Source organism: Chelon labrosus (assembly GCF_963514085.1).
Source record: "Chelon labrosus genome assembly, chromosome: 1".
NCBI classification, from domain to species: domain Eukaryota; kingdom Metazoa; phylum Chordata; class Actinopteri; order Mugiliformes; family Mugilidae; genus Chelon; species Chelon labrosus.
The window spans coordinates 25,057,308-25,129,396 of NC_140337.1; the positions used below are offsets into that span (position 1 = coordinate 25,057,308).

The 72,089-nt window shown below is 43.0% G+C and overlaps 2 protein-coding genes across 2 annotated transcripts; both read right to left on the reverse strand.

The window, feature by feature from the left end:
* Nucleotides 1-9,244: 9,244 nt before the first annotated feature.
* Nucleotides 9,245-55,169, reverse strand: LOC311491930 (butyrophilin-like protein 2; the record flags this gene model as incomplete). The annotated part of the gene is made up of 7 exons (XM_084549998.1): nucleotides 9,245-9,965; nucleotides 12,634-12,954; nucleotides 13,057-13,380; nucleotides 39,036-39,359; nucleotides 39,577-39,900; nucleotides 42,262-42,582; nucleotides 55,025-55,169. The coding sequence occupies 7 exons, from the start codon at nucleotides 55,167-55,169 to the stop codon at nucleotides 9,910-9,912; spliced, it is 1,815 nt and encodes a 604-aa protein (XP_084406124.1). The 3' UTR covers nucleotides 9,245-9,909.
* Nucleotides 55,170-63,041: 7,872 nt separating this feature from the next.
* On the reverse strand, nucleotides 63,042-70,036 carry LOC311491937 (CD276 antigen-like; the record flags this gene model as incomplete). The annotated part of the gene is made up of 7 exons (XM_084550011.1): nucleotides 69,964-70,036; nucleotides 68,020-68,364; nucleotides 67,168-67,506; nucleotides 66,807-66,905; nucleotides 65,898-66,185; nucleotides 63,604-63,724; nucleotides 63,042-63,078 (listed from the first exon to the last, which is right to left on the reverse strand). Exons 1-7 carry the CDS (start codon nucleotides 69,998-70,000, stop codon nucleotides 63,042-63,044), a joined length of 1,266 nt encoding a protein of 421 aa, XP_084406137.1. The 5' UTR covers nucleotides 70,001-70,036.
* Between the last annotated feature and the right edge of the window lie 2,053 nt (nucleotides 70,037-72,089).

The window sequence follows — 72,089 nt, forward strand, 5'->3', positions numbered from 1 at the left end:
GTTTATTGAAGCAAACAAAAATAACCACTTAGTTATTTTTTTTTAGTACAAAGGGCTCATGGAAATAAAACAGACAAATCACTATCCTCTTCAAGGATGGCAGAAACCTGCAGAACATTAGACAAACATTAATTGCAAGGACTAATTTACTAAGAAAGAGTTCAACATTGTCCCTGTATACCCACTCTATCTCACCACTACCAGCTGTGGGCACTGTTAAAAAGTCGCTGTTGTTTGCGTACTTTTGATTTAAGGTCCGCTAGGTAGCAGCCCTTGCAGCTTCAGTATACTTCTCGTATCTTTGTGCAACGTGTTGTAGCGGCAACTTAGATTGAAATCTTTCATGGCAGATAACATCTCTAAGCAGACTAAGCACATAGGTTTGCATTTACATTCTGTGAACAACTAATCCTTTTCTCATTTCACCTGAAACACACACACGATTTTCTCGATCAAGTTTTCTCTCTCCTCCGCTCTGAGCCACGGCGCAACGTCTCTTCTTCACTGGTAGAGAAGAACCGGTGGAAGCGTGTACGAGGCGGCGTCCGCATTAGAGGCGCCATCTAGTGGCCAACTGTGTCATTACAACTGATTCAGTGCTGCAAAAGACACATTTTTATAATTATCAAAAATTAAAGGCCACTTCGTGTGAGGTCGCGGGCCGTGTGTGGCCCCCGGGCCGCCAGTTGCCCATCCCTGATCTAGACTGAATACGTGGTGACGTCACGTGCAAACAACTGGGCTATGACAAAGTGACAGATTAAATCAATGATATCAAGGTAACTGAAGAAATAAAATGCAACAACTTACCACCAAACATTAAAACCTTTGCTGGGAAAAAGGCTGGACCATCTGACTTTTCTCTGCCTTTAATGTTCCACTTCACCTCCATGTCGTTTTCTCCTTCTTTCCTTGTTGAGAACGGGACCGTTGTTTTTTCTTTGGAGAACAAGATCGTTACCTGCAGCGGAGGGGCCGGTAGGTGGACTGAGGTGCGTTCTGGGTTGATGGCAATGGGAGGAAGTGACGTAGCAGAAACGAACGAGAGTGAGATGGAGAATGAGGAAGCGGGAGAAACAAACCGTGGATGGGAGAAAGTTATTTCTAGGAAAAAACAAAAGAGAAGAAGATCTAATAGTGATAATAGTTTAAATACTAAATCTCTGAAGTCAGGTGAGGACGATACTGGAGTAAATGTAAGACAACAGGAAGAAATAAAGGTAAAACTTCAGTTTGATTCGCCATGTTCTTTAAATCCATTGAAGCTATCAAAAGCGTTATATGACGCTGTAGGAACTGTGTCAGTTAAGCCGTTGAGAGATGGAAGTTTAATCATTACATGTGTCGATAACAAACAAAGAGACCTTCTGGTTAAAATGACAATCTTGGAGGGGAAGAAGATCAAGTGTGGATTATGGGAGAATAAAAGACTAGTGCAGGGAGTGATCACAGGGGTCCCAACTGAGTTGACTAATGATGAGATTATGAGAAATGTAACGGGAGCTAAGGTAGAGAGAGTGAAGAGGTTAATGTATAACAAAAACGGGATTAAAAAGGAGAGTTTATCCATACTGTTATCCATGAGAGAGGAGGCATTACCGACAAGAGTTGGGGTAGGTTACATGAGCTACCAAGTACGTGAGTACATCCCACCACCACTCAGGTGCTTTAAATGTCAAAAATATGGGCATATAGCAGCCGTATGTAGAGGGAAAGCCAGGTGTGGCAAATGTGGAGGGGAGGACCATGAGTATGGTAAATGTAAGCAAGGTGCTAAAGTTAAATGCTGTAATTGTGGAGGAGAGCGCAGTGCTGCGTATAAAGGGTGTGAGGCGCACAAACGCGCAGCAGAGATTCAGAGAGTAAAAGTAGAGGAAAAGGTAACATATGCTGAAGCAATTAAACAAGTTAAAGGAAAAAAGGAAGCAGTGTTAACAGCAGGAGTTGGTCCCGGAATACCTGGACAGAATCAGCAAAGGCACTCTCAGGAAATTAGACAGATCGGAAAAGAAGTAAAGTCAAAATATATCGCAGTGGACAATGTAAAGTTTATAGCCTTCATAGCAGAAGTTATCAACTGCTCTGCTCAAACAGCGAGCAAAACTGAGAGAATCAAAATCATTATAAAAGCAGCACAGAAGTACATTGGTGTGGGGGAACTAACTATAGATAGCATCAATGATTTACTACTAGCAGAGGTTGGGCGAGAGGAATCACAAACATTATGACTCTGTCTATTCTTCAGTGGAATGCTAGAAGTTTAATTGCTAATGGTCAGGAACTAAAGAATTTTATTGAGGAATTAGAAGACAAACCCAATATTATCTGCATACAGGAGACATGGTTAAAACCAACACTGGATTTCATTATATATGGATATACAGCAGTGCGCAAAGACAGGGACACTACAGGAGGTGGAGTGGCTACATTTATTCAACAGGGGATAAATTATAGAAATATAAACTTGAATATGCTGGTAGATGTAGAAGTAGTCCTGGTGGATATATGGATAGGTAAAACTAAGACTGCTTGAGATGCTTGCAAAAGAGTTTGTCAAGATTCATAGCTCAAAAAACTTAACAGATGGAGAAGTATCATGGAGAGTTAAAGTAATGGAGGAAAATAAAGGATCACTAGGGAAAAAGGTAGATAGTGAGAGCATACTTGATAAGGAGTTTACTTTATTTGAGCTTAAGAGAGCATTAAATGGGGTCAAGAATACTTCACCAGGGAAAGATGGTATATGCTACAAAATGATTAAGGAGATAGATGATGTGGCCAAGTATGGGATTATAAAACTTTATAACAAGATCTGGGAGCAAGGTAAATTACCTTTGTGTTGGAAACACTCTGTAGTGGTTCCTATTGGAAAACCAGGAAAAGACAGAACTGAAGTTAAAAGCTATAGACCAATTGCATTAACATCGAATTTATGTAAACTAATGGAAAGAATGGTGGTTAGGAGGTTAATGTATGAGGTTGAAAAGAAAGATCTACTCTCCAAACACCAGAGCGGGTTCCGTAGTGGTCGAACAACAATGGACCCTGTAGTTTGTTTGGAGAATCTGATAAGGAAAGCACAAAATAACAAAGAAGTAGTTCTGACTACATTATTTGACATAGAGAAAGCATATGATATGCTATGGAAGGAGGGGTTATTGATCAAGCTGAATAGGATGAACATTGGTGGGAAGATGTTCAGTTGGATTAGGGACTTTTTAAAAGACAGAACAATTGAAGTCAGAGTTGGGGTTAATTTTTCCAAGACCTATTCTATAGAAAATGGAACACCTCAGGGCAGTGTGTGCAGTCCAGTGTTTTTCAACCTAATGATCAATGACATATTTGAGTCAATAGAAGATATGAGAATAAACAGAGCATTATATGCTGATGATGGAGCTTTGTGGGTAAGAGGGCGTAATATTCAAAATATTACAGCTAAGATGCAACTAGCTATTAACAAGGTTGAAAAATGGGCATTTGAATGGGGTTTTCATTTATCAGTGGAAAAGACACAAGTTATCTGTTTTTCAAAGAAAAGAAATAACCCTGCCATAGAACTAAAGCTATATGGACAACAATTAAAGCAAGTCAATACTATTAGGTACCTGGGAGTGTGGCTTGATGTAAAGTTAACGTTTAAGGAACATATCCAAAAAATGTTGGAGAAATGCAAAAAGGGAAATAATGTATTGAAATGTTTAGCAGGGTACAACTGGGGAGCTTCAGGAACGTCCCTTAAAAGAATTTACATTGCTCTGATTAGATCAGTATTTGATTATGGATGTATTGTGTACCAATCTGCATTAAAGACACAAATCAAAGAACTGGACAGAATGCAGGCTAAAAGTCTAAGAGTATGTAGTGGGGCGTTTAGAACATCTCCTGTACCAGCGCTACAAGTAGAGACAGGAGAAATGCCATTAAACCTCAGGCGCCTGAAATTGTGTATGGCTTATTGGGTCAATTTAAAAGGACACAATGCATCACACCCTGCTAAGGAAGTCCTAAGCGAATGTTGGGAATGTGGGAGATCGCAGATATGTAGCTTTGGGTGGGATGCCAACAGATTAGCAAATCAGTTAAAGATACAGGATATACATTGTAGCAAGACCTTACATCTGGCAATAACCCCACCTTGGTTGTTTTGTTCTCCTAGAGTAATTATAGAAACAAAAGATATAGTAGGGCAGTATATTGAGACTATGTGTTACAATACTGCAAAAATATATACAGACGCATCAAAGGATTCTGAGGGTAAGACTGGAATTGGGGTGTATATTCCTGAATCAGAGATATATATCAAAAAGCGAACTACTGATCATTTATCTATCTTTGCAGCTGAGATGGTAGCCATTATCATTGCATTGCAATGGCTAGAAGAGGCTAGGCTCCCTAAAGCTGTTATCTGCTCTGACTCTATGTCATCATTAACATCTATTCAGAATGGTGAATCAGTGTGTAGACAGGACCTCCTGAATGAAATCAATCAAATTATGTTTACAATTAATCAACAGGGAAGAATAGCGCAGTTTGTATGGGTCCCCGCACACAAAGGCATAGAAGGGAATGAACAAGCTGACAAACTTGCAAAAGAGGCAACAAAAGAAGAGGAAATTCAAATAAATGTTCCACTCAGTAAGTCAGAGATAAAGGTAATAATCAAACAAAAAGTGAATGCAATGTGGCAGTCTGAGTGGGATAAGGAGAGGAGGGGTAGACATCTATACAAATTGCAACAAGAAATATCAAGGAAAAGGACCAGGTACACAAACAGACAGGAGGAGGTTTGGTTTAACAGATTACGAATAGGACACACTGGTTTAAATAGTAATTTATTTATCATCAAGAAACATCCATCTGGGAATTGTGAGGTTTGTGGAGAGAGTGAAGATGTGGAGCATGTCCTTTTAAGGTGTAGAAGGTTTTCTAGGGAAAGAGAAATACTGAAAAGGGCGGTTAATACAGCTAAGAAAGTATTCTCCTTAGAAACATTATTGACAGAGCCCAGGTCAGGAAACATAAATAGCTCTATAGTAGCATTCATCAAAGACACACAGTTAGCAAGTAGGATTTAGAACTCTTTGTTTTGTTTTCCTATATTTTATTTTATTTATTTATTTTCTTTTACTTTTATACTTTATTCAGTTTCTTAAAAACCCAAAATGAACTGCACCTCAGTCCAGCAGATGGCGGTAATACACTTTGAGTGTAAACTGCCATAAAATTCAACAGAAGAAGAAGAAGAAGTTACCTGCAGCGGTGGACGCCAGCAGAGAACGTCTAATATGGGGAGAAGTTCCACTCTCACTGAACTTCCGGGTTCTGAACTGTTGCAGTTCCACTCTGATTCCATATGAGGGCGCTCTCAGGACGAGTGCAGAATGAACGGCGGTCTATGGAGCAGTACCCCTCAAAATCCACTTTTCTCAGGATATAATTTTTTGTGCAGTAATTTGAATATTGAATTTGAAAGGAGATGCAAAGAAATTACACACTGCTGGGTGTTAGATTTTTTAGAGTCACTTATTTTGCTTTAAAAAGTATTTTAAAATGTCAATGACGTCATACACATCGTACGACCAGATACTGCTTTACGGCAATCCTTCAGTCACTGCTTTGGTGCTTTCGCGCTCTGCACTTTCTTTTCTCTTGAGGCATGGACAACACAGCTGACACGGGTAAATAATCGTGCTAGAAGAGTTTCTGTTTCGTTGTTTTAAAAGACCGGGCCGAAAAAAAAAAAAACTTGGGCGAAAAAGTCCGTCTTAACATTCTGGTCCCGCTTCGGATGCCACGATGCCGTCAAGCGGGATCTGGTCGTAATCAGTCCTTCACTGACCAATCAGCGTTAATTAGCACAATGCTAGCGTGTTATGGGCAACAACAACTCAACCTGTAAGAAAACGAAAGGACATAAGTTCTCGTTCATTCAACTTTTGACCTATAACCCATGTTGAACTTCCAAAACTTACAATCAAATCTGAGATTTCTCAACGACAATCGGGTGAAAGAGACACATTTAGCCGTTTAGCTCCATAGAGTCCCATTCATGTTGCACTCATGGCGATCGCCCCCAGTGGAAATCTGGTGGAACTGCAACCAAAATTCGTTACAATGGGACTTAATAGAGAGTGGGAAGGCTCTCCGTAGACGGGCTCTGACGCCAGTTTGAAATTAGGCTCCCATTGGCTGCCAGGTAGGGAGGCGGGAACATGGACCGGAAGTGCAAAGCGCGACCGTACAGTTTATGTGCGCGACACTGTGACAGCGAGAGCTGGAGAAGCTTCTGAATTAGCTCATTAGAGCTAACATGGAGAAACGTCGTAGACCTTATAAAGACATTTGGAGGATTACACAGCAGAGATTCCAAGGACTACCAAGTACAGATGGAAAGTAAAAGTAAGTAACAGATAATGAATTAAGACTTGTGATTTCATGATGTCTAAGATCAGAACACAGCAGCTAGCTCGCTGCTTACAGTGCAGCAGAGCTTTATGTTCAACACAGTTGGTAGAATATTCCATTCCATTACTTTCCACAGGCTGCTGGTGATGTGAGGTCAGCTCCAAGATTATCATGTGTCTAGCTTTATATTAAATGACCGTTTCCAGTTGCATATTTATGTTGAACTGGTTTGAAATGTAAGAAAAATCATCATCAGTTGAAAATGTCAGACTAAAATGTAATGTTTTATTTTAGTTTATTTGGGGACTATATAAATTACTAGTTGCATTAATTTGTAATGCATTTAGTTGAGCAACTTTGATTGAATTCATCAATTTGTAGCCTAGTTTTGAAAAAAAAAAAAATATATATATATATATATATTTATAGTAATTTAAGGTAAAATGTTGAATCTGGTTTTGTTTTCAAAGGTAATTGCTACCCATGCACTATGGACAGTCTCATTAATGTTAAAAATGCACTCAGTATACCCATGGGGAATGAAATGACTTGAGTAATTATTGACATTCATATTTGAACACCCCACCTTTCCAGGACAGGACAGGACAGAACTACAGGATAACACACAAGATGACAAGAGTCGGCCTATTGTTTCCCACAGAGAAGTTAGAGATGATTCAACAGTAGGAGCTCCTCCACACCTAGGCTTTTGGGTACTGCCTTTCAACAGGTAAATACACAATGACACAGTTTGTCCAAGTTATTACAGACATCAAATCTTGAAATATGTCAGGACATCTTCTGTTGCCAGGATACATTCCCCCATGTATCTGGGTAACTTTCTTATCCTGCTTGATTGAATTTTAAGAATCTTCCCTAAACTGTGCTGTCAGCTCCCCTGGTAGGTATAATCATTACCACATGTCATATGCCACGTCACTGATTTATATAATATTCATCAGAGGGCTTCCAGTGACACCCTCAAAATGTCAACAGTGCACACATGTAGTTTACTGTACATGTAGTTAGAGGTTTGCTGTAATAGTTGAGTGCATTCATACCATCTAACGGACAGTTTATCTTAACTGTGGTACATTTTGACCTATCCTCTAGTCTAACCCAGGTGTAGACAAATGACAACATTGTCAGCACAAAGCAAAAGCTACAGTAAACCACCTGTACAATTTCAGTCATCGTTTTATTAACTACATTTTTCATTCTCTTTCCTTTGTTCACATGTAGAATGATAATAAAGATAACCAAATCAACACAGAAGAACACTGGAGTAACATTTCCAACAGTGAAGAAGATGATGAAGTCAACACTGAGAACCCTACCACAAGCAAACTGGACGTGGACATTTCAGACTAAAGAAGAGATACAACAGTGCTGTATGCTTCAAAGATGATACGTTTAGTTTAATTAATGACTTGGTAATTTTTAAACAAATGTGTTGACATCAAATTTCTGCTTTTTGTTCATGTGCCAAACTATGTTGTGTTTTAGTTGAGGTACTTACTGAATCAGACAGGCCTGTATGTAAAGATTCACAGTACAAAGTACTTTATATATGAGGATAAAAAAAATGAAACTGTTAATGCTGTGTGGCCTGACATGATTAAAACTAAATGTGTTCTAGTTGAAACAGATGATGCTGTGTACATAACACCATTGTCAAACTCTTATGAAAGGGACTAGAACTTGATCAATAAAGTCAAGTCAGTGTTTCTGTTGTTGTGTATGTTTTTAAGGTACATAAAGATAATGCTAGTAAGCACACATACCATTAACTGTAAACTTTTAAAGTCCAGCACTATATGATCTTGAACATGTAAGTTTCTAACAGGGGTAATACCTCAAAGCAAATTATGTAGTGAAAAAAATGTTTTATTCTGCTAAATTAAATATATGCACAAGTCAATGACTTGATCTTATTATATACTTGGACTAAGATATACTAAGTATTAGTACTTTGTGGCAGAAAGTAGTAAAAAGTATACCAAAGTACAAGTATAAGCTTTAGTCTTAAAGTATAAGTGTAAGTCTTAGTATATATAGACTTAGTCTTTTCAGTATAAACTAAGTATACTTCACTATACTATTCTTAAGTATATGAAATATAGTATATAAAAAGTAAACTTCAAGTATACTACCTCAATTTTAGTATAAAATAAGTATACTTGTAGTACACTTGAATAAACTTCTTTTTGCTAAGGGCGGTTCTGGTTCTCTGAGCTGATCAGCCAATCAGAGTGATCTCTCAGACCGACTCATTCTGCAGACAGAGGTCTGACTAGAACGGAGCAGGACACAGCAGAAAAACTAGAGTCAGTGATGATAACCGACACCAGAAACCATCCAACGAGATGAAGTCAATGTAACGTCTTTTAAAGTTGATGTGATGAACAGCTTCCATCCTTCAGTGGAGTTTGTCTCAGTGTCCTCCTGATGAGGTCCAGTACTCTGTCTCTTTTGGCTCTATGTTTGGTCTCCACCAGCTAAACACTCCCACCATCATGTGTTTTTTTTATGTATCTGCCTAGGGACAATAGATGAAAACTAGCTATGGTGCTAATTCTAGCATATTTACATTGTGTACTTGTACTGATGTCCATCAATATGCACTGTCCCTATCTAAATAAACAATTAATTATAATTATCAGCTGATCTCTGACTGCAGCAAGTAGAGAGTTTCTTTTTCTCACCTGTAGAAATGTTTCATTTCTCACCAACTAAATAGAATCCAGTCGTAAACTGAAGTGATGTCTGTTGATTTTATTTTAAAGACGATCTTGTTAGAATGAACAGAAGAAGAGTTGGATAGTTATCACATGAAGGAAAGACCTCAGCTCCACCCACACTGTTCACACTGTTTGAAGGTTATTTTCATCACTGATTATTCTCTGATCTGGAAAAAGTTAAAAAAACAAACATCTGATGACACACACACAGGTGGGCGGAGCAGCCTGCTGACGGAAGCTGACTGCTACTTTACTGTGAGTTCAACAGATTCCTCAGTTTCTAGACGCTCAGTCTGAACATGTGATTTATCACTGAGTAAAGGATGTGTGTGGTTTCCTCATTAACCCTGTAATTATAACAGTAACCTCTTCACTCTCTCCTCTGCAGTCTTCTGCCTCCTGCTGGTGACCACGGCTCATTGCACACTTCATGTCTTTTAAATGTTGGTTTTGAAAGGCTCATTTAAATCTGTCCTCCGTCATTCAGTCCTGGTTTCATCAACACATCAGAAGTCACAGAAATGTTAAAAACCTCATGTTAACTTGTGTCTTGTTGAAGGTTTCAGTCAGGACTGCCCTCTGCTGGACAACTGAATGAAGTTCATTAGTTCCCTCTTCCAAACGTGTTGACTGACTTTGAGGGTTTTACTTGAAGCAGGAGGAGGTCGCTGACATGAACTCTGATCCACCAGCAGCTTTATCTTCTTTTAATTCATCATCAGATCCTTCACTGATCAATAATCAAAGATCAACAACCTGATCAAACTGACTCTTCAGCCATCAGAGGAGACGTTTCATCCTGGACCTGGACTCTGTCTGCAGAGGAGACACAAGACAGTTAGAGACAAAGAAAGACAGAAAGAAAGAAAGAAAGAGACAGAAAGAAAGTTACCTTTACAGGGACTACATTCAAAAGGATCCAGTTACAGGCTCCTTGCTCTCTACTTCCCCTCTGACTGCTTGTTACTTGTTTTGGAAACCACATGGTCCAGTCTCTGCCCTCTGCTTGATTGTTCTTTTGTTTTCTGTCGTGGTATCAAGATGTGTGGACCCTTTTTGTACAGTTTATTTAAGTTGTGGTGGAAGGTGCGGACCAGAGGTAATGCTGTATTCCAGAAAGCTGGGATGTAGGATTCATCCCACTTGGAGTGTACTAGATGTGGCCTCAAAGCGTTCCAGGAGTTGAACATAAACAACAAACATGGCTGACTGCGGTAAGATAACACTTGTTTTGTTTCCGAAGTTGGTGACAATGATCGAAATTGAGGTCTCACAATTTTTTTTCACCAGCAGTAGGTAATATAATTTATCTCTGTCCTGAAAGCTAACGGTAGACGCTCAAAAAACCTCCTCTTTTTTTGTCAGACCAGTTTGTTGTTATTTTGTTACGTTACGTTAGGCAACACTTCATCTTCAACTTTATGCAGAGAGATTATAGTGACATATCTTCATGCAAAAGTTATGTTGTGTAATAGGACGATATCTATAATGACCAAAAAAATGCATTTTATAGTCTAGTATACTAGTCTACTTTTCTTCTATATCTGCCCTGTTAACTAGCAACTGTCACTTTATGGGAGCAACAGCAACAAAACAATTTCCTTGAAGGATTAATAAAGTATTCTGATTCCGATTCTGATAGTAGTTCCACGACGTCAGGCTGCTACAACAAACCCCACTCCCATTGAACGAGCAGGCCAGGTGTCTGGCCCCAGGCAGCGTGAGGACCCTCTCCAGGATCAACCCACGAAAGGCAGCCGGACCAGACAACATTCCTGGCTGTGTTCTAAGGGACTGTGCCGAGGAGCTCAAGGATGTCCTCACCGATAGCTTTAACATCTCCCTGAGCCAAGCTGTTGTCCCCAAGTGCTTCAAAGCTGCCACCATAATCCCAGTCCCAAAGACCCCCAACCCATCCAGCTACAATGACTATCAGCCCATAGCCCTGACCTCCACCATCATGAAGTGCTTCGAGCGGCTGGTCATGCAGAACATAAAATCCATCCTCCCTCCCACGACACGTAACAGTTCGCGTACAGGCCAAACAGGTCTACAGGGGATCTCCACTGCTCTCCACTCAGCACTCACCCACCTAGACTCAAAGAACTCACATGTGAGAATGCTGTTCTTAGACTTTAGTTCAGCATTCCCCAGCAACTGATACCAAAACTGAACTACCTTGGGCTGAAAACATCCCTCTGCAACTGGGTGCTGGACTTTCTCACAGGGAGGCCACAAACTGTGTGGGTTGGCAGCAACACCTCAAAGACCATCACGCCGAGCACAGGAGCTCCAAAGGGTGTGTGCTCATCCTGCTGCTCTTCATCCTGCTAACCCACGACTGTGCTCCGACCTACAGCACCAACCACATCGGGGCGGCTGTGGCTCAGTAGGTAGAGCGGGTTGTCCACGAACCAGAGGGTTAGCGGTTCGATCCCCGGAATGTGCCACATGCCGAAGTGTCCTTGAGCAAGACACTGAACCCCCAGTTGCTCCCAGTGCGTGGCACTGGTGTGTGAATGTGTGTGTGCTTGTGTGAGCGAATGGGTAGATGTGTCTATGACTGTAAAGCGCTTTGAGTACCAATAGGTAGAAAAGCGCTATATAAAAAGCAAGGCCAAGGCCAAGGCCATCAAGTGTGCGGATGACACAACAACAATGAAGCCAACGATGAAGCCAACTACAGAAGAGAGGTGAGCCTACTGGTGCAAAGACAACAATCTCATCCTCAAAGGATTGTTGCTGATTTCAGGAGAGGTCACCCCCAGCATTCCCCGCTGACCATCGTAGGTGCTGGGGGTGCACATCTCAGAAGACCTTTCCTGGACTAGCGACACAACATCACTAGCCAAGAGGGCGTTTTTGAGCCCTCTTGGCTAGTGATGTTGTGTCGCCTCTACTTTCTCCAGGAACTGCGAAGAGCACAAAAAAATTGCACCTCAAAGCAAAATTAACTCCTCCTAGCCCGTTCATCCAATTTTCACCAAACTTGGCATGTATCATTTATGGACAAAGATAATGAAAAGTTATCAAAAGGACTTTAGCAGGGTTATTGATTACAAAGTTAATAGCTAATTCATTTTTATGGCTTGCAACAGCATAACTCCAGCGCTAATATTTTGTAAAGTATATACCCAAACTTAATCAAACTTCATATCAAGGATAATAATATGATTCTGTACAAGCACCCCTACTTTTGTAACTTGTGGTCTCTAGGGGGCGCTACAAAAGCAACATTTCAATATATCAAAAACTGCAATAGCTAACTTCATGAAATTTCTGTAAAATATTGTGTAGACGCCCATCAAGTTGTTGTTTCTGCTTTGAGTAGACTTTTGTTTACTTACCTTGAGTATTTCAATAAATTTTGTTAAACTTTCCTTACACCCAGACTTGGTTTTCATTTGTTGCACTGTGTTTGTCCCTGAATTCCCTTGGACCATCTTAGGGATGCGACGAAAGAAAGACTTACAAATATACAAACCTTTCACTCTGAGCTCCACTTTTTTCTCTCTCAGCATCCTTCCCTCCTTGTAGACGGTGCAGGTGAAGGTGTTGGTGTCCCTGTCTGTGGGGTATTTCAGGGTCAGACTGAGGTCTCCAGTTTTCAGCAGGTCTTCATTCATCTTTGTTCTGTTTCTGAAAATCTGGTCCTGGTCTTCAAGCTGGTCAGAGCCGTTCTGATACACATGGACCTTCCTGGGGTAAGTGTCCTTCCACTCCACTTTAACGTCTTCAGGTAGCTCTGTGGTTCTGAAGGGCAGCTGGACAGACTCCATCCCTGAATCCACCTCCACCTGAGGGACTGAGAGGACAACAAATCCCATCATCAGCTGTAGAGACAGCAGCAGCAACAGAGAGAACGACGGAAAGAAAGATGGAAAGACTTACAAATAAACAGACAAACCTTTGACTTTCAGCTCCACTGTTTTCTCTCGCAAGATGTCTCCCTCCTTGTTGTAGACTATACAGATATATCGTCCACTGTCTCCATCTGTGGGGTATTTCAGGGTCAGACTGAGGTCTCCAGTTTTCAGCAGGTCTTCATTCATCTTCGTTCTGTTTCTGTAAATCTGGTTCTGGTCTTTAAGCTTGTCAGAGGTGTTCTTGCACACATGGGCCACATCATATTCTCTGTCCATCCACTCCACTTTAGCGTCTTCAGGCAGCTCTGTGGTTCTGAAGGGCAGCTGGACAGACTCTACCCCATCCTCCACCTCCACCTGACAGACTGAGAGGACAACAAATCCCATCATGAGAGAGAGAGGGAGAGAGGGGTTTTAAAACACTACTTTATTCAGGAGGAATTGGTCAACAACACCCCCCCAAAAAAACACTTCTGCAAATGTGATTTTTTTTCCCAGCTCATTCACACACCTTCAAAAAGCACTCCAAATCCTCCATTTTCACATAGTAGTTGAATTCTACCTGCATACGAGCTTTAACTAAACTCTTAAAGAGCAATAAGCAGTCATAACTCTGCCCTCTGTCCATCTTCACTTTTCTACTTAAATAAATTGCCAACTTTGCTTGGCCAAAGAACAAATGAAGTAGCCGACCTGACTTATTTATTTATTTATTTTCCCCCATAAGGGAAACCAAAAATAAACATGTGTTCAGTAAAAGACTCTCTGAACACCACTAATAAGGTGCTAAGTGTCCTAAATAAGGACACTAATCTGGAACATTTTACAAAACAATGAAAAATAGTCTCTCTTACAAAACAAAAAGGACGCTCATCAGAAACTGCAGGATTTATCACAGCAACAAAAGCATTCACAGTACCGTGTAAGATGCACCACTGTAGGTCACCAGCGTTCTTGGTTAATGGTGGTTTGTAAAGCAAGCTCCACCCAGGTTTAACATGAGATGAAACCTTTAAATGATCCCTCCAAGGTGTGTCTGTTCTGCTTTTTAATTTATCTTTGTTTAAGGACTTGACACACTCCTGGTAGATTTCTTTCCCACTCACAGAGTCCAGTGGCAAACATACCTTCCTACCAGCTTCCAGCAGAAACCCCATATTATCACAGTCTGTAAGTTGTGACCTAATGCACAACCTGGGGAAAGAGTCTGTCTCATCAGGTGTTGTCCATTAAGCCATCCTGTTAACAACTCTCTATCCTCCTCTGGTAATTCCTTCTTGAATTTCCAGTCTTCTAGCCAGGGCAACAGCATTATCCATGTAAGCTCCTGTTATTTCTAACAAACACTGGACAGTAGTAATGCCTTTGCTGATTAAAGTCCTGGACAGCGATGGTGTCTGTTCCAAAAAAGTGCCTAAGCAAGCACCTTTGAGAATCGGCTCCTTTAGCAGCCAGTACAGTGAATCACTTAAACCTAATCTACCAAATTCCATCAAACTAGGGATGCACCGAAATGAAAATTATTGGCCGAAACCAAAAACCTTAAATGAAGACCCCAAGGCCAAAAACCCGAAACTGAAACACCGAAAGAAATTATTATGACAATCGTTAGTACCATTGCATTCATGGCTATGACTGTACTAACCTCACTAAAATCAAGGCATTGCAATTGCATAAAAAGAATAAATCAATTACAAAATTATGAAAATATTTATTTATTCATTATATTTATTAAATTAAACCCAACATGGAAAAATTCTTTGAAGATGCAATCCTCTTGAAATTTTAGCATCACACGTTTTGCAAATGCTATCAGTGGGTCTTTATATAATATTTATATAATACTTTATAATAATACTTCATATATTGAAATACATCCACTGGGCAGACATGCCCGTGCTGGCTGCGGTTGTTGCTTGCGTTATCACAGCATCCTGTTTTGGCCATGTTGTTTTGGTGAAAAAAGTCTTTCGGCCGAAAAGTGAAAATGCACTTTTGGCCCATTTTCGGCCAAAAATGTTAGGTGGCCGAATATTTGTTGCATCCCTACATCAAACTCCATATTTTTACCACACTGACATAAAAGGGTGACAAATAAATCAAGTTGAAACATGAACAATCAAGTATGAACAGTGTTTTTCCAAATTGCTAACCTTTCCAAAAATAAACTCTGCTACTTGCCTCCATGGTAACTTTTCTGGACCATACAGGAAGCTTTGTGAAAACTGAAGCCTAAAAGCTGCCTTCCTGCTTTCCAGATGAACCAATCCCTGCCTCCCTCTCTCCTTTGGCAAGTATAAGACACCCTGTGGTATCCAGGGTAACCCATCCCAAAAAAAAAAAAAAAAATCACAATAATACTTTGTAATTTCATTAACAGATTCACTGGATGTTCTAAAACACCGAGGTAGAAGCCACCAGATTGTTAATTATGAGTGTTCGCCCTCTATAGGACATTCTGGGTAAAAGCCAGTGCCAATTCTTTAACCTTCCCTCCATTTCTTCCACCACTCCCTCCCAATTTTTCATCATTTCTGCTTGATCACCAAGATGAACACCCAAATACTTGATGCCACTCCTCCCCCATTTAATTCCACTGGGTAACCTGGGCTCATCTCCTTGCCATTTCCCAACTAACAAAGCTGTGCTCTTATCCCAATTTACTTTTGAAGCAGATTTTTTTCCAAAGCACTCAGTTATATTGATCAACTCTTTAACATCATTATCATTTTTTACAGCTACCATAACATCATCTGCATAAGCAGAGAGGTGGAAAGGTACAAAATTATCTCTCAGTTTTACTCCCTATAACTCTCTTCTAATCTTACATAACATGGCTTCAATAGTTAAGCGTAAAGCATGCCCGACATTGCACATCCTTGTTGAATACCTCTGCTCTCCAACAGCTAAGAGGTGACTTTCCTGCAGACAAGCTGACATTTATGACATCTAGCAGATCCTCCCCTAATGTGGACCAGAAGGTCTTGTAAAAGTCCACCAGAAGGCCATCCATACCTGGAGCTTTCCCATTCTGCATGCTCATTAGCACCTACTGCAGTTGTTGTAGTGTCAGAGGGCGCTCTAGGTCTGCATTGGCCTGTGCTGATACCTGTGGCAGATTATTAAAAAACTGTACATCCTACCATGTACCTACCTGTAAAGACTGAAACTGTGATTTTCCAGATCTCCACTGTTTCCAGAAAAAAAAAAAAACAAAAAAAAAACACCTCCTATTTCAGGAGGTGTTTTTTTTTTTTTTGTCACAACACTGTGTTGTCATTTAGCAACACAGTGTTAAAATATCAGTATGCACTTTTAGGTTTCACATCGTTGATAAAAACATTTCCTATTAACAAACAGTGATCTGAAAATCCTACTGGACACATGAAGCAGGATCTGAATATTTGTAGGTGATGTTCATAACAATAATCATTTGCATGTTTAGAGAGCCACAAATCAGCCAATTCATAGGTATCAATGACGTGCTTCAAAACCTTTCTTGACTGAGGATTAGGTTCTAAATTATTCCTGTCCAGATTATCAACTGTACAGTTAAAATCTCCTCCTACAATTAGAACATCTGTAGAAGCACATTGTGAAAGAGTGTTTGCTAGTTTTCCTAAAAAACTACATCTTTCACCATTCATTAATACACAGGATTAGATTTAACAATCCCTTGTGCCAAAATCCCAGGCAAAACACATTTAGAGGCCCTGTCCATCTGAGAAATCCTAACAAACCTACAGTCATGTGATATGACGCTTAACCTACAATCTAAATGAACTAAGTAAATGCTGCTGGCTTGTATGTCCCGCTCAGCAGCAGACGCTAACTCAAACCTTGTGAAATATAAGCTAACCAAATGCTGCTGGCTAGCTTAGCCTACAATCTAAATAAACAAAGTAAATGCTGCTGGTTTGTAGGCCCACAGAGCAGCAGAGGATAATTCAAACATTGTGAAACATAAGCTAACCTATGACACTGGAGCCTCAGACGGACAAGAGTCGTTAGAGAACCATTCATAGGGAAGAGGATGGGGGCAAAAAACAGTCCCCCCTCAACAACAGGTAAGTACCCAGTCGTTAATAGGGAATATTGCACTACGGTCCTTTATGCTGTTGCACGTAATGAAACAGGAAACAGGAAACAGGAAACAGGAAGTGGTTAACAAGTCTGAGATGTAAACATAGCGGCACATTCAGCTGCTCATGACATGTTTGATTATTGTCATTTCACTGCTATTCAACATTAAAGCACGTGAACAAATGGAATGTCGTTCTTATCTATAATCAAACAACTGGATGCAGCAAGCAGAGATCGCCAGCACTGAAAACGGACATAAATTAATGCGTGAGTGAACGGAGAAAAGTTTGGCTAGTAACGCTACCCGGGAACCTGAATCACGCATCCGTCAGGAAAAAAAAAAAAAAAAGTAGGACTTTGATGCGTTCTTTTTGAAATCTGTTTTACGGAATAATTCCACGGATTAATTGTGCTGATGGCGCCTGTGAATGCACGTTGCCCGATTGAAGACTGTAACTATTCAGCCACACACGCAGAGGCAGCGGTGGTAGTGGCTATGCTAAACATACACGCCACCACGCACGCTGCCGCCCCCCGGGAGCCGGGCGCGAATGCAAAGATGGAGAAACTCAGGCGCCCCTCCATAGCTTTAGCTGGAACGGCCGAGACATGGTCGTACTTCATAACCCGCTGGGGTGAGTACAAGAGAGGCACTAAGCTTACTGGATCCGATGTTGTCACACAACTGCTAGAGTGCTGTGAGGAGGATCTGAGAAAAGACCTCACCCGCGCGGCAGGCAAGAGCCTAGTGGACAGTGACGAGAGAGATGTCCTAGCCGCCATGAAGGCACTCGCCGTCCGTGCAGAGAACATTATGGTGGCTCGAGTGGCCTTATCTAACATGAGACAGGGACATGAGGAGCCCATCAGATCGTTCCATGCCCGCTTGAAAGAACAGGCGGACACATGTAAATATGAGATGAAGTGCACTAAGGTGGGGTGTGACCAAGTCAATGACTTCACGGAAGAAATACTACGCGACGTGATTGCCCGTGGCATAGCGGACCAGGAAATACAGCTGGATCTGCTTGGCGAGAAAAATCAGGACATGCCATTGAAGGACATGATAGAGTACATTGAAGCCAAGGAGTCTGGGAAGCGCTCAGCGTCACGCCTGCTCGACCCTCAGAGCACAGACACGATTAGCAGCTCGTATCGACGGGGGAAGCAGCAGGACGTTCGCGCTAGGGCGGGCACCAAACCGGAGAAATCGAAGCCCAAGCCCGAAGGCACGTGCATCTACTGTGGTGAGGTGGGCCATGGCAAAACGCCTCAGTGGCGCATCAGACGTGCCGAAAGTGTAACCGTCAGAACCACCTCGACAGGGTCTGCCTGGGTGGCCGGCTGTCTAGGCCCCCATCCGAGGAGACGGACGGGGTGTGCAACGAGCAGCAGACAGCTGCCTTCGTTGAGCTATGCACGCTCACTGTGACCAGCGCAAGCAACCAGCTACGCACGCTCCCCCTCGCTCACCACCTATATGACGACATGTGTGACAAGTGGATGAAGCGCCCATCCAACCCACAGCCGTACATCAACCTCACCCTCACCATCGAACGTGAAGATTACAAAGCGCTGGGTCTCGACCTTCAGAGACGCACCCGCGCAGTGACCCTGCCTGCTATGGCTGACACAGGGTGCCAGAGCTGCCTGATTGGCGTCAAAGTCGCCCAACAGATGGGCCTGTGTACAGAGGACCTTATTCCCGTGTCCATGACAATGAAGGCCGCGAACAATGGGGGAATACGGATTCTCGGAGCTGTGGTCGTCAGGTTCGCCGGTAACAGCGGTGACGCACGGAGATTGGAGACGCGCCAGATTGCATATGTGACGGACACCTCAGACCGTATATTCCTCTCTCGCTCAGCCTGCGTGGACCTGGGCATGATCTCGGACAAGTTCCCGACGCTTGGGGAGGTCAACCTGGCGACCTCGTAATGCGACTGCCCGCGACGTGCGGAGCCGCCGGCCAAGCCGACCATGCTCCCCATGCCAGCGACGGAGGCTAACGGAGAAGCACTGCGGGAGCACTTACTCAGAACGTACGCTCAGAGCACATTCAATACGTGCCCTCACCAGCCCCTACCCAGGATGTCCGGCCCGCCGCTCCGTCTCATGCTTGATGAGGATGCGACGCCAATCGCCTATCACACCCCCATCCCTGTGGCCATACACTGGCAAGATGAAGTGAAAGCGGGCCTCGACCAGGACGTTCGCCTTGGTGTGCTGGAGGAAGTACCCGTTGGTACGCCAGTGACGTGGTGTCACCGCATGGTGATCTGCGCGAAGAAGAATGGCAAGCCACGACGCACCGTTGACTTCCAAGCCCTGAACAAACACGCGTTCCGCGAGACCCACCACACGCAATCCCCGTTTCATCAGGCGAGACAAGTACCCAGTGGAAAACGCAAAACTGTGTTTGATGCTTGGAACGGCTACCACAGTGTCCCGCTGCACGAGGACGACCGCCACAAAACGACCTTCATCACACCGTGGGGGCGCTACCGGTACCTCTCGGCCCCACAAGGTTATTTGGCGTCGGGGGACGGTTACTCACGACGGTACGACGAGGTAGTCTCGGACATCGGCAACAAGACTAAGTGCGTGGACGACACACTGCTATGGGCTGACACAATCAAGGAGAGCTACTTCCAGGCGATACAATGGCTGGATGTATGCGGCCGGAACGGAATCATTCTCAACCCGGAAAAGTTCGTCTTCAGCGCACCTATGGTGGACTTTGCGGGCTTCACAATCACTATGACTGATGTGCGAACATGCAACCGTTACCTGGAGGCAATCCGTGACTTTCCACGACCTCGTAACATCACTGACATCAGATCATGGTTCGGACTGGTCAACCAGGTGGCCTACGCCTTCAGTATGGCTGAACGTATGCAACCATTCCGGAAGCTCTTGCAGAGTGGGATAAGCTTCGAATGGTCCCCGGAGCTGGAGGACTTATTCCGTGAGTCGAAGGAGGCGATCGTTCAGGAGATCGTGCATGGCGTCCACATCTTCGATAAGTCCAAGCCAACGTGCCTCGCCACGGACTGGTCAAAGGAGGGCGTCGGCTTCTGGCTATTTCAGAAGCACTGTCGATGCGCACCGGTCCGGCCTTTCTGCTGCACCGACAGGTGGAAGGTGACCCTGGTCGGCAGCAGGTTCACGCATGCAGCTGAGTCCAGATATGCGCCCATAGAGGGCGAAGCGCTGGCAGTAGTGGACGCCTTGGACAAGGCCCGCTACTTTGTGTTGGGCTGCAGGGACCTAATTGTGGCAGTCGACCACAAGCCGCTGCTGAAGCTCCTTGGTGACAGGGCGCTTGATGACATACCCAACCCCCACCTCAGGAACCTCAAGGAAAAGACCCTGCGTTATCGCTTCCGCATCATACACGTCCCAGGCATGAGGAACAGAGCCGCGGATGCCATGTCACGCAGGCCAGTTGGCTCCTCGCGCCCAACACTCATGGACCTCCCGGACGACAATGCCGCCGTGGTTACCCACCCCTCACCCTGCGTATATGCTGATGTGCTGCCTCTCCTACGCCAGACTGAGCCAGAGGTCGACGACATTGAGGAGGGCGACCTGACATGGTGTGCTGCGGGCATCGAGTCACTGCAGTCAGTGACATGGGACCGCGTCAAGGAGGCCACCAGCAGCGACAGCGACATGCGCATGTTGGAGGAAATGGCGGTGGATGGCTTTCCTGAGTCGAGGATCGGGATGCCGAAAGCGATTCGTGGCTTCCACCAGTACCGCGAGGACATCACGTCAGCAGACGGGGTGGTCCTGCACAAAGATAGGGTAGTCATACCACCCTCACTTCGCCACGAGGTACTGAGCGCCCTTCACGCTGCCCACCAGGGTGTCTCGATGATGACTGCCGGCGCAGAATCCTCTGTGTTCTGGCCTGGCATGTCGGCTGACATCAGCACCACTCGGAACGGCTGCGAACACTGCCACCGGATGGCACCCTCACAGCCTGCGGCGCCACCGACCCCGCCCATCCCGGCCATTTACCCCTTCCAGGCGGTGTGTTCTGACTTTTTCATGCACAGGGGTATACACTACCTCGTGATAGTGGACCGCTACTCGAACTGGCCAATTATCTCCAGGTCGACGGGTGGCGCTACCGATCTCATATGCCACCTACGTCGTGCCTTTGCTACGTATGGGACGCCTGAGGAGCTTGCATCAGATGGGGGGCCAGAATTCACCTCCGCTGAGACCAGGTCTTTCCTGCACAGATGGGGCGTGCACCACCGTCTCTCATCGGTGGCCTTCCCTCACAGCAACTGCCGAGCAGAAATTGGGGTGAAGACGATGAAGCGGCTCATCACCGACAACACAGGCCCGAAGGGTGAACTCGACACCGATGCTGTACAGAGGGCTATACTGCAATACCGCAACACACCGGACCCTGACACAAAGATATCACCTGCGATGTGTGTCTTCGGCCGTCCGATACGAGATTTCATCCCAATAGCCCCTGGGAGGTACAGGCCACACGAGACTTGGCGTGAGACGCTGACGGCGAGAGAGGAAGCCCTCCGCAAACGCCACATCCGCACAGCTGACGCCTTGGCGGAGCACACCAAACGCCTCCCACCTCTCAAGGTGGGGGACATGGTCCGCGTACAGAACCAGACGGGACCCCACCCTAACAAGTAGGACAGAACGGGCAGTGTCGTGGAGGTACGTCAGCATGATCAGTACGTGGTCAAGATTGACGGGTCAGGCAGGGTCACACTTCGGAACCGGAGATTCCTGCGCAATCTCTACCCAGTTCGCAATGACCAGCCACCACCCCGGTCGATCTTTGACGATCTGGCAGCTCGCGCCACCGTGCCGTCACCTGTTGTGGTGTCACGACTGCCTGACCTTGTGAGCGGCCCCATGACGCCCGTTACAGTGGCAGGGCCAACTCCACCACTGCCGCCATCAGCGGGCTCTCCCCGGCGCAGCACGCGGCCCACTTCTGTCGCACCAGCAGGGCGGGATCGGGACACGTCGGGCCGGGACGTCCCTCGTGCATCACTGCCGGCCTCTGCGGCCCCTGTGGCTCCTCCCCCATTGGAGCCCACCGTGGCGGCGCCGCCAGCGGCGGTCCTGCGCAGGTCCGGCAGGATGACCAGTGTGCCTGCCTGGCACAAGGACTATTCTATGGGTTGACCTACCTGTGGGTTCTGTGGGCATTATGTTGATGTTATGCACTTTGGTTATATGTTTGGTTGTGTGTTTACGGCCGCCCATTCGATTCTGTTTTCTTTCAGCCTTTCTTTAGACATGTTCAAGGCTCGGGGGGAGATAGGGAATATTGCACTACGGTCCTTTATGCTGTTGCACGTAATGAAACAGGAAACAGGAAACAGGAAACAGGAAGTGGTTAACAAGTCTGAGATGTAAACATAGCGGCACATTCAGCTGCTCATGACATGTTTGATTATTGTCATTTCACTGCTATTCAACATTAAAGCACGTGAACAAATGGAATGTCGTTCTTATCTAGTTAATGGAAATTAGCTGCACCAGTTTGTGGTTATTAGCATAACAAGCAAGTTTTTTCAGGAGGAGTTCCTATTTAAACCTCAGACTTCCCACCAGTCCCCTAGAACTGAAGAAGCTACTCGGATGAGTGGTGAAACGTCTTCTCTAAAAATCTACAAGTCCAGTTGCCTTTTTGGATATACCATGACCTGGATGACTGAGAACCTTCACAGACATAAGCTAACCTAACGCTGCTGGCTTGTATGGCCCGCTCAGCAGCTAACCATAGCTACCAAGCAATATGAAGACATCAGGAACCTGGCCTAAAGCATGTCATTGGGGTTTTCAAGTGGGCACCTCCCTTCACCGATGTTTCGTTAAGTTAGGCCCACGACACCTCGAGAAGGCTTAACAGTGACTTCAAGCGTCCTGGAGTCACCCCACTCCACGCTGCCACTGCAAAACCCGTTTTTCTCACCTTTTCTCACCATTAATATTAGACAACAACTAATATTTCAATAATTGGCCTAGTGCTTTTATGAATCACGAAACAAACAAATCTACCATGATTCGCCCCGTTAATGCAGACTGAACCACGAAATAAACAAACAAATCTACCGTGCGGTCTGAAACATGAAACAAACAAACAAATGAAACACGAACCAATCAACCACATCTATAATGATTTGTAAACATCTATAATAATTTGCAAGCACACTAACATCACGCAGCGACCCTTACCTTTAGCTAGCTCCCCAGCTAGCATGCTTCCTACGTGTCCAGAGCCACTCACTCACTCTCTCTGCTGCCAGAGACATGTTACATACCGCAGTCCTCTGGCTTTTTCCCCGTATGCCCAGCTCGCTCAGAAGAGCAATCGCCGATTTTGCTACAAATCCAGGGCGGAGATAAACCGTCCATCCATTCTGCTCTGCATCTGCTGCTAGCTCTGCATACTTAGCTCTGTTACGCTCGTTAGCCTCCTCAACTCTATCTTTCCACAGGACAGTCAGTTCTATGAAATAGACTACTTTCTCTGGCTCAGACCACAACAAATCTGGCTGTAGACAGGTGTTCAAAAACAAAATCAGGATGAATCCAAAACCGCTGGCCTGCAAAAGGAACTGCACAATTAAACAAACTGAAAATGCTGGCCTTCCACAGGAACCAAGATGGTTGAATAAAGTGAAAACACTATGCTAACACCTTAGCAACCAGGACGGATGAACAAACCAAAAAAACACAATGCTAACAGTTGAGCACACATCACACACACCTTTCCACTGAAGGGTAGTCATACAAAACAACAGGCTCAACCTCACCACTGCAGCCATGCCACACTGTGTCCCAACCAGAGTATAGAGTCTTTCCAATAAAAACTAATATATTTGAGCCACTGAGGGGCGAATGGGGAAAACTCTTTCGGACGCGTGTTGGATACAATAAAAACCTATGTCCCAATGCGACTTATTTTTGGTGCAAAGACCCGTTTATTTTTCTTCCATTCATGAACTTAAGCATTTAACTCAAAATACCAATATTGGCTGAATAACGCTTATCTCGACACAGAACTATATCTTACACGGTCAAAAAACTGTATGTACTCCCCTTCACACACCTGCCACTCATTATCTGGGGCTTACCTTTATGCCTTTTCTGGCACTAATGCTCCACCTGGCGTTGAGCCCAAAAAACTACACATAAAAAATAAAACAAACCCAAAATACTTAAACATGGCTCCAACACTAATTGTTCATGGCAGGAGGGCATAACAATTATAACACATATATTACATAATGGAGCCAGCAAATAATTTTACGTACATAGTCAAACCCAAAACCATCTCTGAAGGTCAGAGGTTACCAATAATATTTGCAAAATGCAGCTCATGTCACAGCTTCTTGCAGAAGACAAAGTTTGGTCACTGGCCTGTCTAGTATGCTAGTTTTAGTTTGCACTTTTACAGAGCGCACTAACCCTTTTCTGTCTGGATAAGTCTGTAGGACTCTTCCAAGCAACCATGAACTGCGTGGGGCAGTAGGATCTGCAATAAGCACAATGTCTCCTGACACAAGACTCCATTTTTCCTTATTCCATTTTTGACGCTCCTGTAGCAAAGGTAAGTATTCTCTTATCCATCGTTTCCAAAAAAGGTCAGAGATATACTGTATCTGCCTCCATCTTCTCTTGATGTAAAGGTCGTCCTTTTCAAACAGTCCAGGTGGTAAGAGTGGTTTTCCTTTCATTGTGAGCAGGTGATTGGGCGTGAGAGCTTCCAGATCATTGGGATCTCCAGATAACTTGGTGATGGGGCGGTCATTTAGAATAGATTCGACTTCACACAAAACTGTCTGGAGTCCTTCATCATTCAGGGTCTGCTGATGTAAGACTGATGTTAGAATACGTCTTACCATTCTTATGATGCGCTCCCACACACCTCCATGATGAGAAGCATTTGGCGGGTTGAAGCTCCATTTTATTCCTTCCTGTAGAAAGGCGTCTTGTATTTTGCTGTGATTTAAAGCAGCAAGAGCTTCTCTCAACTCCCTTTCAGCACCAATGAAGTTGGTTCCATTATCAGAGCGTAAATGAGAGACCTGTCCTCTCCTACAAACAAACCTGCGCAGAGCGTTTATGCAGGAGTCTGTATCCAATGAGTACGCAACTTCCAAATGTACTGCTCTACATGCCATGCATGTAAAAATGACTCCGTAACGCTTCTCCAGGCCCTCCTCTGCTTTCTGCAGAAATTCAGGGCCTTCAATCCACCTTCTGTTGGTCAAGAAATGATCCATCATTAATCCCCTTGAGGCTTCGTCTGCAGGATTTTGGGTGGTATAAATGTACCTCCACTGCGAGACATCAGTTGTTCTTCGAATGGAGGATATCCTGTTTGCCACAAAGGTCTGAAATCTTCGGTCCTCATTCCTGATGTACAGTACTGATGTACTATCAGTCCAGAAACATGATTTCTCAAGTGGAAGCTGGAGTTCCCCTCTAAGCATTGTGTCCACTCTAACAGCAAGAAGTGCAGCAGTGAGTTCCATACGAGGAATCGTCACTGGCTTGAGTGGTGCCACTCTGGCTTTGCCTTGCATAAAAGAGACATGGATATGGTTGTCGTCGTTTTGCATCCTTAGATATGTCACAGTGCCATATCCACGTTCACTTGCATCTGAAAAGTGATGTAATTGGCAATGAGTGGGTTGTCTAAAATCCAGCGGCTTGAGGCATCTGTCTACAGTGAATGCTGTCACCCTTTCCAGGTCTTTTAACCATTTGATCCATTGCTGTTGGAAAACTGAGGGAATTTGATCATCCCATCCAAAGCTCCTCCTACACAGATCCTGTAGTATGAGTTTAGCTGAAAGCGTGAGTGGAGCAAGAAATCCCAAAGGATCATAAACCGAGCTGACCACCGATAGAATTCCACGTCTGGTATGGGGCTGCTCTTTGAGTGCCATCTTGAACTTAAACGTGTCTGTCTCAACACACCAATGAAGGCCAAGGGCTCTCTCAACTGGCAACTGATCTCTGTCCAAATCCAACTCATGTAAAATCTTTGCTCTCTGCTCCTCTGGAATGGATGACAGTACACCACGGTTGTTGCTAATCCATTTCGTCAAATGGAAGCCTCCCTTATGACAAACAGCAGTCAAGTCCTTGACCAAGTTGACAGCCTCCTCCTCAGACGGCAAGCTTTTGAGACAGTCGTCCATATAGAAATTCAAATTAACTGTGTCAATTACTTCAGCAGGGAAACTGTTCTGGTTATCTTCTGCAGTCTTTCGTAGAGCATAACAAGCACAGCTGGGTGAAGATGACGCCCCGAACAGATGCACAGTCATCCTATACTCCACAAGTTCATGCTTTAAATTGCCTTCAGGCCACCACAAGAAACGCAGGAAATCTCGATCATCCTGGGCCACGCTGACTTGATGGAACATAGATTTTATGTCAGCCATTACGGCCACAGGTTCTTGTCTGAATCGTGTGAGAACTCCTAACAAGGAATTAGTAAGGTAAGGGCCCTGTAAAAGCTGACTGTTGAGAGAATTTCCTCTGAACTCGGCTCCGCAATCAAACACAACACGAAGATTTCCTTTTTTGGGATGATACACTCCATGGTGTGGAATGTACCACACCTTTCCATCAGATCGTTCCAACTGATGTTCAGGAACAAGTTCAGCATATCCCTCCTTGATAACATCACTGAGAAAGTTGGTGTATTCCCTGTGGAACTTCTCATTTCTCTCAAACCTCCTCTTCAATCCAAGCATGCGTTGCTTAGCAACACATTGGTTGTTTGGTAGAGAGACATTTTCTTTCTTAAAAGGAAGTTTCAAGACATAATGTCCATCTTGAAGCTGTACTGACTCCTTCATGATTTCCATGAACCTCTCATCATCTTTTGACATCTCCTCTTTGTCTGCTGATGTATGTTCATTAAAGTCATGGTTGTATTGCTTATTCAGCAACTCCTCCAGCCTTTCTATGGATATCCTGTTAACAGTAGCAGCGAGGTGGCCACTCTCACACCGCTCATCACTGTATCCTTTAAGGGGGCCATTAATAACCCACCCCAATAGGGTCTTAATGGCGTAGGGTCCGTTTCCGTGACTATTAATTACTTCCCAGGGTTCGAGCAATTTGGAGGCGTTGGTTCCTATCAACAACTCCACGTCAGCTTGGATGCGAGGAACATTAACACCGTTCAAGTATGGCCACTTAGCCAGTTCCTCTTCTTTTATGATGTTATCCGTGCTCACAGGCATCCTCTTCTGAGTGTAGACCTCAGGTAAGTCATAGTACTGTTTTCCAGTTAAACAGGAAATCTCCAGACCTCTCAACCTGTAACTGGACACTGATGCTCTTGGGCCCATGGTTCGTAAACTGATTTGAGCTTTCTTTCCTGTCATATTCAACTTCTTCATTAGGTTTTCAGAGCAAAAGGTGGCTGTACTGCCTGGATCAAGAAATGCGTATGTTTGTATGATTTTGTCACCTTTGTTGGACTTTACTTGGACTGGTAGGATAGACAGGATCCCATCACTGTTTCCGGCCCCTGTATAATCACATGGCTGCAGAGAGACTAGTGCGCTGCTCACTGATGGTTCCTTGGACTGTTTAAGGTCTGTGTTACCTGTTTTCACCTTTTGGTGTATGGGGAGAACACTGGGATGGGTTTGGCTGCACACTTTGCAAGTCAAGCGCTTATCGCAGTCCTTGCTCCTATGCCCAATGCGAAGGCAGCCAAAGCAGACTCCTTTCTCCTTTAGAAAGTTTATCTTGTCCCTGTGTGTTTTCTCCTCAAATCTTCGACACTCCTCCAGTGGGTGATCTTTATTGCAACACACACAACTGCTAGTGATCTTTGCAGGTGCAATTCTTTGCCTTTGAACCTGTTTAGAATATTTGGATTCTTCAGAGGTAGGGGTTTCAACGGTGGTCACAGTGGTTGCAAAACTGTCTCTTTTAAATCTTGACTTTGACTGTGATTTTGTTGTGTTAACGTTTTTGCTTCCTGCAGTGAGTTGTGTATTCTGAATGTCCCCAAAGATTGGATCAGAGACTATTTTGACTTGATGCTCAATGAATGTGACAATATCAATAAACTGTGCCCTACGATGGAATCCTTCCAGTATCTCACAAGCAGAAACTCTCCATTTTTCTCTCAGCTTGTATGGAAGCTTCATAATGACTGTTTTCATATTCGCCGGCATATCCAGTTCTCTCATGTATTGCACATCCTCCATTGCATTACAACATTCCCGCAAAAATAGTGCATATGCTTGAAGTGATTTGACGTCTTCAGGTTTTATGAGTGACCAATTGAGAACTTTCTCCATGTATGCTGCAGTGATCTTGTGTTCATTTCCAAAGTGTTCTTCTAAAAGTTGTTTAGCTGTAGTGTAGCCTCTGTCTGGATCCATATGCTGACAGCTACGCACCAACTCCTTTGGCTGACCTCTGGTGTATTTGTCCAGAAAATACAAACAATCTCCTTTGTTGCTGGCATTGTTCTCCACACAGTGTTCAAAGGCTCTGATAAATGTTCTATACTGCAGAGGATCCCCGTCAAAGTATGGAATTTCCCTTGGTGGTAGCAAATGAGCAGCTTGTTGTTGCATTAGCAGCGTTGATATTTCATTTTGCCTTTGCAGCAGGTTATAAAGTGCTGATGTTTCATCATTTCTTTGAAGAGGTAGTTGAGACTGTGTAACATTTGGATTTGTTAGTTGAGGGCCCAAAAGAGGTTCACTTATTGCTTTTTCATGCTTTGTTGTTTCACTTAGTTGAACATCCTGACTGTTATTTTGTGTTGCATTCCTATATGCATGTTGTTTCATGAATGGTTGACGCTGTAAGTCCACAAGTGCAGGTTGATATGCTTTTGCCTTTGGGTTAAGAGTGGTGGAAGTTTCCTTTAATACTGTTCCTTTTTCATGAGGGTTGAAAGTGGTGGAAGTGTCCTTTTTTCCTTTTTCAAAATAAGATTGCATTCCATCGGATTGTGTGTTTGAGAGCGCTTGGAGGCTGGAAGATGATAAAACTGCTAGCTTAGCAGCAGTAGCAGCCATTTCAGTATCGAGCTCCAGCCTTTCCTTTCTCCTCCTCAGTTCCTCTGTTTGTTCCTCCAGAGCATGTTTCTCCTTTAATGCTGCAGCGCGAGCTTCAAGTGCAGCTCTCTCTGCCTCAGCCCGAATGCGTGCTGATGCAGTGGATGATTTTCCGCTTCTTGAGCTGGCGTAACTTTTCAGGTTTGATTTTCCACTAGAAACATTTGTTTCGATGTTGGAGATGCTGTCACTGGGTTTGACTTCACTCTCAGCACAATCCTCATTTTCATCAGGTTTTGAAATATCTGTTTTTACCAACCACTTGTTCACATCATCAATAAACTCATTTTTTTCGGTAAAGTGTGCACACAGCGTTTAATTGGCCATTTAATAGTTGGTAGCGCTACACATACCTCTAGTCCCAATGTGTGTCGGTGAGTCCTGGTGCGTCCCGGTGGTGATCCGTGCTCCCGGTTTGCGGTCCGTGCTGCTGGCTAGCAGACGCTGTGTTTTTTGTCCACACAGTTCAAACGACCCCACTGAAATCCAGCAATGCCCAATCGATCCAATACGAATCGGAAATCCAACGGTATCCAATAGATCCAACTCGAAACAAATCCAGCGATGTCCAATCGATCAGCTGCTTCCGTGAACGGCGATCCCAACGAGTTCGTTAACAAGTTTTTTGACTTAAATATAGAGTCTTTCCAATAAAAACTAATATATTTGAGCCACTGAGGGGCGAATGGGGAAAACTCTTTCGGACGCGTATGGATACAATAAAAACCAATGTCCCAATGCGACTTATTTTTGGTGCAAAGACCCGTTTATTTTTCTTCCATTCATGAACTTAAGCATTTAACTCAAAATACCAATATTGGCTGAATAACGCTTATCTCGACACAGAACTATATCTTACACGGTCAAAAAACTGTATGTACTCCCCTTCACACACCTGCCACTCATTATCTGGGGCTTACCTTTATGCCTTTTCTGGCACTAATGCTCCACCTGGCGTTGAGCCCAAAAAACTACACATAAAAAATAAAACAAACCCAAAATACTTAAACATGGCTCCAACACAGAGTGTGTCCCAACCGACCAGATTCTTCTTCTTCTTCTTTTTTTTATATGGCGGTTGGCAACCAGCTTTTTGGTGCATTACCGCCACCATCTGGACTGGAGTGTGGATCAAAAGGTCAACCTACACTTTCTTAAATTCTTTTTAATAACCCAGTTACCTTCAAAAAAGAAAACAAAAAATGAAAACAAATTCCACCAGATTCTCTCTGCAGTATATCATGTAAATTTAGTGTCATCTGGTTTTCACTAAGTTGCAAAATCAATCTTTGTCTGGCTTGATGGTATTTAGGACAATACATAATTACATGCTCTATGGTCTCTTGACTATTGCAATATTCACACATTCCATCAACATGTTTTTTCATTGTAAATAATGTTCTATTTAATCCTGTATGTCCTAGCCTCATTCTAGATACCACATCTTATTCCTGCTTACTTCTGCACATATTCCTGCTCCTCCTTGAATGCTATACAGGTGTCTCCCAGACTGTTCATTATCCCATAAAAATTGCCATTTTCCATTTATTTTAGATTTAATTATGCTCTTGACTTCAGCTTTGCTGTATTTAATATCTACCTCTATATCAGACTTTCCTGCTGCTTTCTTCGCACATTTATGTGCTAGTTCATTACCTCCTACACCTATATGAGCGGGTACCCATATAAATGTAGTACTACTACCAGTCTTAAGCAGATTGTTAGCTAGTTGGATTATTTCATACACTATATCTTGTCTTGATTCAGAGTGGAAACATTTAAGGCTTATTAAAGCTGAGCTGGAGTCTGATGCAATCACAGCTTGCTTAGGTCTATTGCTCTCTATCCACAATAAGGCCATCCATATTGCTATCATTTCTGCTGTGTATACAGCTAAATTATCAGTAATTCTTTTTGCAAATTCAATGTCTACTTGAGGGATAACATACGCAACTCCCATTCTTTTACCAGTCTGCTTAGATGCATCGGTATATAAAATGACTCCTTCTTTATATTTGCTAGCTATGTAACTCTGGACCCTGTATTGATCAACTTCAACATCCTTCTTTTCCTCTAATAAGCCCAAGTCAACTGGGACCTCTGACAGCAGCCAAGGAGGAGAAACTGGATATGCCACTGCAGGACTTATTTCCAGAGCACTGATTCCCATAGTTATTACTTTTTGCCTTATTGTCCAGCCAAAACTTTTAATTAGGTCATTTTCTCTTTCTTGACATTGATATAAAACTGACTGACTTATGTGTTTTTCACTATGACCCTTTAGATTTGCCCAGTACACAAGAGATAGCTGGTCTCTTCTAAGATGGAGAGGCATCTCCCCCATCTCTACCTGGACTGCTGCCACTGGCGTTGTCTTAATTGCCCCACAGCATAGCTTCAAACCTTGATTTTGTGTGGCATCTAATTTTTTAAGTGATGTTTTAGCAGCAGACACATACACTACACACCCATAATCAAATACTGATCTCATCAGCCCTGTATAAATGGCTTTTAAAGCAGGTCTACTTGCTCCCCATTCAACTCCACGCAGACACCTCATCACATTCAACACTTTCTTGCATTTGTCAATAATTTTTTGGATATGCATTGTCCAGGTTAATCGTTTATCAAACCAAATTCCCAAATATTTGAAGAATTCTACTCTTTCTAAATCTGCCCCAGATAATTTGATTTTTACATTTAAATGTATTTTCTTCCTAGAGAAGAATAAAGTCTTTGTTTTGTCTATTGAGATCTTAAACCGCCATTGAAGGGCCCATTCTTGGACTTTGTTCACTGCCTGTTGCATCTTATTAACCACAAAATCTATGTTTCTTCCCTTTTTCCACATTGCTCCATCGTCCGCAAACAATGCCACCCCAACTGACTTCTGTATATCTTTAAAAACATCATCAATCATTATTGAAAATAACAGTGGACTAATTATACTTCCTTGTGGGACACCATTTTCCACACTGTATCTCTCACTTAGTTCTCCATTTATTTTAGTTTGAATTGTTCTATCAGATAAAAACCCTTTTATCCACTGGAACATTCTTCCCTTTATTCCCAATATTTTTAGCTTTATCAGTATACCTTCTTTCCACAACATATCATATGCCTTCTCAATATCAAAAAACACTGCCACTACAGACTCTCTATTCACCTGAGCCTTCCTTACTTTATCTTCAAGACATACAATGTAATCCATGGTGCCTCTACCTTTCCTGAATCCACTTTGATAATGTTGCAATAGTCCTTTGGTTTCAACCCAATATGTAAGCCTATCATTGATCATCCTCTCCATAGTTTTCCCCATTTGGGAAGTTAATGCAATAGGTCTATAATTACTCGCCATTTGGGGATCTTTTCCAGGTTTCCTAATAGGAATAATTATAGACTCCTTCCATACTCTAGGAATACAACTACCTATCCATACTTTATTATATAGACTTACCAAAACATCCTTCCCCTTATCACTTAAGTTCTCCAACATGGAATAGCATATTTTATCTCTCCCTGGAGATGACTTACCTAATTTACTCAATGCCTTATTGAGTTCAGATTTTGTAAATAAAACATCCAATACCCCTTCTTCGCTATCCTCATTGTTAAACACATTCTGATATTTTTCAGTTGTTACTTCTCTTCCTCTCTTTTCTTCATGATTTAAGTTCGCTGTGCTGTGCACTTTGACTAATGTTTTTGCCATAAACTCTGCTTTTTCCTTATTATTGGTGATATTTCTTTGTCCCTCAACCAGCATTGGGTATCCATATTCCCTTCCATTCCCTTTCATTTTTTTAATCATTTTCCAAACTCTCTCCACTGGAGTAGTTCGACCAATAGAATCACAGAACTTTTTCCAATGATCTTTTTTAGCTTGTCTTATTGTTTTCCTAACAATTGCCTGAGATCTTTTATATTGAACTAAATTCTTAAAATTATGTGTTCTTTTTAACTCTTTAAACACTGTTTCTCTCTTTAATTGCTTCTTTACATTCTTTAGTCCACCATGGTACTATTTTATTTAATGTCTTAGGCTTAGTTTTAGGAATTGATACTCCTGCTGCAACAACTATTCCACTGCTAATTTCATTACACAATTTCTCAATATCCTGATTTTTATCAATAGACAGTATCAGTTCATCACTAACTTCTCTATACTTATCCCAATCTGCTTTTCCTAAAATCCATCTCTCTTCTCTTACTTCATATCAATTTCTTAACTCCACTCCTATCTGAACTCTAATAGGATAATGATCACTCCCTACTGTGCTTTCCCTCAGTACCTTCCAATCACATTTATCTGCAATGGTTTTTGTGACAATAGTTAGATCTATTGCTGACTCTGTACCCCTTGCCACATCTATTCTGGTACCAGATCCATCATTTATACACACTAACTCTTTTTCTTCCATAAATTCTTCCACTACATTTCCATTCACATCATCCCTCTCTCCCCATAATGTACTATGTGCATTAAAATCCCCACACCAGATAATTCTCCCTGTCAAATCCTTCCAAATATCCTCCAGTTGCCTTATCTCCACTTGTCTACACGGGTTATAAAAAATTATAATTGTCACCTTATCTTCACTTGACCATACTTCTGTGGCAATGTATTCCAAGTCATTCCCCTTCTTTATTTCTCTATACTGAAGTCCCCTTTGTATAAAAATTACAACTCCTCCTCCTTTACCTATTTCCCTATCCTTCTTATAGAGTTATACCCCTTTATTACAAAATTCAACCTAGGCACTAGCCAGGTTTCTTGTATACAAATAATATTAGGTTTTTCTTTTAAACTTTCAACATATTTCTTGAATTCTTGACCATTTGCAATTAAACTCCTAGCATTCCACTGAAGTATAATTAAAACCATTATGCAGCCCCACCCCATGTCTGTGATTGTTGTGCTTCATCATTAAGAATGTCTCTTACTCTTTCCCAAGGCATTCCCTTTGCATCCAGGTATTTTTCGGCTGACTTGACGATTATTTTAATTCTTTCAGTTCTACTACTGGTCTGTGCTGAACAATTGATTATCTCAGCCATAAAGAGCACAAAATCACCTTTACTCACAATCAATGTATCTTCTTTTAATTTATCACACTTTGCACATTCCCTTACACCTTTAGTTCCATCCTTTAAGCTTATTGTTTCTATCGGTACAGGTCTTGGGACTTTCTTAGTTGCCTCCGCAAAGGAAACACCTTGGACCACTTTAATTCGCTGTACCTCCTGCATTCTTTTGTTAGCCTCACATCCACCATATGCTGCGCTATGTTCTCCTCCACAATTACAACATTTTAGTTTTACCCCCTCTTCACACTTTCCATATTCATGTTCACCACTACATTTGCTACATCTTTGTTTACCCTTGCATATCGCCGCTACATGCCCATATCTTTGACATTTAAAACACCGCAGTGGTGGAGGAATGTAAACCTTGACATCATAACTCATGTAACCAATAAACACTTTATCTGGGAGTTTATCTTCCTCAGAAGTTAACATTATTGATAGACTGTCACATATATTTCCATTCCTTCTGGTTTTGAGTCTTGCTTCCCTTACTTTGACATTGTTTATTCCTTCTTTCACTGAATCCACTGACTCACTTAGAGGAATCCCTGAGATTACACCTCTAACAAACTTATTGCCATACGCCATTGAACCCTTCACTCGCTGTCCATTTAGTTTATCTATCTTTATTGCTTTCTGTTATTGTTCCTCATTTTTACATATTACCAGTAAAGAACCATTCCTCAATTTTTTAGCGCATCTTACCTCCCCAATTTCTTTATGTAGAGTTTTAGTTAGTTGGATTGGACTCCACTCGTCAAAAGTATTTCCCTCTTCCAACAATACTTTGAACTCATCTTCATTCCTTTTCATCATTTTTATTTCCTTATCAATGTCACCATTATCTGAATCGTCTCTATCTTTAGTTTTCCGTTTTTTTTTTACTACGACCTTCCACTCTTCCAAACTCCCGTGTCCAACATCCATCTCCCCATCCTCACTTCCTAATCCGTCAATTTCCGACCCCTGAAACCGACCAGATTGCTGTTCTCCTCTCCTTTTAAACTCCGGTTGCTGATTAGGGGATTGGAAACTACTGTGAACCAGGGGAGTAGCATCCACCTAGAGAGAGAGAGAGAGAACGGCACCGCAGCAACACACACCCAAATCAAAGAAATCAAGCCCCTATCATAAATCTAATCCTGCTAGCCTCCATGGTCCAAAGCTCTCTCCACTTCAACTTCCTTTTCTCCACACTCTCCCAGTTCACCCATTGACCCTGCTTAGCCTGCGACACTGCCTTGGTGCATCTTACTGCTTCCTCTTGTTTCTGTACCTCTTCCACTACCATCTTTCTCCTTTTTACTGCTGATGCCTTGCGCCACAGAGGTTTCCCTGCACGCAGCCCTAGGCCTCCACGCTGTTGCTGTACATTGCCTATGATATCTGTTGAAGAAAAAAAAAACAATCCAAGTCTAGTTCCAAGTTTGCTGAAGTGGTGGAGGTTTATTGTAGTTCCAGGTCATGGTGAGCCTACCGACACAGAGTGGATCTGAGACCAGAGACTGACCCTGAATGCAGGGCCAGAGCTCAGATATACCCTGTCCCTGGGTGTGGTTGCAGACAGTTCCTGATTAGATCGTATAGTGGATGTATATTGGTCAGTTGAGGGCAACTTTACACAGGAGGGTGAACTCAGTAGGGGGCAGGGGTGGCTCCCAGACATGGTCAGAACAAAGGGCAAAAGGACAAAGGAGTGACACTCAGGTAGTATGATCAAGGCTCTGATCAGCAGGGGAGAGGAGATGGTAAGGGTAGACAAAGGAAACTCTGATTGGCAGAGCAACAGATACAGGAGAGATCAACATATGGTTGGAATTGCCCAAGACGTGTCAATTCCTAATGTCTCTTCGAACTTTACTTCTTCATATCCCTATACCTAAGAGCTGCCTGTGCTTGCTGTACTGCCTCTTTTGGGTTCCACTTCCTCCCTGTCTTAACAGTGGGTGCTACACTCCTAACCACTGGATCCTTCGACTGAGTGAGAGTCATTTCCAGTCTAACTTTAGCACACTTAAACTCCTCTGTTAGGCTGGTAACTGGGAGCTCCAATATGCCTTTCCCATACAAGGCTGTGTCACTTAAGCAGCGTGGGACACCGAGCCATTTTCTGATAGATGAATTAATCATCTTTTCTAACTTTCCTACCTTTGACAGGGCAACCTCATAAACCGTTAGCGGCCACATTAGCCGGGGCAGTAAACCAAATTGCAAGCACCATAATTTTAACTTCCCTGGTAGCCTTGACCAGGAAGCACTGGTGCGTATACATTTAACAAGGTTACTGTAGCTTTTTCATATCTAGCAGTTACTTTAAGTAACCTCCCTTTTACAACCTCCTCAACATCAAAAGATACTGGCAAAAAATGTTTTGAGAAAAGTCCTTATACTCCTGCACTCACTGTGCTCTTATGACTCAACACAATATTTCCCTCCCATTCTCTTTTCCACTCAACTTCATTATCAGTATTACTGTGGGTTTCTGAAGCAAAGGCGATGTCAATACACTTTGTTTTTTAAAGTTCATAGTACATAGTTCTTTTTTTAACATCTCTTGCACCATTAAGATTAAGAGAAGAAATTCTGAAACTACTCATGGCCAAGCATATGGAGATGAGAAGGGGGAAAAAGGTGTGACATAGTTGTTCCTTATTTATTCTATTCATCGTTTAATAATTTGAGCCTTCACCTTCTGCACCCACTTCCTGAGGCGAAAAAAAAAAGAAAAACCGAGAAAAACCTCTGGGTCCTTCAGACCATCAGCACCTCTCTGTCTCATCAGCCACTTAGCTGAATCCACAAATAATGAACTATTTGGAAAAAAAAATTGTTCACCAAGACCTCCCTTTTCCCTTTGTTGGGGGGACTTGGAGGGGGTCTCACCCGGGGAGTAATTCAATGTAGAACCGCCACTGGTAGAAGCACTCTCCCCATCTTGTTGTACATCAGTAGGCTCCTGGGCTGCTGCCTCCCTCTGCACCCCCTCACCCTCTGCTTGAGTCTCCCCCTCCACACTCTGAGCAGCCTCAGTTTCTAGCTCCTGAGCCCTCTCTGGACAGCTGTGTACCAAGTGCCCCTCCTGCCCACACCCAAAACACTTCATCGCCTCAGTTGTAGCAAAGATTGTATAATCAAAGCCTCCAACTTTAAATCTTTGCAATATTGAGTTCTTTAATGTATTTTTTTAGAATCATGTAGACCTGCCTCCTAAAAGAAACTACATGCTTCAACTTGGCTGATTTACAGCCCGATGGAAGCATCTTCATTGCAGACACAATCTGCCCATGATGAGATAGCTCCTTAATCAGCACCTCATCACTGATAAACAGTGGAAAATTTGACAAAATATTTTTTTTACAGGATTAACAAGGGGGAAAACCATTGCATGCGTGTTTCTTAGCACAATTCCCCGCTCTACCACTGTGTTAACCTTCTCAGTTGAGTCTAGGAAAATGACGACAGTGCTGTTCATCCTGGAAGCCGCTCCTCCAAGGGCTAGACTACATTCCTCCATGGAATATTTCATGCCAACCAGTATTTTAATGCCATGCCGACGGGAGAGGTTTCTAAAACCTGCGTCCCGATTGTCGGCCATGACGTCCGGCAAAAAACTGGTTGTCTCGGTATAACGCACCGATCAGCACACCACCCCCCGTGAAATCCTGACAGTGCTTAAGAAAACTGTGTACAGAAAGAGAAACTGTAAGAGAACACCAGTGAACAGGGCCGGTTTTTGCTATGGGCAATGTGGGCGACCGTCCAGGGCGCATTCTATGTGAGGGCACACGAGTGCCTTCCAAAAAAAAAAAACTAAAAAAAAAAACTAAAAACAAACTACCGAACTACCGCTCATTTCCATGTCAAGTTAGTTGTCACGTCAACTTGCTGCTGAGAGTCATACAGGTTGTGTATGTCTCTCTCAGAAGAGGCGAGTGAGGGGGGCGAGGGATAGACTGACACAACACATACTGCTTCCAAATAAATTGTATTTCATTCCTAAAATTAACATAGCCCCTTATATCTACATGGAATTAATTGGGTTATGTGAAAAATGAAAAAAACTCCGCTTGACTGACAGGCAAACGGCCGGTGTTGGCAAAAGGTAATGCAAAAGTTAATGATGTCGAGTCTTCATCTTCGTCATGGATCAAAGTAAAAGACCAAAGAAGCATCAGGTGCCCAGTTCAGAAAAACAAGAAAACAAGAAGAGGAGAAACGGGCAAAAGATAAAGGTATGCAGTGTCACAGGAGCGTCTCTCTGGACTCGCCATCATCAGCATCAATTATACAGTTGCACAACAGATTTCGTATGATGATGTAATTGATGATTTTGCATCAAAGAAGGCTAGAAAAGTCAAGTTTTAGATTGCACTTCACACCTGTTGTTAATGTTAATGCAAGTTGTAAACAGGGTGAAAACCCAGGTTGAAAAATCTGCTACAGTCTGAGCACTGAACTCAGATTATGTTAATTATCTGCTGTTTCTCTATGTACAAAACTGGTGTGTTATCATAACTGGAACTGTTCAGATGGTATTAGGATGATGCAAAACAAAACTCCTATGTCCTAGCTTTCTTCAGGGATTTTTCAAGCATGGTTATTAGATCCTGTGATGAAGGATTTGTGCAATTTACATTTATCCAGTTTTTTCTCTGACTCACTCGCCACCACACTCCACTCTCACAAAACGCCACACACAGAGAAAGAGAGTGAGAGAGAGGGAGAAAGAAACAAACCTTTGACTTTCAGCTTCACTGTTTTCCATCTCAGGATGTCTCCCTCCTTGTTGTAGAGTCTACAGAAGTATTCTCCATTGTCTCTCTCTGTGGGGTATTTCAGGGTCAGACTGAGGTCTCCACTTTTCAGCAGGTCTTCATTCATCTTCGTTCTGTTTCTGTAAATCTGGTTCTGGTCTTCAAGCTGGTCAGAGCCGTTCTGATACACATGGACCTTCCTGTTGTAAATGTCCATCCACTCCACTTTAACGTCTTCAGGCAGCTCTGTGGTTCTGAAGGTCAGCTGGACAGACTCCTTCCCCTCCTCCACCTCCACCTGACAGACTGAGAGGACAACAAATCCCATCATCAGCTGTAGAGACAACAGCAGCAGCAGCAGCAGGTTTTCATGACTTTATTGAATGATTGTAGAGAAAGCTGAAGGACAGAAGCAGATGAGATCAGAAGGAACAGGACAGAAATCTAGAAAGGTGTTTCAGATGATCAGTCTTGATGGTTGGTTGTTTGTGAGAAAGAGAAAGAAAGAAAGAGACAGACAAACCTTTCACTTTCAGCTTCACTGTTTTCCATCTCAGGATGTCTCCCTCCTTGTTGTAGACTCTACAGAAGTATTCTCCATTGTCTCTCTCTGTGGGGTATTTCAGGGTCAGACTGAGGTCTCCAGTTTTCAGCAGGTCTTCATTCATCTTCGTTCTGTTTCTGTAAAACTGGTTCTGGTCTTCAAGCTTGTCAGAGCCGTTCTGATACACATGGACCTTCCTGGGGTAAGTGCCCCACCACTCCACTTTAGCGTATTCAGGCAGCTCTGTGGTTCTGAAGGGCAGCTGGACAGACTCCACCCCTGAATCCACCTCCACCTGACAGACTGAGAGGACAACAAATCACATCATCAGCTGTAGAGACAGCAGCAGCAGCAGCAGCAGGTTTTCATGACTTTATTGAATGATTGTAGAGAAAGCTGAAGGACAGAAGCAGATGAGAGCAGAAGGAACAGGACAGAGATCTAGAAAGGTGTTGCAGATGATCAGAGTCTTGATGGTTGGTTGTTTGTGAGAGAGAGAAAGAAAGAGAGAAAAGAAAGAAAGAAACAAACAAAAAAGAAAAAAGAGAGAAAGGAAGAAAGAAAAAAGAGAGAAAGAGAGAAAGACAGAAGCCCGATGGAGTAGTCACCAGAGGAGAAGACCTCTGCCAAATAAATCAATACTTAAAAAACTCTAATTACGGCAAACAGGGCACGAACTAAACATTAACTACTTAGCAACAAACCCCTGACATGAGGAAGGGCTCACACAGAGGAAAACCATGAGCGACACAAACACAGAAAACTATAACTCCATTCACACATAGCAGCTCAAAAATGGCGGACAGTGCAATTGGGGATACACCTGAGACCACACCCGAGACAACGCTGTCTCTGCGGACGCTTCAAGAGGAACTGCAGTCATCCAGACAAGCGGTACTGGCTCAGATAAAATCTGAGATTGCGACATCATTTAAAGAAATCAAGATGGATGTATCTTCTCCGCGAAGAAACAAAAGCCGCCGTATCGCACATGAGCCCCGAAGCCGACCAGAGAAGAGAGACCATCCTCGTCCGACTGCATTATTTTACAGATAGACAGAGGATATTGGATCTCGGCAAAGCAAAAGGACGACTGACGTATGGAGGGGAACCAGGTGTTCATCTTTCCAGATATGAGTCCGGGGGTCAACAGACAGCACGCCGCTCTCAACCTGGTGAAAAGGAGGCTCCAAGAGGCCAACATTACCTACAGCCTGTTCTACCAGCCAAGCTCACAATAAGACATTTCTTTGATTCCCCGAAAGTTGCCGAAAATTTCTACAACCAAAAGATTGCTAAAGTGGGCTGACATCCCCCACACAGTTTTTCTTGAACTTTAGGGGTTAATAACTGTTATGGGATGAATCCATGAACTTTGGCTGAACTATGAAATAACATTTTTTTCCTGTCAGTCTTATAAGTTATCTTTCCCCCCACTACTTGGGGAAGTGGTGGGGGGTGGGGTGGGTAGATGTGAGGTTTGACAGGTTAAGCGAGGTTAACCTGTTGAAAGTTGTTATGCATACACGTCTTTTTTGTACAATCACCCCCCTTTTTTTCTTCCTCTTTCTTTACTTTTTGTGGATGCAGAAACACTCATGTTACCAATATTGCTGCCTCCCAGATTAGACCACTGAATGAAAGCCAAATGCATCCTTATGACTGGCAATGAAAAGGTGGTAAGGTTTGTTACCTGTGACTGCACAGGTCTGAATGGAACTGTAAAACGAGGTAATGTGCTTTCTCATCTTCACAGATTGGGGGCCGATGTTGCCTTTTTACATGAAACGCACCTTAAAAATCATGCACATAAGCAATTACATAAACATTGGGACGTGTTCCATTCCAGCTTTAACTCCAAATCACGTGGGACTGCTATTATAGTTAATAAAAACATGCTAGACAGATCATCAAACAGGCAACAATCTTTGTCAAAATCAGCCAAATTGTTGCAGAACTTTCTAAACTCAGCTAAAATATTAGAAGCATGGAGATACATGCACCAAACTCAACGAAAATATTCATATTTCTCTCAACCACACAAATCCTTTTCAAGAATTGATTATTTCTTTATAGACTTGAAGCTAATTATGGCAGTAAACATATTGATTATGAGGCCATTGTTTTATCTGACCATGCCCCACTAAGAATGCAGCTAAACCCCTGTAGGCACTCATCCAAAACGTGGCGCATGGACAATGGTTTGCTATCCAATGAAATCCATACAGAATTTATAAAATCTCAAATAACCTTTTACATGCAAATCAATGAGATGCCAGACATTTCTAATTCGGAAGCATTGGGAAGCTCTAAAGACATATATTCGAGGTCAAATTATCTTCAGGCAGCTTATTATTCCTACTCGGCAAATTATCTCCTACTCCGTTGGTCAGGGCACAGAATGAGAAAAGACAAAATATAACTGGACAAATTGTAGAACTACACCAGGGGTGCTCATTGTGTCGATCGCGAAGGTAGTGTGAGTAGATCGCGTGCCATTGAAAAATTTTTTTAGCTGTTAGTCTAAAACATTTATCTGTTGCAACTCCAAAACAAACAGCAGGACAAACGTTCATCTTTATTTATTTTTACTTTATATTTGCAACATGCCCTCATTTAAGCGGTCAGAAAGAAAGAATGAGAGAAAGGAAGAAAGAAACAAACCTTTCACTTTGAGCTCCACTCTTTTACATCTCAGGATGATTCCCTCTTTGTTGTAGACTATACAGATGTGTCCTCCACTGTCTTTCTCTGTGGGGTATTTCAGGGTCAGACTGAGGTCTCCACTTTTCAGCAGGTCTTCATTCATCTTCGTTCTGTTTCTGTAAATCTGGTTCTGGTCTTTAAGCTGGTCAGAGCTGTTCTGATACACATGGACCTTCCTGTATCTGTCCATCCACTCCACTTTAACGTCTTCAGGCAGCTCTGTGGTTCTGAAGGGCAGCTGGACAGACTCCTTCCCCTCCTCCACCTCCACCTGGGGGACTGAGAGGACAACAAATCCCATCATCAGCTGTAGAGACAGCAGCAGCAGCAGGTTTTCATGACTTTATTGAATGATTGTAGAGAAAGCTGAAGGACAGAAGCAGATGAGAGCAGAAGGAACAGGACAGAGATCTAGAAAGGTGTTGCAGATGATCAGAGTCTTGATGGTTGGTTGTTTGTCCATGTGCTGCTTCACAGTAATGTCTCCTGTCAGTGTGGAGCTGCTGTCTGCTGCTTTTCTATCTGTGGATCTAACATGTGACCAGTGTTGGGCAAGTTACTTCAAAAACGTAATACATTATGTATTACATGTTACTGTCATTTCATAGTAATTCGTTATATTATAATAATATTAATATTAGAACACATCTTCCTTTAATGTCAAACTACTGTGTCACAAAGCTATCATTTGGTTTAAAAAATAAAGAAAAGAAATTGCATTTAAATGAGAAGATGAGGTAGGAACAATAAGTGCAAAACAAACTTAAGGTCAATAAACATCAAAAAAGCAACCCCTAGCAAGCTAACCTCCTGACTATCAGTAAAAAATATCCAATCACATTTTTTTTTAATTCCCCAATCTTTGTAAGGTAATTAGAATGCTGAAAAAAAAAAAAAATATATGTTTTTATTTTGGGCGGCACAGTGGAGAAGTGGTCAGCACTGATGCCTCACAGCAAGAAGGTCACCGGTTGGGCCTTTCTGTGTGGAGTTTGCATGTTCTCCCTGTGTCTGCGTGGGTTCTCTCCAGGTTCTCCAGCTTCCTCCCACCATCCAAAGACATGCTGGTTAGGTTAATTGGTGATTCTAAATTGTCCGTAGGTGTGCATGTGAGTGTGAATGGTTGTCTGTCTCTCTGTGTTAGCCCTGCGATAGACTGGAGACCTGTCCAGGGTGTACCCTGTCTCTCGCCCAATGACAGCTGGGATAGGCTCCAGCAGACCCCGCGACCCTTAACAGGAATAAGGGGGTATAGAAGATGAATGAATGAAAGTTTTTATTTTTAAGATTTTATATAACTGATTGATGACATTTTCCTTAATGAGAAAGAGAAAGGTACCCCACCCCTTTGCAAAAGCTGTAAATGTCCTCTGTAGATAGGTAGTATTAAACCTTAAACCTTGGCTTTAACATCGACACATATGCACAAACCAAAAGCTTAATATAACCTGTGGACAGTGGTTGATTGACAACCTGCACTATTAGCTTACCAGAGAGAGAAAGAAAACGTCAGCTAGTAAACTCCTACTGAACAATAACTACAACAGTAAAAGTTAGGGCTGTTGCTAATGACTGGAATGTGTTGGTGATGAGTGATAAAGTTAATAGATCGTTTGGTAATTTATAGGAGCCACGCCCCTCAGGTGGTCAGCCAAACCTAAGGTGTGCGCGCACTGCGTGTGTGGGGGAGGTAAACGAGAGAGGTGGATCATACCACTGGGGGGTACATACTTTCTTCAATTGTACTATTTTTGTTGTCTTATCATAGACAAACCATTTTAAAATAAAAAAAACAATCTTTTTTTTTTTTTTCAACTGTTATTTTTAGGGGTGCTGGGACAAAATGGGCTAGACATGCCTATGGGCACAGTGATGGCTCGTAATGCAAAACAAGGAACGATCATAGCCAGAATTTACAGTAGTTAAAAACAGAGCTTTAACTGCTTTGTCTCCGCTTTCGTCCTCAGTTTGCTTTTTTTTCACAAACTTAATGTTAGCGTGGCACCGCTCTAAATGTTTTGTTGGATTACTTGTGCTATTTCACAATGTAGATATATCTTTTGGTTTTGCACATAAAGTGCACTTAACTACTATGCTCCTCATATCTTTGTCTCTAACAAACTGAAAATAATGAGAGTATGTCCATCTCGAAAATGTACTGTCTGACGTCGAGCCTGCTTCAGCCGTACAGGAAGGAACATTTTACAATTTGCGCAGAATTTTCCTCCTCTGCTGATCTTGCGGTCTTTCTAAGATGGCGGCGCGCATTAGTGCAGCGGCTTCTCATGCTCCGGGGTCAAGCCCCCTTTTAGTACTTTTCTAGTATGTCCTGAGGCTGACTCTACCCGTTTTGCTTGTGTAAACAAGCGTGTAAGGTACAACCAAACCGAACTTATTAATTTAAGGGATGGTTCAGCCACGAGCACAACGATGAACAACTACGACAACAGCGGAACAATGGCGGCGCTTGGACTCAGAGCCCTGCTGGGCAGACTGCAGCTGCTGAGGACACCGGACTGGCGTAGGAGATCACCCCGGAGAGAGGGCAAGAGGAAGCAGTGTGCACAGAAGCAGAAGAGGGGCAAAGAGGGTGGGCTGCTAGCTAGGCTAAAGGCTAACACTGGGAGACCACTGATCCCGTCCCTGTTCCTGTCCAATGTCCGCTCCCCGGACAACAAGATGGACCTATTTCGACTGAGGCTGGGGGTTTCCCGAGAGATGAGGAACTGTGCGGTGCTTTGTCTGAGGGAAACCTGGCTGAACGAACAACATGCCGGAACAAGCCTTCCAGATCGACTGCCGGCTTCTCTTAGGTGCGGACCGTAACCAGCTGTCGGGGAAAACCAGCGTGGGGCGGATTATGCGTCTATGTGAATAAAGGTTGGTGCACGAACTGTACTGTGGTGAACAGCCACTGCTCCAAGGCGATAGAGCATATGACTGTGAAATGCCGGCCACACTATCTGCCACGTGAGTTTACGGCGGTGTTTATTATGGCTGTTTACGTCCTGCCGGGTGCGAATGCTAACGATGCACTAAAGGAGCTCCACAACAACATCAGCTCGCTCCAGAATAAGCACCCGGAGGCTTTTTACGTGATTGCGGGGGATTTCAATCACGTAAACCTGACAGACACACTGCCTAAGTTCCATCAGCATGTCACCATACCGACACGGGGAAATAACACGCTAGACCGTGTTTACACCAACAAAAAAGACGCATACAGAGCCGTCCCCCACCCCCACCTCGGCACACATCTCCATCATGCTGGTCCCTGCCTACCGTCCCCTGCTCAGATGCCACACACCAACGCAGAGGACCATCACCGTGTTGCCCAGTGCAGGGACAGCATCACTGTTTCCAGTGCACAGACTGGCAGATCTTCAGGGAGGCAGCTGTCTGTGAGGGAGAGGTGGATCTAGAGGACTACACATCTGCTGTCCTCAGCTATATTAGCAAGTGTGCAGAGGATGTCACCACCACCAGGACAGTAACATGCTACCCGAACCAGAGACCCTGGCTGAATGCAGAGGTCCGGTCTCTGCTGAAAACCAGGGATGCTGCGTTCAGGTCTGGTGACCGTCTGGCACTCAGGGTGGCTAGAAGACAGTTGACTGCAGGAGTGAAGAGGGCCAAGGCTGCATACGCCCAGAGGATCGAGGGACACTTCACATCCAGCGATCCACCGAGTATGTGGAGGGGCATAAAGTGCATCACAGACTATAACGTGTTCGAACTGAAATGGGTAAAAAAACATTCAGCTTCTCTGCCCCCTCTGCTTGGAATGCCCTCCAATCTGAACTGAAAATGTCAGAACTTGTTTCACTGGAAGCTTTCCGCTCTATTTTAAAAAAACTTCAATGGAAATCGTTCGAACAGTGCCTATGTTCTTAACTTTTACTGTACCTACAACCTCTGCACTTTATTTCTCGCATCTTAAATTTTTTATATTTTCATGTTTCATCTTTTACTGGTTGTTTGTTATTGTTGTTTGTCTGTCCTGATTACCATGACGTGTGCTGCTGCCTTTCTTGGCCAGGTCACCCTTGTGAAAGAGGTCTTGATCTCAATGGGTTTTTTATCTGGTTAAATAAAGGTTATAAAATAAAATAACACCAGAGATGCACAATGCCCCAGGGACCCCTCTCTACCCGACGCTCTCAACAGATTCTACGCCCGCTTTGAGGACCCCCCCATCTTCAACACCTCCCTCCAACAGGCGTCAGTTCCCACCTGCCTGAAGACTGCCACGATCATCCCCGTTCCTAAAACGTCCACAGTGACAAGCCTGAATGACTATCGGCCAGTAGCCCTCACCCCGATAGTCATGAAGTGCTTCGAAAGACTGGTCATGGCCCACATCAAGGACTGCATCGATGTCACTGTGGACCCACACCAGGAAAAACCGATCCACAGAGGATGCCACATCTTCTGTGGTCCACACAGCCCTCACCCACTTAGAGAACAAGGACTTATGTTCGTATGCTCTTTGTGGATTTCACATCAGCCTTCAACACCATCATACCACAGACCCTGGTACATAAACTAACAACACTTGGACTGAGCACCCTTTGCAACTGGGTCCAGGACTTCCTAACCGACAGGCCGCAGTCTGTGAGGATCCACACTGTCTCCTCCACCTCCATCACTCTCAGCACTGCCTCCCCCCAGGGCTGTGTGCTGAGCAGTGTTGTTTTTGGCGGCCATTTTAGATTTAGTCTTAGTCTTAGTCTGTTGGACGAAAATGCTTATTAGTTTTAGTCACATTTTTGTCATTTCTATATGTGATGGTTTTAGTCTAGCTTTAGTTGACGAAAACTCAAAAGGGTTTTAGTCTAGTTTTAGTCAATTTTTAGTTAAAAGAAAAACTAGAAAGTATTTTCACTAATAATTACAATAATAGAGGAATGGTTTTAGACCCAACAGAAAAAACATTCTGATCTTCTATATGGATTATGTATTACACATAGATAAAATGGTAACAGTGGAATTGATGTTCATTATTCCAAAAAAGCCAAGAACAAAAACATTCTCAGTTAGCAGCGCAACCAAGCTAGTTTTAGCCTGAAGTTAGGAGTTATGTGTTACAATGACCAAGTCAAAGTGATCTACCCGTGTATCTCTCTCTCTCTCTCTCTCTCTCTATATATATATATATATATATATATATATATATATATATATATATAGTCATATTAATTGTCATATTAATTGGTGCTACAGTGTGAAAAGCTCTATCCATCTTTGTTTTTATTTTTATCAAGAAAAACTGGTGCACTGCACCTTTAGAAAAATAGCGCTGTCTCTTTAAGAAAGACGGTAGTCTTGAGTTGTTGTTGAAGATGTGCGTGGCTGTGGATGTGTGCTGCTGAACTGAGGGCATGTTGCAAATATAAAGTAAAAATAAATAAAGATGAAGGTTTGTTTTGCTGTTTGTTTTGAAGTTGCAACAGATAAATGTTTTAGACTAATATCTAGACGCGATCTACCCGCACTACCTTCGCGATCTACCGGTCGATCGCGATCGATGTAATGAGCACCCATGCCATAGATCATCTCGTCGTTTCTGACCACCAAGGCCCTTGCCGCTGCCACTAAGGTCCGTCATTTAGTGTGACTGTGACGGCAGACGTGTTGTGCAGAATGTGCACAGATGCTGGCGTGATGCCATGTAGTAGGCGTGACCAAACAAGGATAGGATGCAGCACCATTGCTGATACTTTTTAGCTTTTGACAGACAATAGGCAGAAATGTCATGGAGTTTGAACGTCTAACACCCACAAACATTTTTGTCCAGTCTCGTCTCGTCAACGACAGCTTACACACGTCTCGTCATGTTTTCGTCGTCAAAGAGCCATGTTTAGCTCGTCACCATCTCGTTATCGTCATGCAAAAAAGGGGCATCAATGAAATAATTTCGTAATCGTCGTTGTTGACGAAAACAACATTGGTGCTGGGCCCCCTCCTTTTCACCCTGCTCACATACGACTGCTCAGCGATACATCCGAGCTGTCTGATTGTGAAGTTTGCGGATGATACAGCTGTGGTGGGACGCATCGCTAACAACGACGAGTACAACTACAGGAAGGAGGTAGAACACCTGGAGAGTTGGTGTAGAGAAAACAAACTCTGCATCAACGTGAGGAAGACCAAGGAGATGATCGTGGACTTCAGAAGGAGCAGACACCTCCCCCCTCCCCTGCACATCGGAGGGACAGCAGTGGAAGTGGTCTCCAGCTACGGGTACCTGGGCGTCCACATCACCGACGACCTCACCTGGAGCACCAACACTTCCTGCCTGATTAGGAAGGCACACCAGCGCCTTTATTTTCTCAGGAGGCTGAGGCGTGCCGGACTGGGGAACTCAGCCCTGACATCATTCTACAGGTGTGTGGTGGAGAGTGTCCTGTGCTCCTGCATCACTGTGTGCAGCTGCTCTGCGGCAGAGAAAAAGACTGTGGGACGCAGTCTATCCACCACTACGGACATTTACACCTCCAGATGCAGAAAAAGGGTCACCTGCATCAGGAAAGACCCCACTCACCCCGCACACATACTGTTCGTCCCTCTCCCCTCAGGCAGGAGGCTACGGAGCATTAAGAGCAGGACCACCAGACTGAGGAACAGCTTCTTCCCGGAGGCTGTGAGACTGTTGAACGCTGGAGGACCTCCAATTTCTTTTTTTTTTTTGGAATGCCATACATTACCACGTTACAGCAAAAAGCAATGCATTACAGTAATTATATTACTTTTGTAATGAGTTACTCCCAACACTGCATGTGACAGTGAAGAGAAGAAGAGTTCAGATCCTAACATGTCTTCAGTCTCTTTGTCTCTCTGCGGTGTCAATGAATCTCAGCTCCACACAGCATTTCAAACACAGAACCCTTCATCTCATCAAAGTCTCAGCTCAGCTCTACATCAATTCAAGTGATGGGAACACAAAAGCTCTCTTTTCTCTGGTTAACAAAACACTACAACCCCCGGACTCTCTTCCTCCTTACTTCTCCTCAACTGTTCACTGCAATGCCATTATGGAATTTTTTAATATAAAGATTGATACTATTCACCAAAAGCTAGCTCACAGCGCACACACCTCATCCCTCCCACCTGCCCAAACTTCTACCTCCTCTACACTTTCTAAATTCAAACTACCCTCGTTTTCCGACATATCAGACCTCATCAGAAAAGCTAAGCCATCCACTTGCCAGTTCGACCCCCTGCCAACTGGTCTTGTTAAAGCCTCCATAAACTCTCTCACCCCTCTTATGACTACATTTTTTTTTCTCTCTCACCTCTGGTCTTGTCCCTTCATCTCTCAATTCAGCCTCAGTCATCCCTATACTCAGGAAACCTGGTGCAGACCCCAACAATTTCAATAACCTCTGTCCTATCTCCAATCTTCATTTTCTCTCTAAAGTTCTTGAAAAAACAGTTGCATCTCAGGTCCATGCCCACCTCTCTGACAATAACCTATATGAACAATTGCAATCTGGTTGTCACAGTACAGAAACAGCTCTGTTAAAAATCACCAATGACCTCCTTATGGCTGCTGATTCAGGACTCCTTTCAATCCTCATTCTTCTTGATCTAACCACAGCATTTGACACTATCTCCCACTCCGTTCTCATCCATAGACTAGCCTCCATCGGTATCTCTGACACACCTCTCGATTGGTTCATCTCATATCTCTTTGGCCGCACTCAGTTCATATAGTTAAAAACATTTACATCCCGCCCATCCCCCCTTTTCTCTGGAGTTCCCCAAGGCTCTGTTCTTGGGCCTCTTTTATTCATCATCTACCTCATCCCCCTTGGCCAGATATTTCATAGGTATAATATTAATTTCCACTGTTATGCGGATGACACCCAGCTCTACTTGTACACCAAACCCAGCTCCACCTTTCCACCCACTTACCTCTCGGATTGTATCCTTTCCACCCACTTACCTCTCGGATTGTATCTCCACCAACTTCCTCAAACTCAACAGTAATAAAACTGAAATTCTTCTCATTGGCACCAAATCCACCCTATCCAATATAAATAACTTCTCCATTCAAATTCCCCAATTCCCCAGTCTCCCCCTTAAGAGTCAAGAGTGTGGGTGTCATCCTTGACACCACTCTTTCTTTCCATTCTCACATTAACAACATCACCCGTTCAGCCTATTTTCACCTATGCAATGTCTCCAGTCTCCATCCATCCCTCTCAACTGACAATACTGCCACTTTGCTCCATAGCCTGGTTACATCCCCTCTGGACTACTGCAACTCCCTTTTAATTGATTTACCTGACAAATCCATCCATAAACTACAACGGGTTCAAAACTACGCCACACAAATCATCACTAGAACCCCCTCTATGAGTCACATAACACCGGTCCTGCAGCAACTCCACTGGCTTCCTGTCAAATTCCGTATCACCTACAAAATCCTACTTCTCACCTTCAAGGCCTTAAACAACCTCGCCCCTCAGTACCTCACTGAACTGCTCCACATAAACATTCATGCCCGCACTCTTAGGTCATCCTCATCACAACAACTCACCATCCCACCTGCCCGCTTGACCACCATGGGGTCCAGAGCCTTCTTCCATTCAGCCCCCTGCCTCCGGAACGCCCTCCCGGAACACTTAAAAAATTTAGACTCAGTCACCACCTTCAAATCTCAGCTCAAAACTTATTTATTCAGACAGGCCTACTCCATTCCATAGTCTCAATTCTATCGCCCATTCTATCTGTCATTTGTATGTAACTATATGTTCTATATATATGGATTTCGTGTTGTGTTTTATTTTAAACAATTTTGTACGGTGACCTTGAGTGTCGTAAAAGATGCCTATGAATAAAATATATTATTATTATTATTATTATTATTATTATTATAGTAGTAGTGTTGGATCAATAACGTCCTCTGATCAAGTGTTTGCTGCTGAAGGATCACTGTCAGTGTTTCTCATCTTCTCTCATTGATCAGAAAGTCTGGCTCCAACACTGACTGGACATCAATCAAACACTGCAGCCACTGCACCAGACTCCATTCACAATCCACTCCATTCAAGCAGAGGGGCCTCTAGATTAGAGAATGAGCTTTCCAGCCTAAATTCAGAAAGCAATTAGGATGAGCATTCGTTAATACACAGGATTAGATGTTACAATCCCTTGTGCCAAGATTCCAGGCAAACCACATTTGGAGGACCTATCCAACTGAGAGAACCTAACAAACCTACAGTCAAAAACTTACAGTCAACCTACAGTCAATTCGAACATACATGCAATGCATTTAAGAAATATGAACTAAATAAATGCTGCTGGCTTGTATGGCCTGCTCAGCAGCTAACCAAACAAAGAAATATCACTACCAACCAACATGAAGACATCAGATACCTGGCCTAGTCAACAGCAGTATGCAGCATGTCATTGGGGTTTTCAAGTGGCACCTCCCTTCATGTTTCATTAAGTTAGGCCCACGACACCTCAAGAAGGCTTAACAGTGAATTCCAGGGTCTTGGAGTCACCCCCCTCCATGCTGCCACTGCACAACCCTGTTTATCTCACCATTCAGTGACTATCAACAACTAACTTTTCAAGAAATTAACCTAGCCCTTTTATGCAGCAATCAGAGCAAACAATCAAACGGACTGAATCACGACCCACCCAAACAAATCTACTGTGATTCGCCCCGCTTATGTGGACTGAACCAATCGACCAAATCTACCAAATACTTGCAAATACAAGGTACGCAGCCAGCCTTACCTTTAGCAAGCTCCCCAGGTAGCATGCTTTCTCGTTACACAGCAAATGCCAGAGTGTTAAAATCCCAGAGTTCTGATGACCAGAGTAAAATTTTTTACACTCTGGTGTTCAATGGGCACTAACTACTCTTGTCAGGGTGCACCAGAATCTCTCTTTGGTGTTGTCTCTAAGTATAATGCTGATGTAGAGTTATTTAAGTCTTTATTTTTGGATGATGTGCTCTCAGAGAGTCCAACTGTTGATTGAGACTTTTCCAGCCGCATCCAATTTAGGCTTCAATTTGTCATCAGTTCTCTGCGCCTTCTCATTGGTTGAATCCAGCCTATAACTCCATAACTTCAAAGTTAACTTAAGCTAAAGTTAGTAACTTTAGGTAACAAGGTGGGTGGCTTCAGTTTAGTTTAGCTAACTTGCTGTATCATGTTAAAGTCATTGCAGACGTTTAATCTATTAGATTTGTAACGTTGTTGTAGTGTTGGCTATAGTAAAGCAGGCTATCTGACAAAGAAATGCTGCTCTAGTGTGTTAGCTATCACAACGTTAAAGTTGAATTTATTCGCGAAAAACTGTGAAAATCGTCCCATTGAAATGAATGGGAAACTGCGAAAAAACGAAAAAAAAAGGAAAAACTGACACTTTTGAGGGGCATTTTCAAAAGCTAACTCCTCCCGCAAAATTTCACCTAGAGACTTCATTTAAACTTTAAAATGTAGGTAAATTTGTCCTCTATAAAAATACTGTGAATTTTCCTGCGGGAATCTTCTAGTTATTATTATTATTATCTTACTCATCAGGGAATGATAATCTCTGATGTCTCCAAAAAGACAGTATATTGATGACAGTTCTTCACAGGCCAAAGAGGAGGTGTTTTTTTTGTAGAACATTTCTCCTTACATTATAAGTATCTAATGTTTGTGGTATAACATTTTTTCATGTGAGACAGGGAAATGCTGAAAATGTTTCAATGCTGAAAGTTGATGAGTTGTTCTTGTTTAAGCCATTTGATCTACAGACAACTTCTGGTTTTGACAGAGATGACCAGTATGTGGTTCCTGTTCCTGTGTTTGGATAAGAAACTTGTTACTTAAAGGTGCAGTAGGCAAGTCTTATAAAACTAACTTTCTGTCATATTTGCTGAAACTGACCCTATGTTCAAGTATAATTGCATGAAGCAGGTCATTTTAAAAAAAATTCGGCTCCTCTGGCCCCTCCTAGAGCCTGTAGCGCGATTTGCAAGACATCCAACGCTCCACATTCAGATGCACCAATCAAGACCAGGGGTGTATCTAACAGAGTGTCAATCACTGCTCATGGACACGCATTTCATGCCTCTGTTTCACTCTCAAACGTCTAACCACATCAACAGGTAGCGGTCATATATCTACCACATAGCAAATTGATAAATCTAAACTGTGCAATAAAACGCCACAATGAATGCTTCTAACTGTTACTGATAGCAAACATCACCGATGTAGGCTACTTTCAGAAACATCCTAACCTTGGTTTTGTCCTAAAGTTGACTATTGCTAAATATTTTGATCTAAAGTATAACGACTGTATCGTTGTACTTTAGGTCAAATTATTTAGCAATAACGAAGTGTATTATAAAAACTATTTTGTTGTTCTTACGTCGGTGTGTTCCATGCTAGTTTGTTTACTCGCTCTCTCTCGGTTCTCTGCTCGTGCACAGTATTCCAGGGCCAATATGCACGCCCTCTATCGTGCACAGCTCTCCCTTGTGGGGGGAGGGGCTTGGGAGACCGTTTTGGGCTTTAGCGGAAAGTGGGGAGGGACTGAGAAGTTGTCGATGTTCAAATTTTTTGGCTAAGTCCTGGATCTTCGCAATCCTGCCTACTGCACCTTTAACTGGTTGCCATGCACATCTTTTACTTTTCATAATGCTGTATTGTTTTCTCAAATAAATTTTTTCTACTCTTCATTTTGATAATTCACCTTAAAAGTGTTGGTGTACACCAGTCATAGAGTACATTCTCACTCTCCAAGTGTTAAATAATCAGCTCTCCAAAGTGCTATAAAGCACTGATTTAGAGTACATCTTTTTACTCTCTGGGGGTTTAAGGTTTACACTGCAGGTGCTGCAGGAAAGCACAGAAAGAGTGTCTAAAAGTACCAGTAATGGGGTATATTTGCACTCTCAAAGTGTTCAAATGTAACTCTTAATTTGGAGTATATATTTTGCTCTTTTGACAGTGTTACGTGAACACTGAACTCTTGGACCTATATGTACCTATATGTACCCCGAAATGGGTGTTAAATGTACACTTATAGAGTAAAATGTACACTGTGGTTTTTGCTATGCACTGGACCATAAGTTCTATTAAATAGACTACCTTCTCTGGCTCAGACCACAACAATAGATCTGGCCGTAGTTGGGTGCTAGCTATATGAGTTGGAATAACTAGCTGTTCATTTAAGTCCACCCTCATCTCCCAGGTTCCTCCTAACCTTAGCTGCCTGATGCTTGCTAATGTATCTTTTTCCCCCTCCTGTACCAACTTGATGTGTCTATTCTCTTTGTTAGTAGCCATGGAATTTACTTTTAATTGTTTTTCCTCAATTGTAGCTGCTGGAATCAGAGACTGGAATATCAAGTGTGTACAATCACATTAGGATCTAATCTGTGATGATGTATGATTCATGCAAACAATGATCTTCAGTTATCATCCTGAACTTGACAAACACATAATTTATCTGGAATCAAAGTCTGATCCAGTTTACTGAGAACATGAATCCAAACCAATGACCTCACATCTGCTGGAGCTGATCTGAGAATAGGAGTTGGAAAAGCTCTCTGGTCTCTGACCTCTGACCTGTATCTACTGTACTGACCTCTGACCTTTATCTGTAGTACTGACCTCTGACCTGTATCTACAGTACTGACCTCTGACCTCTGACCTGTATCTACAGTACTGACCTCTGACCTCTGACCTGTATCTACAGTACTGACCTCTGACATTGAGCTTTACTTGTTTCTCCATCAGGATGTTTCCCTTCTTTTTGTAGACGGTGCAGGTGTAGATGTTGTTGTCATAGTCTGTGGGGTATTTCAGGGTCAGACTGAGGTCTCCAGTTTTCAGCAGGTCTTCATTCATCTTTGTTCTGTTTCTGTAAAACAAGTTCTGGTCTTCAAGCTGGTCAGAGCCGTTCTGATACACATGGACCTTCCTGTCTCTTCTGTCCATCCACTCCACTTTAGCGTCTCCAGGCAGGTAAGCTGTGGTTTTGCAGGTCAGCTGGACAGACTCCACCCCTGAATCCACCTCCACTACCTGGGGGACTGAGAGGACAACAAATCCCATCATCAGCTGTAGAGACAGCAGCAGCAGCTCTGAGAACATTGAAGAGAAATATCTGGAGTGAAATATGTCCCATTCTCCATTGAACAGAGACAAGTTAAGAAGTGTAAACTACTGATGTATTAAATGTTAAATGTTAAACTATCTATTTATGAAGTGAATGAATGATTTCAGAACATTTCCCTGTGTCTTAATCAGGTTCATTCCTTGTCATTATTATTTCCCAGCACCAGCAGCAGATTGTCTTTCTTGTGTTCATGTATGGTCGAGGGTCTTCTTACCCAAGAACAAACAGGAGCTCTCTAATTATTCATTAATGCCACAAAAGTTCTTCAGTTGTGTGTATGATCAGATTAGGATCTAATCTGTGATGATGTATGATTCATGCAAACAATGATCTTCAGTCATCATCCTCAATTTGACAAAAACATCATTTATCAGAAGAGGATCAATGACAGAACTGCATTACAGACTCGAATCAATGAATCAAATAAAAGCTCTTTAATCCATTTATCTTTTCTACATCATGTTCCTATGATCATTAATGAGTTAACATTTATTGTCATTATCCAGAGACCTCTACAACTACAAACACTTCAATGAATCAATGAGTGAATAAAGAGATAAGATCAAATAATACAATAAGTAGTCAGGATGAGGTAACAGGTTAAATCCATTATGGATGTTACTGTGAAATTGTACATATAGTTAGTAATGCACATGTTAATTAGGAGCAGGGGAAGTTAGTGGCTCATCTCGAAGTTGAATTTTATTATGTACATTTATTATCTCTGATGTTGAAGCTCCTGTATCTCCTTCCAGAGGAATGGTGCCGTTTATTGATTATATGTCAATCAAACGCGGTGGGACTCAACTGAGCCAGTTAAACAGACGTCGAGATTCATGATTCTTGAGTCGTCTTTGATGACCGGCCAAAGATTTGTTTCCACCGCTACTGAATATTAACTCAAAATGAATGAAAATTAAATGCTATTGAATGTCATTATTATCATTTAAAAATAAATAAATAAATCAGTAAATAATTTAAAGTGAAGGGTAAAAATGGATTATGATGGAATTTTTATGACCCTGTCAGTCAAAATGACAACGAAAAAGCCTAGTGCAACCTCTGCTCTGACCCCCGTCTTTTTCCTTCCCTCTCCATGTTACCTTCTTTTTACAGTGTAATGTGTCTGAATGTCCAGGTGTGTGTTTATGTGGTATCTCCCCTGGAAACTCGATGAAGACAACATGATGGGAATGATAGATAGATAGATCTGCAACAACTGATCACCGGAACATGTACTCTGTTGTGTATCCTGAAAACTGTATCCGCTTGAAAAACAGAAAGTCTTCCAGAAAGTGCAGCACCAGAATCCACAGGATCCTAGTGTAATCCAAAGTCCAGTGTCATGTTAATGCAACTAGCACTAGCCTTGTTCATCAACAGCAACACTCTGCTCTCTGTCAGTCAGCAACACAGTCGCTTACAAGTTGTCCAGGATACTGGGGACAAATACCAGTCCACCAGTCAACAATACACGTGCACAAAGAAAGTGACATAAAAGCAGATAAAAGCAGCTGCTCTCTGTAGCACCAGTCACCACATGACCAGTGACCAGGAACCCTGACAGAATTACTCTGCTTTCATCTTAAATTCTAATCATTCTTCTCATTATCTTTCGTGTGAGATGTCAGAGACTATAGTTGACTGGACTTGATGGATTCCTGTTTTTCTGGCAGCAAGAAACAGCAATCAGTAATAATCAGTAATAATCAGTAATAATCAGTAACTAGAAAATTCCTGGGGAAATTTTGACTGTGCCAAGGTTGCTGATGCTGACGTAAGCCTCCATGTTAGGCCGCAGCGCCTAGCCCTGCGGGTTAGCACGCTAACACACTGGAGCTATGTTGGGCACAAACACTTAACATATAAATAATTCTAGAAATTCACTCACCTAATAAAGTGAAGGAAACATATCGGGAAGTTCTGTTAGGAGTTGCAGCAAAGCAGCCAGGTATAATTTGTATTTAAAATGGACCAAAGTCACTCTATGTGTGAATGTGCTCCTCTTCTGCTGCGTATGTAAGATTGTTAGGGTTCGGTTGTCATGGCTACCCGGGCCAGCTGCTGTGTGAAGTCAGCCCATACAGACCTTCGTCTATATGAGTGAGAAGCGAGTGGAAACAATCTGGACCCTAGGATCAGGTGTCCGAACAAATGAAGATTTTCATTTTTCAGAACTCTGGGAGGAGTAGCTAACCAAAAAATTATGGAAGAGTATTAAACGTTTTTTGGGATTAAAAAAATTTCACAGATGACTTGTCAGGTATTGCACAGACCGGTATAATTGGGTTCTAAAGTTTTTACACCTTATGGTGTAATAATACTATTGCACATACATCAGGTGTGTTGGTTTTGAAGCCTAACAGAAGCACAAAGGACAGACCTTCTGAACCTTTCCTTCACACATCGAGGGTGAAGCTGTCAGTCACTGAAGCTGCTCCTCCGTCCTGTCAGGTCACCATGCAGGGGGTGGGACTCATTGTCCAGCATGGAGGACAGTTTAGCCAGGACTCTCCTGTCAACCACCTCTCTCACTGAGTCCAAGGGGCAGCCCAGGACAGAGCTGGACTTCCTGATCTTATCCAGCTTCTCTCTCTCCCTCTCTGTGATGCCACTGTTCCCGTCAGTCCTCTTTACTCTGCGTCGTCATCGTCTCTGATGAGGCCGACAATCACAGAGTCATCAGAGAACTTCTAGAGTACACAGCTGTCAGTGTTGTGCCTGAAGTCTGCTGTGTAGAGGGTGAAAAGAAAGGGGGCCAAGACAGTCCCCTGGGGGGCACCCGTGCTGCTGGTGAGCAGGTCAGACACACAGTTCCTGTTTCTCACAAACTGTGGTCGGTCTGTGAGGTAATCCAAGATCCATGTGGACAGCTAGTGGTCCACACCCATCCTCTCCAGTTTGTCCCTCAGAATCACCGGTTGGATGGTGTTGAATGCACTTGAAAGATCAAAAAAGGTGATTCTCACAGTGCTGGGGCTCTTCCAGGTGAGAGAGAGCTCGGTGTAGCAGGAAGATAACAGTGTTCTCCACTCCAACATTAGGACGGTAGGCAAACTGTAGTGGGTCCATGGAGGGGCCCACCTCAGAGCGGAGATGTCCCAGTATCAGTCTCTCCAGTGTCTTCATCAGGTGGGATTTTAGAGCCACCGGTCTGTAGCTGCTGAGGTCTTTAGGGTGCGATGTTTTTGGCACCGGTACCATGCACGAGGTCTTCTAAATCTGTGGTACCACTCTCAGCTCAAGGCTCAGGTTGAAGACATGCTCCATAACTTCAGACAGTTCATCTGCACAGGACTTGCCTGGAGCCTGGAGCTGATACCATCCGGTCCAGCTGCTTTCCTCTCTTTTATCCTCCTGAGCTCTTTTCTCACCTGGTCTGCTGTGAAGGACGGGGGTGGGGGATGAGTGGCTCCATCTTGGTGTGAAGTGGTTGTATTGTCTGATGAGCCAGAGGTGTGAGGGGCTGAGTGAGGAGAGCATAAGCCAGATGTCGGCAGGTGAGGGAGCGGCTGTATAGGGGGAGGAGTGGGTGCTTGATCAAACCTGTTGAAATGTAGATTTTAGATCGTTGACCCACTGTCGACCCCCCTCAACACGTTCATGGGGTGTTTTGTAGCCTGAGATGGTTTCCAGGCTTCTCCACACCCCTCTGATGTTCTTCCTCGGCAGCTGCTCATCCATCTTCCTCCTGTAGCTGGCCTTTCCCTCCCTGATCTTCTTTCTCAGCTCCTTCTGTACAGTCCTCAGTTCCTCCTTATTTTCTTTACCACTTTACTTTTTTCCACTTTCCACTTTACGTTTTACTTTTACTTGCTCTTCTTTACGTACTTAGTCATGTTATATATACTTAGTAACTTTGTTTTAAGAACAACTTGTATATTGTCCAACAGCAATTTCAAAAACTTCCTACTAACATCTTTTACAGAAGAGTGATCAGATTAGATATCAAATCTATTCCCGTTAGTTTAAACCTTAAAACATCTCCATCTCTCACCATCGCTCCAGAAATTAATTGGTTCATATCTTATCATATTCGTTTTATTTGATTACACTCCTATATTCTATTAGTCCCTCATTTATTCATAGTTGTCACTTCATTAAATAAATATTTGTTCACACTTAAGAAGTTGTGTATGATGTTGTTTTACGGCAGAGAATGAATGCTACAAATTGTGAAAAAGGATCCACTCCTTCAGATATGCAAATTATTTAATTGAGACTGATAAATTGATTTAAACTGTGTTCTTCCCACGATAAAAGGAGGTGGCGCCCTAATGAGACATTTAAAAAGTGCAGTAAACGCTACACAATCGTGTTAGGAGCCGGTTAAATAGATTCATGAATCTTGAGTCGTCTTTGATGGCCGGTTATATAAACCGAATCTCCTTTTCCACCGCTACTGAATATTAATTAAAAATGAATGAAAATGAAATGCTATTGAATATGTCTTGTTTATTATTTTTAAAATATTAAAGTGACAGGTAAAAATGGGTTATGACAGGATTTTTGTGACCCTGTCAGTCAAAATGACAGACAACGAAAAAGTCTAGCGCAACCTCTGATCAAGAGGTACAGGGCAGCAGTGCCATACGACAAAACATCAAAGCGATATGAAGAAATAACCTATGCAGTGGCGAATCATTATCGAAGGACATGCTCTCCCTCAGCACATTTGAGAAGTCTGGGTAGAATAAGTTAAAAAAAACAAGCCATGTCACCCAGCCCTATGTAGACTACAGCGATGGTGAGACTCCCATTAAAAACTACAAAGGTACGGTACTGTCTTAAAAGCATATACAAAGTAATCTCCACTAAAAGTTAAATAAACCGGAAAGAAAGAGAAATCAAGTAAGAGCTGTTACAAGCAGCTGTCGGCTTTGACCAGCGCCAGAAGTGCATAGGAACTTAATGTTAAGGTTGATATATTACTATTATTAGGAGCAAAGTGTCATTTTAAATGCTATCTGTGGAGGACTGCAAGGGATTAACTGACATCTGTTTTACAAGCTGACTTCTTTCCAGATTTTAGGGATACCAGATGAACAAAAGCATCACAAATGAACCACAACAGCAATCTCATCACCTCATCGTCCACAAATGACTGACAAACTTTAGTAAATGCAACAGAGAACTTGGCCCTGAAATACCAGAAAAAGAGGACAAGACAGGACAGAAATGAAAGTATTGTGAAACTCATTCTAGTGCTTTGGAAATTAATATTGTTGCAGATGAGTTCAATGGAACTGGTTGATAGGGCTGCATGTGCAAGAGGAAGTGATTCCATCGATACAGGAGAATCCAATCAAGTGCCTTGGAAAGTGGTTTGATGAATCACTGACTGACAGAAACAACATCACCAGTAGGGAAAAGCAGATGGAGTAATGGCTGAGGAGGATCGAAAAATCAGGGCTCCCGGGAAAGTTTAAAGCATGGCTTTAACAACATGGACTGTTGCCAAGAATCATGTGGCTGCTGACTGTGTATGAAGTCCCGTGCGTTTAAGGAGTGGAGAGGAAGATCAATATGTGCCTCCGGAAGTGGTTGGGAATCCCTTCAAGCTTCACTTCAGTAGGCCTCTACATAAGACCAGTGCAGCTCCAACTTCCTCTGTCATACGTGGTTGAGGAATACAAAGTGGAAAAGTGCAGAGTTGTAATGACATACAGAGACTCCCAGGATGAACAAGTCAGACATGCAGGCGTCACTACAAGATCAGGACGCAAGTGGGCAGCTGACTCATCTGTTGCACAAGCTGAGAGCATACTGAAGCTTCGTGATATCATTGGGGCACCATGCATAGGAAGACAGGGCCTTGGAACCTCCCATTTCCAACAGCGGAGGAAGGCAGGAACCAGTGACAGAAGAGCCATGATTCAAGAGGAGGTACGGAATCTGGAGGAGGAAGGAAGAAGGTCAAGGGCAGTGGAGCTAGCTTCCCAAGGAGCCTGGACTCAATGGGACCTTCCCAAGAGGAAGATCACCTGGGTGGACCTATGGAGACTGGAGCAGTTCCGCATCTCCTTCCTGCTGAGATCAGTGTATGACACACTCTCAACCCCAACAAACCTGTACAAGTGCGGCCTGAGAGAGGACCCATTGTGCAGGCTTTGTGGGGAGAGGGGCACCATGGCAAACATCCTGTCTGGATGTAAAACAGCACTCACCCAAGGAAGGTACAGGTGGCGTCATGACAAGGTGCTCATGACACTGGCTAACACCTTAGAGCAGGAGAGAAAAAAGAAACGCCTACCATTCCGGAAAACCACACCACCAACCACAGCAACAACAAGAACCAGTCTGCTACAAAAGATCCAATTATGGGAAATGAAGGTCGACCTGGGAGGAAGGCTGAAGTTTCCCCAGATTGTTCAGACAACCCTGAGGCCGGATGTGGTACTGTGGTCGGAAAACGCGAAGAAGATCATCCTCATCGAACTTACAGTCCCATGGGAAGAGGGGTGTGATCAGGCGTATAGAAAGAGTGCCAAATACCAAGACCTTCTGCATGACTGCAGGGGGAAAGGATGGCAGGCATGCCTGTTCCCAGTTGAGGTCGGCTGTAAAAGATTCCCTGCCCAGTCAGTGTGGAGAATGCTCACAGCCATTGGAATGACAGGGAAGGAGAGGAAGACAGCAGCTCGCAGGATGGGGGAGGCAGCAGAAAGGGCCTCTTGCTGGTTATGGAACAGGAGAGAAGAGTTAAGCTGGAAGTCAGGAGGAGATGGGCAGTGACTTGGCCAGGATGTACTTGTAATTTGGCCATACGGAAGGATCTTTTAGACATTTTCACTTGAAACATGTTTTATCACGTTATGATAAATAAATGTAGATTTAAAAAGTATTCATGATCTGTCATTTAAATTTAATATATTATTACTGTTAAAGGGACTCGAAATGAAATGTTTAGGACTGGAGGACAAAAACTTGGTCCCATCTCTGGTATCTACAGTACTGACCTCTGACCTGTATCTACAGTACTGACCTCTGACCTCTGACCTCTATCTACAGTACTGACCTCTGACCTCTGACCTGTATCTACAGTACTGACCTCTGACCTGTATCTACAGTACTGACCTCTGACCTGTATCTACAGTACTGACCTCTGACCTCTGACCTCTATCTACAGTACTGACCTCTGACCTCTGACCTGTATCTACAGTACTGACCTCTGACCTCTGACCTGTATCTACAGTACTGACCTCTGACCTCTGACCTGAATCTACAGTACTGACCTCTGACCTCTGACCTGTATCTACAGTACTGACCTCTGACCTCTGACCTGAATCTACAGTACTGACCTCTGACCTTTATCTGTAGTACTTGTTGGAGAATAATTTCTCTTGCCTATGGATAGTTTGTGTGGTAAATGTGTGATTACTTCTGGCGTCAGTTATCTGACCTATTTTCTCTCTGAGGAACATACCAAGACCAAGGTCCCTCTTTTGGCGTCTTCAATCTCACTCTCTGGGGGATACTTTGCATTACAGGCATAGCTGTAGAGTTAGATGATAATGCCCTCCGTCACTGTCTGACAATTTGTATTTCCTAGCTGGTGTGAATCCTTATCTTTATGTTTATGTACAATGGCCAATGGGATTCTAACACATCTCTTCTTTGCTGCCTCGGCCCACCTTTCTAGTATAAGAATCTGAGTTCACTGTTTGACCCTTAGAATTGAGGTGGACTCATGCACTTATGTTGTGATGACGAAGATTCTGTTCTCCTCGTATACTGGCCTAAATAAACTCCTTCAGCATAAGACATACAGAACTCTGGTACTTCTTCTTCTTCATCGGCATCACCACAAATTCCTTCCTAACAGTACTGACCTCTGACCTGTATCTACAGTACTGACCTCTGACCTCTGACATGTATCTACAGTACTGACCTCTGACCTCTGACATGTATCTACAGTTCTGACCTCTGACCTCTCACCTGTATCTACAGTACTGACCTCTGACATTGAGCTTCACTTGTTTCTTCATCAGGATCTTTCCCTTCTTGTTGTAGACGGTGCAGGTGTAGATGTTGGTGTCTCTCTCTGTGGGGTATTTCAGGGTCAGACTGAGGTCTTTAGTTTTCAGCAGGTCTTCATTCATCTTCGTTCTGTTTCTGTAAATCTGGTTCTGGTCTTCAGGCTGGTCAGAGCCGTTCTGATACACATGGACCTTCCTGTGGTCACTGTCCTTCCACTCCACTTTAGCGCCTTCAGGCAGGGGAGCTGTGGTTTTGCAGGTCAGCTGGACAGACTCCATCCCTGAATCCACCTCCACCTGGGGGACTGAGAGGACAACAAATCCCATCATCAGCTGTAGAGACAGCAGCAGCAGCTCTGAGCACATTGAAGAGAAATATTTGGAGTGAAACATATTTGACTGGTTCCAGTCTGAAATATGTCCCATTCTCCATTGAACAGAGACAAGTTAAGAAGTGTAAACTACTGTTGTATTAAATGTTAAATGTTAAACTATCTATTTATGAAGTGAATGAATGATTTCAGAACATTTCCCTGTGTCTTAATCAGGTTCATTCCTTTTCATTCTTATTTCTCAGCACCAGCAGCAGATTGTCTTTGGCCTACCCTGATGAAGGCCATGAGCTGAAACATGTCGGGCTAATGTCCTCCTCTTGGTGAGGACACTGCTCAAAGATGAAGAACTGGTTGATGCATTACTTTCTTCCAGGCTGGATTTATTATTATCAGGTTGTCCAAATAGCTCCCTGAAAAGCTTGAAAAGTCTGAAAAACACACCACTCATTTATACTGTATGTCCACTGCTCCAGCTGCATTTTATTTTGAAAGTATTCTAAATTTCTTCCCTGTAACCCGAGTGTCCTTCCATGAGAGCAACGTGACTTTCCTATTCTTTGTTCTGCTTGTTCAAAGGTGTCATTGATTGTTACTCTGAATGATAAGTGCTCACACTTTGTCTTGTGCACTTCCATTTCCTACTCACCTGTATTTTCCTTTCAAACATAAAATCTAAAACTCAGCTGTACGTTTTGTCTCCCACAGCTTGTGGACATGGTTTGATGAGGATGTGTAATTGCTGGATCACATTTCTTTAGTAGCTGGACTTTCCTGGTTCCTGATACTAAACATAGAACTCAACACATTGTTTCTTCCTTTCCAGAATCCATGAGAGGAAAAGACAAGTTTTCTGAACGGTGAACGAATGTATACGAATATATATATATATATATATATATATATATATATATATATATATATATATATATGATCTGTAATTGATTAATTGCTATATAATCTGTAATTGATTAATTGCTCAACCACAACACAAGAGCAACAGTTTAGTTTAGCCTCCATCTTATTCACATTATTGCACCTTATTATTCCTTCCTATATACATCCAGCAGATGCAGAAGGCAGCATGGTGGGACACTTTCTTTCATTTGATCAGTTGGTGTTCCAGAGCTGAATCAATGAATCCTGGATCAATCAACACTCTACTATCTTCCCTTCTATCCTACTGAGTCAGATATGTCTGTGAAGGTTCTCAGTCATCCAGGTCATGGTGTATCCAATAGTGTTAAAGAAAGACAACTGGACTTGTAGAGTTTCTAAAAGACATTTCATCTGAGTAGCATCTTCAGTTCTAAAGGACTGGTGGAGTGTTGGGGTCTAAACAGGAACATCTTGGATGAAACGTCTTCAAGAAACTCTCTGGTCCAGTTGTCCTTTCTTTAATGTCTTTGGATGTATATAGTCAGACTGTCTTCTCTTGCTGAGTACTGTCCAGATAACTCACCATTCCACATATTCTTCCATTCAGAAATGAGTTTATTGACTGTGGTAGCTGGATCAGATTCCACTCACCAAAACCATGCATCTTCTCTAAGAGGACTCATCGTCCTCTCTGTGTCTCTACAGTGTCCCTGTCACTTTCATCTGAGTGTGATATTTCTCCTTGTTACTCTTTGTATTTACAATATTCCAGACCTCATCCTCCTGCTGCCAGATTCAGTTCCTGCCATGTACCTTCCTGATCCCACACTTCCCTCTTTCACTTCCTGGCCATTCACAGTCCTGTTGTTCCATGCTGTCAGTCCACCTTAGCAACACAGCGTCTTTTCACATGTCTAAAGCATCTGTCTTTGTTTCTCCTCAGTCAAGGTTTTGGTTTATTTTGTGTCTGGTTTGACATCTAATTCTTTTTCTCTAGTTATTACAACCATTAATAACTACAGCCACCTTCTGTTGACTGAACACAAACAAGATCATTCTCTCTAAATCAGCTCATAACACACCAGGTTCACATTTTCTGTTTTGAAACAATTCAAATGTTTTCTCCAAAGTCATGTGAGTATTATTCTAATGGTCTGACTTGACTCAAAGCTGTGAAAGAACAACTACTGGAGGATTATCATTAGACTTCTATTGGTACAGAAAGATGGAAAATCACTGACCTCTGACCTGTATCTACTGTACTGACCTCTGACATTGAGCTTCACTTGTTTCTTTATTAGGATATTTCCCTCCTTGTTGTAGACGGTGCAGGTGTAGGTGTTGTTGTATGTTTCTATTGGGTATTTCAAGGTCAGACTGAAGACTCCAGTTTTCAGGTTTTTCTTCATCTCCACTCTGTTTCTGTAAATCTGGTTCTTTTCTCCAGGCGTAGTAAACCTAGACCACTTCACTTCAGCGTCTTTAGGCAGGAAAGGTTTGGTTTTGCAGGTCAGCTGGACAGACTTCACCCCTGAATTCACCTCCACCTGGTAGACTGAGAGGACAACAAATCACATCATCAGCTGTAGAGACAGCAGCAGCTCTGATGGTAACAGGACATCTCTGTCCATCCTTGTCTATGTGTCTCATGTTGGTGGAGGACTCTCAGTGTTCAGTTTGTTTGAGGACGTGGATCAACCAGGTGACCTGAGCTCACCTGATGTCTGTCACACCTCTGACAGAAACCAGTGGAAACTAGTTTGTGACTGAACACCAGTTTTCTTCTTCAGGACATTTGGAGAAGTTACCAAAGAAGAAGTCAGGAACTAATGAGGAACCAATCAGATGAATGGATGAGGAAGAACCCTAACCCTCTGCTCTGGTTTTACTGGGACTGGGAGAGACCTGGACTCAGGAGCTTCTGACTAGAGCTGGATTGTGCCTCAGTTTGTTCCTGATGTCTTCCTGACTCGTTCCTTAGTAACTAGTCAAAACGTCCTGTAAAGTGCTGCAGACATGTTTGATGAAGAATTTCTGGAACTAAACCTGGAAGTTTCTCTTCTCCTCTCTGCAGCAGCTGTTTGAACTCTGAACTCTTTTAGCAGCTGGAACAAGTCTCCTTCACAGGACACATTTTACCATCAGCATTATGGGTAGTGTAGTAGTAGAGACTCACCTGACATGAAGTAGTGTCGACAATGAAACAAAAGACCCCCAACGACACCAAGAACAAACAGGAGAACCAGGAGAACTGTAGGCCAGACTGGAGGTGGTTCTGTGGAGAAACATAAAGAACAACATGACCTCTGACCTCTGACCTGTATCTACAGTACTGACCTCTGACCTGTATCTACAGTACTGACCTCTGACCTGTATCTACAGTACTGTAGAGTAAAATAAAACAGTAAAGGACTCAGCCTCTTATTATACATGAGATGACTCAGGCCAAAAGGCTTAGAGATGGCAACCCTACAAATGTCAACTGTGTGTGATCATACAGTATACTGCTGTATACAGTGTTAGTATTTATTGCTGACCTTTGACCTGCAGCTGCACGGCTGCCAGTCTGCGTTCGTTTCCAAACGCACTGATGGAGCAGATGTAGGTTGCGCTGTCAGAGAGGCGGGGTTTCCTTAGATTCAGGCTGAAGTCTCCAGTTGTCAAGGCGTCAGTCTTCATGGATGTTCGGTCACTGTAACGCTGGTTTTGGTTTTTCAGTTGATCACCTGTCGTCTGACGCTGATGGACGGTTGAAGGACTGAGTTCGTAGCGGATCCACTCCACCGTGGGGTCCACAGGAACAGAAGAGTCTTGACAGGGCAACAGGACTGACTCCGCCCCGTCCACCACCTCCACAGCCAGGGTAGGCTGGGAAACTGAGAGAACACAAGAGACAGAAACATCAATCAGCTGGTTTAATAATAACTGTCACATGGAAGAACTGAAGCAGCCTAACATGTTTAATACATGGTCCAGAGTTCCTGGTATATTTTGTTAAATATCTGTAGATTGTTCTTCAGCTCAGGGGCAACATGATATGTGACAAGACTGAACCAGAACTCTTCATCAGCTGACTTAAAGACCGCAACTCACCTTCTTATTCAGTTCTGATTTGATTATTTCCTCTGACTGAAACTGGGGGTTCACATTTTTATTCGACATAAGCCCAGATAAACACACTCAAGACTGATGTGTGTGCGTCCTTCAGACTTCCTCTTGGACACAAGAATGAAGTCCTGCTTGTTAGATGAGATCAGTAATGTGTCTGTGACTCCAACAATAAAACAGCTCCTGATCACCACTTTGATTTTCTACTGGAAAGACCAGAAACTGTTTGGCCTTGAGTCTTTGTTTCCCTCTGAAACCACATGTTGAGGTTTGTTTCTGACCTTTGACATGTAGATGTACGTCTGTCACTCTCCGTTCTTCTCTTCCATTACTGATGGAGCAGGTGTAGTTGCCGCTGTCAGAGAGGTGGGGATTTCTCAGAGTGAGACTGAAGTTTCCAGTGTCTAGAGCATCAGGCGTCATTGATGTCCTCCCCCTGTAAACCTGGTTCTGACCTTTAACTTCATCTGTTTCTCGTCGTTTGTGGACGAATTTGGGCCCGAGATCGTTCCTGGTCCAAATCACTGTGGGTTCCTCAGGAAAAAAACCCACGTACTGGCAGGGTAGCGGGACAGACTCCGCCCCCTCATTCACCTCCACCATACCTGCCAGGGCATGCTGGGAAACTGAAGAAACACAAAGAGAAACAGAAATCAGCTGCATGATGTGGGTTTGACTTCACACATGACTGACTGTAGGTCACATTATCTGCAGGGACCAGAGATATCAGTTTAACTGTCAGTCAGTCAATGAAAAACTACATTTCATTCACAAACTGAAGACAAAGAACAGATCACTGAATGTGTTTTGACAGTTTTCATAGATTTGGCTGAAAAACTTCCTCTCTTACTCAAATTATTGAGTAATGACATTTGTAAGATCGTGTTTATCAGGTCTGTCCTCTACTCCAGTCCTGTAACAGTTTAGAGTTCAGTCAACCAGAACATGATTTTTAGTTCTAACTGATGAATGAACTCATGGTGCACCATCTCTCAGGACTGATCTCTGCACTACAATCCATCAGTAAAAGGCTTCCTCTGGTCCTGGTACTAACACAGAGACACATCTCTTCTTTAACAGCACCAATCTCAACCAGAAACTGTCTCAGTGTCCAAACTAGAACTCCAACCGTGTTATTCATGTCAAGTATTCAGAGATGGCTTCTTGCTTTCACAGAAGTCTGGAACACTAAGAAGCTAACATGCAGCAAACACAGAGAGAATCTACTCATTGGAGCAAGATGTTACTGAGAAACATCCTTCCTGTTCATGGTCTGATTGTCCTGAAGGTTCAGGGGGGCTGGGTACAAAGTCAATGTTCTGTTCTCTCGTCTTCTTTCTAGCATTTCTAGGAAACATGGCGTCATTATACAGATTTTTGTCTTTATGTCCCCTCCAGGACACCGTACCTCGCTGTGTTTGTGTTTGATAGTTAACCTCTGACCTGGTTACAGTTCTCAATGTCAGGAAGAGAAACTGGACCAACTGTTCTCTGATCATCTGATACATCCAGACATGTGATAGTCAACGTTCTGTCCTCTGTGGTGTTCAGAAAGCTTTGGATCATTTGTGTTGATTCCAGTAAGAACCCATTTGAAGACTGACCTGTTGTTAATGTGTCAATGTTCAGACTTTTGTCTAGAGACAGAAATAAACAGGACGGAGGCTGTGAAGTCCAGACCAGGACATTCAGTTTGTTACAGATACTGAAAACCTGTCCCACATTCATCACTGGAAACATCAGGATAGATAGGGTGAATGAAAACAGCTAATAGTTTATAACACTGGTGTTTAATAAGCTTAACATTTATTAACCTTTAATATGTCTCTGTTGCTTGTTCTCAGGCATCTGGATGAGGAAACTCGCCGTCAACATTTCCCCATGAAGAACTCACTAGCTGACAGTTTCACTTTAAAACACATTGACATTTGTAAAAGTTTCTGTCCAACAGTGAAGTCCTGACCTGCAGCCAGATCATCAAGCAGTCGTTAGCTCTGAGCTCACGTTAAATCTGTTTGATTCTTTGTTTGTTGATGTGATTTTACATTTACAGCTGTGATTAGAAACAGAATATCAGACTCTGCTTCTGGACGTGTCCCTCACAGACAAACTAATAACTAATCAAAGTTGAAACAGGTCATCACTGACTTTCTTTAAAGAGACAGACGTGAGAGAAATGATGTCAGACTGAAGTGATAATCAGATCCAGGAAGAAGATATCTTACCGTGAACGAGGATCACAAACACCACCAACGTCTTCATCTTCCTGTCAAAACTCCAAGAACTCAGGTTGATGTGTTTGGACTCTTCTTCAGATCATGAGACACTTCTGACTTTCCTCCTCTCGTCTTCAGCTCAAACTTTTCCCACTGAAGTGAAAGTGCTGACTGTAAAAAAAAGAGGAAGAACGAGTTTCTCAGCAGCAGCCACAACTGTAACTGACTTCCGTCAGCTGAAGGCGTAGGTTTGGTTTTTGACGAGGGAGAACAGGATATCTGGAAATGTCAGCTGTTTGTCTTTAAATATCAGGTGACAGGTGAGATCTGTTGCTGTTGTCATGGAGATCATTGTCAGTGACACGCAGATCGTCTGTTCACTTTCATTTTGTTCTCATCACATTTCTTTTTGATTTGACTACTGCCCATCCCCCATCACTCCAGCTTTCATCTGTTCCGGGTTCCTGTTCATCTTTCTGTTCAAACTTCCTGGTACTCCAGGAGTTTTTGCTCTAGAGTCACATGCTGTAACTAAAACTCTGACACATACATAATAACTTTGACTCTGTCAGAATGAACTCAACTCAACACCCTAAATGTGATCCACATCTACAGTGTGGACACATGAACATTTCAGCTGCTGCCAACATGTTTGACTTCCATTCACATCAACATTATTTTATTCACAACGTTACGTTTGTCATTTGACATATTAGTCGAAAAATCAGAAGTCTGTCAGCCCCTGTCACAGACATTTAAAAACATCACGGATGAGAAAACATTTCTTACACCTTCAGCTATCACCAGTAAAGGAACATGTTTGAGGGTTTTATACATCCAGAGTTGATCAGAAATCACCTCTGCAGTCACTGATAGTCAGTCTAACAGCAGGCTGCTGAACAACACACTGCCTAGATTTAGGATGTAATCTTGATTCGGAACTGAAGGATGACTTTTTAACAGGAACATGAATTAACTGACTGAATGCGGCCCTGGACAGACTAATATTAGAAGTAAAAGTGCATAATGTCTATAATAATCTTTACAGTTTTTTACAGTTGCTAACACACTAAAATGACATGGATAGCACAAATATTTAAACTGACACACAGGGAGCAAAACCTCATCTCAAATCTCCAAAACTTTAAACACATTTTCTGCTTTACACACATTTTGCAAATTGAAATGTCACTTTTTAAGTGTACTGAACACGGTTCTCTGTATAAGACACAACAATGAGACATAAAGTCACATGTTTGCAATTTCAGAACTCTGCCATTTAAAATTACGCACTACATGAACTCATTGGCCACTATATGTGCTACCTGGTCAAACAGGTGTTATGTAATTGTTAACACTTCAATCAGGAAGTCAGCAATAAAAGACCACAGGTGAGCATCTTTTTTTCTTTTACAACAACAATGGAAGACATGGCTGAGAGAGGAAGAGGGAGGTTGAGAGTGCAATGTTGACGGGGCATTGTGGCCAGACCTAACTGTCTACTTATTTTGCTTTCCTCTTTATTTATTTTTTTAGATAGATAGATAGATTAGATAGATAGGTTTTATTTGTCACATGCACAGTTATACATAGTACAATGCACAGTGAAATGTATTGTTGTACCTGCACATTTTTTCTGCAATTGTATTTTTTAGCTTACTGTTTTGTGAGCATATTTTAGTTCACTCCAATGTAAATATATCTGCTGTGCATATGTTGCACTGACTTGTTTGGTGAAAAATAAAAAATAAAAAATCAATATTTCAATAGCATGTGTGTGTATCTGCAAATATTTCTGTGCATGTGAACAATCTGGAGAATTCTCTACAGTTTGAACTATGTTAGCATTATGGCAAAGCATACTAGAGATGAGAGTGCTTTTCATTATGTCCAACAGTGTGTAGTTGGTTAGACAAAAATGTGTCAAGACAAAAAAAGTGTGTGCCATCTGGTGCAAAAGTTTGATTTTGGTTGAAGTGCTTCATTTTGCGGGATATATGAGGTATTTTGCCGTTTGGGTGTGTGGTTTGGTGAATTGTGTTAGTATTTTGATAAAACCAGTCTCGTTTGCAAAATTGTGTTTAAGCAATTGGAAAAAACTGTAATACGTGGGTGTTGGTTGATGGACGGCATAT